The sequence below is a fragment of the Cyanistes caeruleus genome, chromosome 1 (assembly GCF_971803275.1).
Source record: "Cyanistes caeruleus chromosome 1, bCyaCae1.hap1.1, whole genome shotgun sequence".
NCBI classification, from domain to species: domain Eukaryota; kingdom Metazoa; phylum Chordata; class Aves; order Passeriformes; family Paridae; genus Cyanistes; species Cyanistes caeruleus.
This window is the reverse complement of record NC_141701.1, coordinates 76,224,053-76,296,141: the sequence shown is the minus strand read 5'-3', so window position 1 is coordinate 76,296,141 and position 72,089 is coordinate 76,224,053. Positions and strand designations below refer to the sequence as shown.

At 39.8% G+C, this 72,089-nt stretch overlaps 1 protein-coding gene across 5 annotated transcripts; it reads right to left on the bottom strand.

The window, feature by feature from the left end:
- Positions 1–21,022: 21,022 nt before the first annotated feature.
- On the bottom strand, positions 21,023–71,871 carry BASP1 (brain abundant membrane attached signal protein 1). 5 transcript variants are annotated; one of them, XM_086898348.1, is made up of 2 exons: positions 71,637–71,871; positions 21,023–22,643 (listed from the first exon to the last, which is right to left on the bottom strand). In XM_086898348.1, exon 2 carries the CDS (start codon positions 22,632–22,634, stop codon positions 21,903–21,905), a length of 732 nt encoding a protein of 243 aa, XP_086754474.1. In that variant the 5' UTR covers positions 22,635–22,643; positions 71,637–71,871; the 3' UTR covers positions 21,023–21,902. The 5 variants fall into 5 exon arrangements, with proteins under 5 accessions (XP_086754474.1, XP_086754456.1, XP_086754495.1 ...); XM_086898330.1 differs by lacking the exon at positions 71,637–71,871 and adding an exon at positions 70,475–70,529; XM_086898369.1 differs by lacking the exon at positions 71,637–71,871 and adding an exon at positions 65,636–70,079.
- Positions 71,872–72,089: the final 218 nt, after the last annotated feature.

Sequence of the window (72,089 nt, the reverse complement as noted above, 5' to 3'; positions counted from 1 at the left end):
AAGAGGAAAAGAATAAATCACTGGATGTCAGTGTTTCAGCTGGCAGCCTTTCCCTACAGAAATGACACTCTAGCTTCCACCACAGGACCTTTTCCCAGAACCTAAGCCAAACAAGTGAATGTCTTTGTCCTACACCATCCTCATTCTCTGGGCCCCCAGAGTCAGTTGTTTTGTGGTAAACAGCTGTTTGGAGAAGCAGAACTCCAGGCAGGTAGTTTATAAAAAGAACACTGACTTTAGCAAAATGCTTCAGATAATGCAAAAAAACTTTATTTAATTGATTTCGCGGTTTCCTTTTATCTCTATAATAGAGACCTATCTAACTACAATAAAGACCTATCTAATTATATCACTGCAGTCAGAAGAACACAATAAATCTAATATCAGGAAGCACTATAGCAAAAACCTCTCAAAGCTTTCTCAACCCCTTCCTGAAACATTATTCAATCAACTAAAGCATTATTGTGACTTACCCTTCAAAGTAAAGACACTTCCTCTTTTAGTCCCAGTGAGAAAATATGTGAGTTTCATTATGAAACAATTAGCAATTGAGTTAAAGATGGAAGCTGCTAGCTGAAAAAATGTACAAGGGTTGCAGTAGGCTTTACTGAATAAAGTAACAGCTTTTGAGTGATGGTGTGAGATATTTGGAGGTTCTGATGCTGATATTGCATTTATTGACTATACACTTCCCTACAGATAGTCCTAATTTAAATCTGAGCAGATTTATATGATCCCTAACTTTCCCCTTATCCTGAGCCATTTGCCTCTGACAAGGTGTTTGGCACTATCCAAATCCCTACTTCTCAGCCCTACATATTCCTATTGTTATATGTATAATTTCAGATATCTAAATATTCCTCTGTTGTATATTAATCATCCAGCAGAAATGGTCTAATTAATCCAGAATATCAAAGCTCTCACTTCAGAGAGACACATCATAATGTAGAACTTTTTCATATGATAGTTCCTGGAGATAAAATGATTTGTTTAGAAGAATGTGAGATTGTGGGGATAATCCTCTCTATTTACAAAGTAATAGTGTACATGTAAAACTAATGTAGCTTTGTACCCCCTTTTATACTTTTTCCTTGTTATTATAATCGTGTTGATACATGTTTCCATATGCTTGTCAAGATTAGAGGTTAGCTCTGATTATTTGAAGGCTTCACTTAATTGATTTTCTGATACAGAGCTAAATTCTCTTCTGGCTTAAACTAGAACAGCAGCACTGCATTTGATACAGGCATTTAGAGGGTCAGTAGAGTTTATTGGTCAAATTCAGCTTTCAGTTGCCGTAAATTGAGAGAGACTTAATTGATTTCTGCTAATGTATTGTAGAGTTGCACTTGTACATTTGGGGGCCAAATTTAGGCCAAGGACAGTAAGGACTGCAGCCACAAAATGATTGTGACAGAGAAGTAGACTTTAAATTCAGCAGTTTAAGGGCAGGTAATGAGCAGAACAAGTTGCCAGGCTGGGTAACTGACCTGTCAAAAAAGCAACCACAGTTACCCTATAGTTGGGTTACTAGTAGGTTGACCCCAGCTCTAAGTTTCTAGCACTACCTAGAGTATTAAGCTGTTGGAGAGCGTTTTGTGCTGTACCTGCAGCACAGGTATATCCCAGGTTTTAAGATTATGAAAAAACCCCTGTTGATAGACCAGTCACCTACGGCTGATAACTTTTTTTCAAATTAACTCCAAACAGTTTGCTGCCACAGTTCCATTTCTAAAAGAGAGCTTACCACTTTCCCATGGTGTCATTTACAAAACAGCATGAAAACAACAGCCTCCAGGTGCTGTGAATTTCAAGCTGTTCCTTGTGAGATAAGTGCCATCAAGATTCCTTCATTAAGTTTTGGCAATCCCATATTTAACCATACTGTTGAGTGTGCTGAAAGAAAAATCTTAAAGGGTTTTTCTCAGTTTTCATGTGAGTGTTGCTAGAGAGATTACAGAATGATTATTTTTCTATTTTCCTTTTAAGTACACTTGTTATTTGGTCTCTTTTCTTACACAAGAGCTTTATTGCATTTTAACCTCAGCTGAGAGCAGGGAAGGGCCTTCCAAAGCTGCGCACCAAGTGTGTGCAGAATTTCTAAGACTGAGATACTTTGAAGCTGGTTTCAGATTTTAAAGGGTACTGCAGTATGGTCAAACAAGGGAAGATAATCCCGTGCTTGAAAAACATGCTCATATACAGTTTTATACATATAGACCCGTGTTTAATATGAAATGACATGTTTTAAATTCACAATCATATTTTGGGATCCCACTCTGCATTAATTTCTGTTTTCTTCTTGAATTAAAAAGATAGAAGTATCAATGAGCCATGTCGAATCAAAATCTATGCTTTTCCATTCATATTTATAACAATAATCTTACCAAAATCTCAACACGATGCCCACTCAGTTTACTGGAGACTGATCATAATTGTTTGACTTTGGCTGGATTCCAGGTACCCACCAAAGCCACTCCATCACCTGCCTCTACAGCTTAACAGGGGAGAGTAAATATAGCAAAAGACTCAAGAGCTGGAATAAGGGGAAGGAGAGATCACTCACCAATTACTGTCATGGATGAACCAGACTTCGCTTGGGGAAATTAATTGAATTTGCTTCAAATCAAAATCAGGGCAGGATAACAAGAAGTATACTAAGCCCAAACCCCTCCCTTCTTTCCAGGCTCTGCCACCTCCACCCCAGCAGCACAAGGGAGACAGAATGGGAGTGAGGGTCAGTTCATCATAGGTTGCTTCTGCTGCTGCTCTGGGAGGGAAGTTCTTCCTCCATTGCAATGCGGGCTCCCTCCCATGGGAGACAATTCTTCATGAACTGGTTCAGCATAGGTCCCTCTCCATGGCTCTGCAGGTCCCTGCCAGGACCCTGCTCCAGCACGGGATTCCCAGAGGGTCACAGCCTCCTCTCAGGCATCCACCCGCTCGAGCATGAGTGCCCTCCATGGGCTGTGTGTGGATTTCTCTGCCTCTGTTGACCTCTAAGGGCTGCAGGGGTGCAGCTGCCTCACCACAGGCTGAACCACAGCCTGCAGGGGAATCTCAGCTCCAGTGCCTGGAACACCTCCTCCCCTCCTCCTGCACTGACCTTTGTGCCTGCAGAGTTGTCCCTCTACATATTCTCACTCCTCTCTGGCTACAATTTCTTCTTCAAACAACCTGTTTTTTCATTCTTAAATATGCTATCACCAAGGTGCTGCTGCTGTTGCTGATTGACAGCCCTGGCCAGGGGCAGGTCTATCCTGAAGCCAGCTGGCACTGACTGTCAGACATGGAGGAACTTTTTGGCAGCTTCTCACTGAAGCTACCCCTGTAGCCCCTGCTGCCAAAACCTGGCCATGCAAACCCAATACAGTGATGGAGAGTATCAGTGAGCACAGAGCACTCTGTGAAGCCTGGCTTTGGGTCAGTAAAAAGGAAGACCTTCTGGGAGCAGAGAATGGGACATAAGCCAAGACCTAAGGTGATCCCATTACTGGCCATGGCCTTGATGAGGGTGAACCAGCCTGTGGCACCTCAGAAGGACTGGGCTAGGACAGAGAGGTCCCATTGATGGCCTAGTGATCACCTAATAAATGCAGGTGGGTGACTTGAGACAAGTAAGGGATCATCCCATGAAAACAATTCAAAATAACCACCTGTGAAATAGCTCAGGAAAGAGCTTAAATGAGGTCCTGGGTTATTAGAATCATGGTAAAGCCCCAAGACAGGCTAAGCAGGGACAGTTAGGACTAACAGTGCCCTCAGATGTCATACAGAAGCCAAAATGTCTTGGCCATTATGCTTATGCTATGATTTTTGTGTTTGGTTAAGTGTTACTTAAGCTAGATTTTAGTCTTCCATTTTGGGTCCAAATATTATTTTTGTGCATAAATCCTAAGTCCTAAAAGCTACCATTTACAGATATTTGAGGGAAGTGTTTGATATACAGATGGATTAAGTAAGAACAGATGCAGTTTAGTCCGTAAACTAAAAACACTTCAAAAGTATAGCCCTTTCTTTATACAGTATACACTGTTACAACAACCTGTAACAGTGGCATCTCTTGCACCTTAAACTTAGCATGTGAAATGAAAATTACTTGATCACAAGAAGTCTGCTTCTAGATGTTTCTGAGCCAGTGAAACTGGTGAAACCCAGTAAAAGCTCTTTCAGCTAAAAAGCTGCCATTGAGAGCTTCCTCATTCCTTCTTTATACGCTGTGCCCAGTTGAAGCATCATTTCCAAAAAGTGTTACAATTAGGAGGTTTGGTAAAGTTTCCAAGTCACATTTCTGTGGGATGAGGAAGTCCAGCATAATGACTCTCTGGAGCAGACACAGCACATCCATTGAGCTATGAATGTTGCTTCCTCTCCTGCTTTTCTTTGACCACTATTCATTTACACAGTAAAGAAAGCACTAGTAACTAGTATTAGCAACTTCTGTGTTTTTAGGATTTTCCACTTCATGATTCCAGAGATGAAAATCCCCTTTCTCCTTTCACACTGGGCACGAAACCTTCTGGTGTCCATCTCCAAATGGTGATTTGAGGTTTTTCTGTAAAGCCCAGATACATCTGAGAAGTTCAGTGGCTTCAGTCACTGCACATTGAGATGGTGGTTGCCATACTCTCTTGTACATGAAGGACACAGAAGCAGCTGCCCTGCTTATGTCCAAACCATCATATATCACCCACAGACATATTCAAATTATTTTGTTTTCTGTGAAAATATCCACGTCACTTACCCTTGATCTGGTACAGAACTTCCACCGTGCGTGGCTTTATGTGTATGACCGAATGATCTTCATTATATATTTATTATTTATTGTATCAGTTATTTCTTATTACAAATATTTTGTTCTTGGGGGAGCTCCTTAGTTTTATTCAGCCTCTTTAAATAAATATAATTCAAATGTTTCTGAGCATCAAGCAGTGGTGATTCATCTGCAGCAGTGTAAGTCACTGTGGTTCCCCAGAAAGAGAACAGCAGAGGAGTTATGCATCCACTCCTAGGATTTCCCAGTCTCATACTGTACACAAAAATTCCTAAACAATATTAAAGCACAGGACTTTGATTTAGAGTAACACAGTCATGCTTCCCTTGCTATCAGAAGCATGAGAAAAGGACAAAGGACAGAGCAGAGAGAAAGTATGGACGCGTGAAGCCAGTCATGTCTCAAGCTGCCATCGTTAAATTCGCAAGTATGAACTAAGATCCAGCGTTCTTCCTAAATGAAGTCTGATTTAATCAACTTGATTAAAATTCCTGATTTGGAAATGGTTTGAGTTTAAAAAAAAGCAAGGCAGTAAACCCAGCCTGAAGGAAAGTCTCATCCTCAGAGTGGTCTGGCAGGTTGCTTCCTGGAGATAGAAGACATAAGCCAGAACTGCAATACAGGCTTGTGAAATGGAAAATGGAAAGGAGTAACTAGATATCTTCATAGAAAGTCTCAATCTTAAAATAGAATTGTTTTAAGCAAGCAGTATCCTGCAGAGAGCAGAGATGGTGTGTGTGCTTATTTCTGCTTCTAAGACTTCTCTGCTGCCCGCCACAGGAGATCTGTATGAACATGATTGCTAAGGGCTGTAATTTAAAACCCAGAACAATGCATTAATAAATCTGACAAAGAACACAATGAGCGTAAGTCAGACTTGGGAACTGCAGCAAATGCTGGAAAGCTGATGTGGCTACAAAAACTTTGTCTCATGACTGCCTGGATTGCTTTTACGTGAGTCACCCAACCTCAGAATGTGGTCCTGCAAGGGCTGAGCATTCTGATTTCCCTTATTAGGGGTTTACTGTTTCTCAGGTTTCACACTGCAGGACTGTCATTCCAGGAAATGACAGTGGATCTGATGGAAGCATCCCCCGAGGGTGGCTAGTGATTCCTTTTGAGTGTTGTGATAAAATTGCATAAATATTTTGGTTACTAGATGAGCAGAATGCTAATGCGGTGACTGCACTTACAGAGCCTTCTAATGTGGTATCATGAAAACCTATTTTATATTTGTGATCATGTTTTCACTACATATTACACATGTATGCATCAGAACAGTAAAACAGGTCCACAGAATGAAATCACTGCAAAATAGCTAAACTAAAACCAGAAAAACAATATACTAACTTAAGAGTCACAGTTTATTGAGGGAAATGAAAAGATCACACTTGCTAATAACTAACAAAAATTATCCCTTTGGAATATCAGCTCTACCACTGAATTCAAATCCTAACTTACCCAAGTACTGTGTTATCAAACTTCAGATTTCAGAGTATACCATGAGGTTTGAATTCTGAAGCCTGCCTAGATCCAGATCTGGGAATTCAATTCTAATTCATCATCTCAACTTATTACCAACTTCATACCTACTTTTCTCCCCACAGAGCCCAAAACTATATTTTCTTTATTGCCAGAAAATAAATGTTGTCTTTGAAAATTTCAATCTTATTTCAATAGCTTCTAGCTGCTGAAACCCACAAGACTGCATTTTAAGCTTCATTTTGTTTTCAATAGGTATTTAAGCAGTTCTCCTACTCCTATTTTTAAAATAATAACTATAATCGATTTTTCACTTGCAAATAGATCTACTGTAAGTGGAAATGTAAGTGAAGCTTTGGCATGGAGTGACTACAATCCAGAGTCCAAAATATTTATTAAATGCTCTTTTGCATTTTTTTCCCACTTCTGGAGGAGATACACTATGAATCAAATCTTTAATCTGAGTGATAGATACTCCAATTTATACCTTCTTTGCTTTGATCTTTCAGTCCTACCACAGAGCAAATTTGGCCTCATATTTAAAACTTGGAAAATCCCATGGTTATAACGTCTGCTTTTTCTCACTTCCCATTCTGAAATAGTTGACTTTTTTGTGGTTCCTTTGAGAAGTGTAGCCCAGAATCTCCCTTGAACTTTGTTTTCTCTGCATATTTAGACAACTAAAGACCACTGCTTCAAGATTTCTCTTATTATTACTTTGCACCAAATCACATGGTAGAAATGTTTATAAATTCAAAAAAAATGAGCATGCATTCAAAAAAATTGCAAGTGTGCATGACTTTTTTGTACCTGATAAAGTCTTATTAAGCTCATGCCTGAAGTAAAATCCACCTAAGTATTTTGCTGAACAGAGCGCTTTTGGATCAGATCCAACACATATTGCAGCCAGTCAAAAATTCCCATTGACTTCAGTGGGCTCCCAGCCGATTCCTGGGAGGTATTGTGTGTGTGAAGTTCAGCACTTCTGCCAAACTTCAGTTCTTGCTCTGACATGTATTCTTTAGCTTTTTTACACTGTCTCCTCTCAGCAGAAATATGTAAAAATGTTAAGGCCTCCTTGAAAGGTCAGAGGAGATATTCCACCACTGTTTTAAATGCACCCTGGTCAAAACTGAGGCATTTAAAAAACATTCCTTTCATCCTATGGGAAAAATAAAAGTAAATTATTTCAGGTCTAATATGTCATTTTAGGTCTGATAAATGTCATTGGAGCTTTATAATTTTGAGGTTACATTAGTATTTTTATACAAATATCTGGGATGTTCATTACAAATACCATATACATATATAAACATAGAATTCAAATTCACATTACTGTACAGAATCACAATCTTCTAATGGTTTCAATAGTTAACAAAAATATTTTTCTTTTTCAGAATTACAAGTTTCATAAGTTTATATTCTGTTAGAAATTTTAAAATAGAAACATTTTCAGTTCAGATTAAAACCAAATTTCTAACTGTTTTATTTTCCACAGAGAAAAATCTGTTTTTTTCTGTTGACACCTTCTGGAGTATTTCAGATGATACAGCCTTCTATACTTACTTCTCCCCACAGCCTTTTACTAGTAAACATGGAAATCCAAGGTTGAACATCCACCTTTATTAAAACTACGTCTTCATAAAGTATACAACCAGTACCAGAATACAAAACTCAGCTTGCACAAATGAACCTCCCAAGTGTACAGTGCATCAGACATTAATCTTAAATGGGGGCTCACCATTAATCATAGTGCAACTCAGACTTGGAGATCTGTACTGTGACTATTCTGTTAATTAGTGAGGATGAGTACACATGGCACCTTTTCTTGGCTTGGCTATTTGAAGCAACTTAGAAACACTAATAAATTTCTTCTAAAATAGCCTTGCAGTTAAATAAATTTACTCTGTGTACAATGTGACAAGCTAAGCTAAATTCAGCAGAGGAGAGCTCTAGTTTGTGGGAACTGTGTTAATTTTGAAGCAGCTTTATTAAATATAAAAATTGAGGCTAAAATATTATGAAGTCTTAAGACCTATGAATGTATGAAGTCTACTAAGCTGTAGTGGTCTAACTGTAAAACCAGTCAGTTGAATATGAAATTGAATAGCAAGAATCAAAGAGAGAGAAAGGGAGGGAAGGCAGGCAGGCAGGCAGGCAGGAAGGCAGGAAGGCAGGAAGGAAGGAAGGCAGGAAGGCAGGAAGGAAGGAAGAAGGCAGGAAGGCAGGAAGGAAGGAAGGCAGGAAGGCAGGCAGGAAGGAAGGCAGGAAGGCAGGCAGGAAGGCAGGAAGGCAAGAAGGAAGGCAGGAAGGCAGGAAGGAAGGAAGGAAGTCTGTTGTTACACAGTGATCTGCAGGTGAAAGTTTAAAGGACTGAACTTTCTCCAAGTGAATTTAAGTCTCTCTTTCTGTGCCTGAGTAGTCACTGTACTGGCTTTGGACTGGCCTTTCACCATAGCAAGGATTCAAAATCTATTTGTCCTGTAAAGAGAAAAATTCATATCATTGTCAGTCATCTCCTTAAAAATTTTCCTCCTCCACCTTCTCTGCCTGCCTGTTATTTATAGCAGTGACTCTTCCAAGCTGAAGAGAAAATCAGAGAAAATGGTAATTTGAAAAATCAGCTGTTGATACAACTTTGAACTTGTCCTCTCCCACACCAAAATCAGAGATGGTGTAATTAATTCTTGCAGTGTTTTGCACAAGCCAGTGCCTTGTTCTGCAAGGACCTTGTTCTTCACTTGTTACTAGTCAAAGCAAAGATTCCTTCACTTTCATTCTCAACAAGATTAGGAAATATATTCCCTTTTCTTTCTTTGCTTTTAACATGTGAAGCAGTGCTTGGTAGAATAAACACAGATAAAAACAAGCAAGTGCAGTGACTACTTTTGCTCAATAACAAAATAACAGATTAATTTGGAACTTTGTTCCTCAAAGACAAGGAGGTTATATTCTTTCTGTCAAGTTTTCAAAGTAGTTAAAAGCCAAATAAACAAATAAAAAAAAAAAAAACCAAAAAACCAAAGTAAAATAAGAAAGCCTTTAGAGCAAATAAATCAGACCACCACTGTGGACCCTGCAGCACAGGGAAGTTTGGATGCCAGTATGTAAGAGGAAAAGTGTAGGTATGTTTTTTTAGATCATAGTTAGTGGATTCTTTGAAAGAAACAATGGTCAGGAGAGCTACAGAGTAAAGCAAAAGTCCACAACAGAGACTCTATACTTAAAATATGTCAGTAGTGTCCACCTGCAGAAGATTATAGAACTATTGCAAAGGGAGAAGTGCCAAAAACTGCTGAGTCTATAAGTAAAGAGAGAAAATGAATAGGAGAAAGTGGAGGAAGCCTCCACCCTTCATGCTTTCCTGACCTCTTAAGTTTAGGTAGTGCTTTTCAATTCCCTCACTGACTGTTTCCCTGGTGTTTCTCTGGCAACTTACCCCTCTCACAGACTAGTTAAATTAACAGACAGTCATTTAAGCTTCTGTAATTCACATAATGAATCTTCATTGTCCCAGGATAATCCAAAACATTTTCTTTCTTAGTGGAGCATTAGCTTATGTTGTGCAGATATCTACATAAAGGCAGCTCACCAAAACACCCAGTTGGAACATCATTATACACAGAGGTTTAATAAATCTCTATACTTTTGGATAATTTAATAGAGTTGGTATTCTTACAAATACATGAAAACATAAGCCCTTAAGCTTTGCATTTCACTAGCATTATTGCTCCCCCTATTTTAACAGCAGCTATACCAACAGTACAGCAGAGCAGCCACATCACCTTTTTTCCCCTCAGATGACAGTGCCTAGCCAGAGCAGAATATTTGGCTGCAAGTCCCCTGGACTCTGAGAGGCAAGGGAGGTGAGAGGAAAAGTGGGCTACATGAGTAACTAGAACATGCCTGACTCCAGAACTGCAGTTAATAATGAAAAGCATAGGTAGCTTCTCCAGGACAAGGCTGTGTTCTTTTCAGTTTGATTTTCCAAAATCAAAGTGAAATAGGCTGTCATTCTGTAATGCACACTACTTCTTTACCTGCTGTATTACAGCTAGGCAGCTGAAGCCCAAATTAGGTGTGCTTGCTTTAGACTGATTTCAAGCTTTGTTTTAGTGAGACCATTTTTTTAACCTTCTGCATTATTTTTCCCTTCATTAGAAGCGGACAATACATTTGAGGACATCTAGAGAATGCTTCAGGCTATAAAATCTTAAAAGTAGAGCTTATCTCCTAAAAATAATATGTATTAGTAAAGCAGCTGCTAAGTGTTGAACAAAAAGAAATCAATAATAATAAAAATATTTCCTCTCCCTAACTGGCCTGTTTCAAGCCTCCAGCTCCTCTTGGGAGCTGTTCTGATTATATTTTTAGGCAGCTGCTTTAAAACTAAGCAAGGGGAGAAAGTTTTGAAAAATTGTTTTGTCTTTGTCCCAAGGTAGAAAAATATCTCATTAAACATAAAGTCATGATAGAGTGGGGATATCTGTGATTATCTGGGTTACCAGCCATAGCATGTAGCTATACCTCACTGTATAGGCAGCTGCTTTAAAACTAAGCAAGGGGAGAAAGTTTTGAAAAATTGTTTTGTCTTTGTCCCAAGGTAGAAAAATACCTCATTAAACATAAAGTCATGATAGAGTGGGGATATCTGTGATTATCTGGGTTATCAGACATAGCATGTAGCTATACCTCACTGTACAAAATGACTGGGCCCACTGCAATAGCTGTGTTTAATGGGTATACACACACTGCTGTTTTTCTTCCATAGGAAAAACAACATATGAAACATACCTTGTAATCCACGAGTGGAAGTGGCCAAAGTACATGTTCTATAATTCCATTCATTTAATGAATAGAAATTGCATTGCTTTTGAACAGTTAGTGCAGATAATGAGAATTATGAGCCACTGAAATCATTGTGATACCAAATTTTTTACACATAAGAGAAATTTGGAATACTTCCCTAAAAGAAAATCATGAGAACTAGAAATATTTAAATTTTCCAGAGGGGGAAAAAATAATTAAACCACAGTGTTATTTCATCTCTTTTAGATCTTTGTTAACCACATCAGGAAGAGAAAAAGGAGCTGTCTTCTCTTCATTAACCATGTTTAGCTTTGATACAATGGCTCGAGGAACGTGGTTCTCCTCTTAGTTATTCAGTAACTTCTCACGACAATTCCAATTGTACACTCTGTAAGAAACTCATGTTTCTTATTTGTAAAAGATAAAACCATTAAATAAAGATTAGGGACTTTGTGGGAGTATTATAAATAGGGCCAGGCCAGTATGAAAGCACTTCACGCCCGCCTGTATCTGCAAAGTGATAAAACAGTAGAGAAAACCCACACGGTAACAGCGTAAGCCATCCACTGTTTCAGATACCAGGTGAGAGGAATCTTTGGGAACCACCCATGAATAAATAGTCCAGACCTTGTGGAAGGGCATGGCTGATTGTTCAGCAATTCCAGATTTTATTATGGAAAAGATGCATCTTGCCTACATGCAGGTGCACCTGTTGAACAAATTTTTCCCTTTTTTTCTTTATTTCATTTTATTAGCTTTAATGATTATTTTAACAGCATAATTTTCCCAACAGGATAATTTTTCTGACTAAAATCATGGAAAGTTGAATATGTAGCCTGGTCCATAAGTTCACTGAAATTTGGAATAATTTTGACGAACTAAGACAGGAAGCATGGGGGACACATGAAATCTGTGGTGGTTTCCAAAAATCTTGATATAAAATCCAGAAGTTTCTGCAGATTTTGCTCTGAAGCTTTGCTGTTGATAGATGCCAGAAGTCAAGACAAATTTCAGAGGGAGAAGAACCCATGGAGTTTTCAACTGGAAAGAGTTTGAAAGAATCCTCAAAATTGTTAGTTCCTGGGTTTAAATGGGCCTAAATTACTCTGACACATACGGCTGAGTCACTTATGAGCAGCTTCTTGTGCCCAGATGTGGCTGTATGGGGATGCACGTGGACTGAAGAGAGTCTGACCTAGCTTCAGTTTCTAATCTTGCTGCTCTCTCCCCACAACAAAAATGAAAGGCTTAGAAAATAATTTTCTCTTCAGGATAAAAAGAGGGAATTTAAAATTTTGTGGTTTCCCCTGTGCCTATCCCAGCTCTGAATGAACTCAGTGCAAGAATATCTATGCACAAGCCAGCACAAAGGAAAAAGCACAGAACAGCAGTGATTGCTCAGCAGTCAGCACTGTATGTGAGGCAGGGATTTTCCAGGTCATTTTTATCCAGTTCATCACTACAATTTGCTGGTCCAATTCTGCCAAATCAGCAGAAGTACTTCTTAAAAGAAAGCCTCACCCAGTTCTGCACAGGCAGCAGTCTAAGAGTTCGCAGGGTTACTGGCACTTTTCATCAGAGATCCATTGTGAATTGAACTTTTAAATAAAGCACACAAAGATTAGAAAATTTTCACTATTGCTGGACATATTCATATCCCCAAGGGGATTTATAAAGACTGATGATTTTGCCCAGTTGAAATAGCAACATTGTCCTTAGCTATAGCAGGCTGAGACATGAAGTGAAGAATGTGCAAGGAGACTTGTAACCAAAACACATGCTGTTGTTCCTCATTTGAAGAGTGATTGATGTACACAGAAAAAAAAAGTAAACAGTTTTACCTATTGATGGCCTGGTAGAGAAAAGAATGGCTGGAATGAAACCCTGTAAGGGGGCGGGGGGGGCAGGGAAAGTGAAGTAAAACTGAGAAATATTTCATTGCAGGCACTCAGACAACACTTACAAAATCCATGTAAGAGTACCTTGTACTGCCCTTGGACCTGCTGAAGGCAATGTAGAATGAATTATTATTCCATGAAAGTAGATACAGTCTAACTTTTATTCAGATGAAGTAAAACAGTACTTACTTTGACAACTTTTGGTAATCACAGAACCATAGAAAACTTGAAAGACTTTGCCTTTCAAAGTCTTTTAGGGCTTTCCATTCCCCTGCCCTAAGGGAGAAGCAACCATATCCATGTAAATCCTGTCAAAGAGTTCTTCTTGCCATCCTTAAGCTCTCTCAAGGTGATTCCATGACCTCCCCAGATAATTTACTGTCCTCCAGGCCAAGTCTCTTCAGCAGGAGACTGGTGCAGCTACACCCCAGGAGGAAGGACGAGCAGCTGGAGGGCAGACAGAGTCAGGGAGTCCTGGTGTGCTAAAGGTGGGCAGCTCTTCTTACCCTCATGGTCAGTCCAGGCCTGACAGCACACAAGACTGCCAGAGAAGCTGCTCATAAAATGGCCTCACTGGGTTAATGACACCATTGTTTTTTAGGAAAAATACTAAACCACTACACATCGTCCTGTATCTTCATAGTGATAAAACAGGGGAGAAAATCTGCATGGTAGCACGGTAAAGCATGTGATAATTTCAGGTACCAGGTGAGCTGGTATTTTTCTGGTTTGTGCATGGTTCAAAGGGCAAGGTTGTACATGAAGCCTTTTCAGAAGCACAGGAGCTCTCTGGCAGGCATGTGTTATGTATCATGTTCCTTTTAAAATGGATGCTTTGGCCACTTTAGGAAAATCTGGCCTATTAACTAAAGCATGTACTGGGGAAAAGAGAGATCCTTGATGAAAGGTTTAGTCTGAAAGAGGAAGAAAATATCAATGTGGGAGAGCTAGACTGAAAGGAAAATTAAGCAGTGTGACTTTCTCTGTGCCTTCTCATGCAGGAAAACGCCTCTGCTTTCTTTTCGCATAGTGTGGCTAACCTGCAACCCATGCTGTCTGGACCAGATTGCCAGCTTGTGTATTGCCTCCACATTAATTAAAAGAGTTGATCTGAAAATCATTATCCTTGTCTTTCACATTGATTGCAAACTTCTGCTGACATCCCCTGGTGACTGACTCCTTCCCAAATGATTGTCTGACCTTGTAATATCTTTCCAATCAGCTTCTCTATCTACACATACCCTGTCACTGTATCACCACAGATAGATTGATTCTTGTTTTCAATGTTATCAAACTAATTCTGGGATTATAAAACTGGACAGCAAGGTATAAAAATCAATGGAAACAACCATTCACATAGGTTGCTCCCTTTAAAAATAGATATCTCTGGTGAAACATTATGACTAGAATTCTCTGCAATTGGATCTGATTAATAGTACCATTGGGTCTGACAGGTATCTCATAACACCATTGCTAAAACAGGAAATTGACTGAATATTAGCTCAGTGTAGAATTATTGCCACAGCTTCCATCCCATCCTCTCATCTTTATTGGAAGCACTGCATGTATTTAGGGTGCTAGAGAGGAACCTGAACTTCTCTGACATCACAATCCATTTCTTTTTACACTCCTATATGCTGCTGTAGAAAGGTTTTGCTTATGATGCTGAGAAATTTTATGGAGTACACCAAAACATTTCTTATTGCATTTGTCATCTAAAATCAGTGTCAGGAATATAAACATCATACAAAAGATCTCTTTAAATACATTTCAGATATGATCTCTAAATATAATTGCAGCAGAGGAAATGCCTTTCTGCCAAACTAGATGCTACTCCAATCATTACCAGTTTATACCAGCTCTCAGGCTTTCAAACTCTTCCATTCTCTGCTCATCTTGATCAAGGGACTGAATAGCCTTTTTTCCAAGTTTTCAAACTTTCAGCTGAGAGAAACTCCCTCTAGCTCAGCATGCTAGAATACATCAGCCACCTTTACTTTTGGGGCACTTGGAAGAGAGGGAAACAACACACACTAAAACCCTTTGAAATCTTATTTTTGGTATGGACATATCAAAGCCAGAGGTAATGAGCACAGATGGAACCCAGTACCACAGAGCTAGTCTGAATGTTAAAGGTTCATCTGATAGTTTGGGATATCACCTGCTTAGATCTCCGTTAATGTAGGCATCTTGGTCCTGGCAGATTAAACAATAAAAATTGATATAAAATTGGGTCAGGTATAGCTAGAAAAAGTGGCAATGTGGGGAAAAGTCTGATCCAACATGTGTGTGATACAGCTAAGCTAGAGCACCAAGATACAGTGAAAGGCAAAATTCAGGCTCAAAATAAGTGCAACATGACACACTAGTTTAAATTTAACACTTACCAGGAAGTATAAGTCACTTCTCCCCACTAGCATTAATTTTTATCTTCATGTAATTTTCACGTGCATATGTAGAAATATGTTAATCCTTAAGTTGTCCGCTATGACTACCAGAAACATCCTGAATCATTCATAAAAACTGACTACCTAAAGTCTTAAATAAATCCTTTAAATGTGACATTTCAGAACTTGCATTACTTTCCTAATTAGCATTCATACACTCCTTTAATTCAAATCCAAACCTGTCTGTTATTAGGTTATCACTAAGGTTAACAGTTTAATTCACTCATATCTGACCATTCAGCACTACATAATATAATGTGACATTCTATTGCTAATGCTTTTTTTTTAGTCTGTATGGCATAACTGAAATAGAATGACTTTCATACAGTTCAGTCGACCTAAATCAATAATTTTGTCAGCTGAAGATCTTCCCTCCCATGTTCCAGGTTTTCTTTACTTAGCCTGCAATGTGTGGCCAGACACCATTAGATTGTCCATTTACCATCCATCAACAGTTATATTACAAAAGTATGATTTTATGAATATGTCCTTGAAAAATTTGCTACCAGAAAAGTATCCAAAATTTATTCTATATAAAATGGTGGAAAATATTTCTAGGTAGTTTCAGAGCTTCTTTTACTGGGAAATGTTTATCAAGTTTTAATGAAATTGAAATTTTCTTTTGCAATGTAGTCATAATGAGATACTGTTGTTCACCTTTTGAAAAAAAATGCTAGCTTAGGAATGCTGTCTTTTATATAAAAATAAAAAAATGAAGTGCAGCTGACAAAATTCAGATGATTGGACAGAGCAGCAGAGCTTAAACCAAGAATGTATTCAGCATACTGACATGTGATATCTTTTGAAATCTCCATAGGGTCTTTTAGCTTACAGTGAGCCATTGCAGAATCCTGGACTGTTGCAGAATAAAGGCTTTGGTCTTTCAGGCATGCGCCAATTTCAAATAACATAATTATTTTTCAGCTTCTCCTTTCAATCAGATCAATTAATATTCTACTTGGTAAACATAGAAGTTTTTGCCACCTCAGTATGGAATCATGCAAGTAATGCCAGAACTCTATAAAAAAATTCAACCCAGAAAAATGTGATTTGTGGAGCATCAGTAGGGTCTGTCATTACTGCACACTATTCTCATTAAGACATAATAAACCTATCACTTGTAGAAAACCAATAAAGCAAGCATGGGGAAATGGGTGCCAAATAAGAGCCATTGGATTAGATAGAACAAAAGACCATCAGCTGTCCTGCCACACTGTGCGCCTCTAGTAGCCCTGCTTCACAAGGGTGTGTGTACCCTGTGATTAAACAACTGCGAGTCAAGGTTCAGGCTTAAAGTTCTAACTGTAAATTTTAAAGACCATTTTGTGGCTAGGAAACTTGCAGTCTTGCTGATATGAGATTTTCTCCATTCCCAAAGCAAAAAGACCAGCTTTAAGGGCAGACCTTCCTTCTGAACCGAATGGAACTGAATAAAGTTTAAAAAATGGATTCTATTACTCTTCTATCTCCTAACGTGAACAGCTCTGTTTCTGCCTTGGAATTGAGCCCAATACAATTTCTTTAATTCTCAAGAGAGACTGAATGTCAAACTTTACCAAGTGTTAATCTAAAATTACTGGCCAGCTGAACCAGCAGTGATGTTTAGCAAGCTATGCATTTTGCAGCAACCTGATGACATTACAAAAAGCAGACTGATACGACTTGTAGGAAGATTTCACTCTAACCTCAGCAGGAATATCCTGTAAAGCCTTTGAATTTTTGCTTAGTAAGTGAAACAAACTTGTAACTCCATCAAATCTGCATCTCACTTGACTTGAGTCTCAAAAAATCATCTTGATCAAGCCAAGATGTCAAGAAATTCAGTTACCCTCCTGATGCAACAGAAGTCTCAAAGGGATGTCAGACCTAAATTGTGGAAGGAAGACAAGCTAAAGGTAGAGACAATACATTTAAGCAGCCATGAGAGTAAAAGCTGGAATTAATATTTATTGCCTAGACCAGCAAATATTCTAAAAGAGAGACAAGAATCCTGACAAGTTGAAAAGACTTGGTAGCCCTGCAGTGGCCAACTAACATACAATAAAATTGTCTCCAGGAAACAAAAGGATTGTGTCATGTGTTCTGTGTCCCAACACCTGTGGCCATGTTTCAAAACATCCACTCCTTTCCTTTCTTCCCCAACAAACAACAACAACAACAAAAAAGGAAAAAAAACCCTTCTGCTTACCTAAATCTGTAGCCAGATCTTGACCCCATCATGATAAATGCAGCAAGCAAAGCTCTGCCAGTCCTGGAGAGACATTTTCATAGCAGTGATGCAAACCACAGGTACACTCCTGTTACTTTTGCTGGCTGTGTTTTTACCATGTCTGAAGTGCCATGGTTTCTAAGTCTGACCACTTAACAGCTGATATACATTTATGTTGCATGAAATATGATCGGCAGGTTAAATATAAAACAAGATGTAAAAATTTTATATCTATAAATAATGAAATGAAAAGCAGAAAGTCAACCAAATCTCAGTCTAGATAAAAGTCAAGAATTTAATGCAGAAAGAAAATATGTATTGCTGAATAAAACAGCAAACCACATGATTAGCATCTCAAAAATCTTGAAAAAGAACCTTAAATATGATGAATTACGTGCAATGAGGCATCAATGAAAGCATAGCAGAAGATGTACTAAAAAAATGTGTTGTAAGAAAGTGGTTTCTTGCAGCAGAGGAACAAAACTGAGGCATTTCTTTGAGGCACTCCCCTATTTGGTCAAATAAGGATAAATTCACAGAAATGTGATGTAGTGATAAGAAGCTTCTGAAGGAAGACTGAACACTTGATGCACCCACTGATTGAGTATACTGGCACAAAGCAAGAGTTCATGGTGATCTGGAAAAGGCAATGATCAGGTGAGACAGAGACCAGACATAGGGACACTGGGACAAAGGAAGTGCCAGCAGAAATTCAGAAGTCACTGACTGTTTAGATACTGGCAGCCACACAGATGTGCCTGGAAATGCTGTCACCTAGGACACTAACACATCCTGTAATGTTTTGTTGTAGTTTCTTCAAGGAATGTCTACCCTGTACAGACACAGAAGTTAAGAGTATGGAACCAACTACAGAGCAAGTGGTAGGCATTGCTTCTAGGAAGTAATTTCATTATTAATAATTTAACATAACTGTAGGATTTTTTGCATCCCCAAAATTCACTATAAAAATAGTAACAGGAACATTTCAACCAGAGGAAAAATGAAAAAAGAAAAAAGAGAAAAAGAAAGACAAAGAGAAAAAGAGAAAAAGAGAAAGAGAAAAAGAAAAGAAAATAAAAAGAAGAAATAGAAAAATTAAGAGAGAGAGAAGAGAAGAGAAGAGAAGAGAAGAGAAGAGAAGAGAAGAGAAGAGAAGAGAAGAGAAGAGAAGAGAAGAGAAGAGAAGAGAAGAGAAGAGAAGAGAAGAGAAGAGAAGAGAAGAGAAGAGAAGAGAAGAGAAGAGAAGAGAAGAGAAGAGAAGAGAAGAGAAGAGAAGAGAAGAGAAGAGAAGAGAAGAGAAGAGAAGAGAAGAGAGAAAAAAGTAAAGTTGCTGTACATTTAAAGGCATCTCAGCTTCTCTTTGCTGTGCAAGTGCAAGCAAAGTATGAGCAAAGTCAATGGCACTGACCTTCCTATTGCTGAAGGGAAAGCAACAGATTCTTGACAGTTTCCAGGGGAAAACAAGGAAGCCCGTGCAAACATGTCTCTGTGGGGGCTCTAAACAATAGCAAAGGTTCTTTCCCAGGATTGAATTTCTCTATTCCTTTGGCACATTTTCACAAAAGGGTTGGGTCCTTTGAGGTTATCTGCAATGTGCTTGTGCTCAGAGCATTAACATGCCTGTTAGCTCTGTACCCTCAGCATACTTTTACTGTCATTAAAGAATGATTATAATGCAGAAAAAGAGAGTATCTTGGAGATGGGAGACTGGACTGAAGAAAAGCAAGCCTCTAGGCTCTCACCTATTCTCATGGCTCTTCAAGCAAACAACATGCATCACATTTCCATTAAACATACATGTTTAACAACATGTTTAGTTCATAAGCTCTTTGAACAGAGATTATTTCTTTCCTTCTGTATGCAGGTATAGAATAGCAGCATTTTGGAGCAGTGGCCTTGGCCAGAATGCCTTTAACCATCAGTTATACACAAAGAAATTTAACAACTATGAAAAAAACAATTTTGCAGACCTCTCTAATAATAGAATGTTTTAATTAATGTTTTAATATTTAAAACATCATATGGCAACTTTCCTCTTTTATTTTTTGAAACTACTGGAGACTTTTGAGTGCACTGATCTTTGGCTTTGCTGACTCTCCATTTCCCAAACACAAGTGCATATTTCTTTGATCATATGCTATTGATTTCCACGCATGTGGGGCACAACATTTCTTTGCAGTAATGACACTGTTGGGATGAAACTGCCATCAGCAAGCAGATTGTGAGAACCTCAGCACGTGTGTTAAGACTTTGCTATCCACAGCTGCAGAGGCTGCTAGGTTTGGATACAGCTGTGCGAGCACAGGGGTATTTTTAATTATCTCAAAGAATTAAAGATTGCATTCAGCACCACATTAAGGATGCAAAACTTTCATGGTGGTGCAAGATTCATGGAGGTGAATGACCTGATTTAAACCCAACTGAACTATTCCTGCCTGTTGCAGTAAGCTTCTCCCAGGTGCACAGCTGCATAAGAGTATGGCCAGCATGGTATAGGAAGCTTGTTTGTATTTTTGAAAAAAAATAGGATTAGTATTATGCAAGTCTGTAGAGTGAATCATCCTCACTGCATGGAGCGAAAGTATTTGAAATAATTTATACCATTTTAAAACATAATTTTCCTTATTTACTAAATACAAGCCTGCTCATCCCTTTGGTATGTATACCAGCTGTGTTTCTATTTACCACTGCCCACTTCTTTCAGAACTTCTGCTCTGCCTAAAAGTTTACTAATAGGCAGGCCAAATACGCTGCTTTAACTGGTTTCATGAATCCTGGGCTCTGCACTTAAATCATTGTCCATATCCACCAATGACACCACTCAGCAAAAAGTGCAATTACTCAGCTGTTCTGCTGAATAAAAATGAAGCAAATAGGCAAAAGTAATGAAAAATGTTTGTGCTGGGCTAAACTCCACTCAGCTACATAAGATTATCCATATTTGAAATACACAGGACTGGCCTTTTGTGCCAACGGTGGTTTATCTCCTACCCAATAGTAATGGGGAATAGAACAAAGTGTATCAGCACTAGAAATACTTTAATAGGACTAGGATTAAATTTAATTGCCTCATTTTAAAAGATCAGTTTATCAAATCCACTGTCCTTGTCCCAATTAAAACTCAGTCAGCATGCCTGTGGCTCTTCAAAATAGCAAGAGAGCATTTTTATTTCACATGTTAAGGCGGGCAAAAGCCACTTCTACTTTGAATGGGATAAAACATATATGAGACGTGCTGTTCATTGGCCACTTTATCCAACCTCACCTAAGAACAGTTATGGCTGTTGGAGAGTGACTATTTATAGGAAAGTAAACAGCCCCACATGTAATACTTCTTAAGTGTCAGAACCTCCTTTGCCTAGTTCTCAAGGGGTGAAAGTGAAGATTTAATCAGTCTTTACACTTATATATTTTTTAAATTATTTAACTTTTATTACTGTTGCACCATTTATACAATTACATATAATTTCAATGCATCCATTGTACATTTTGTTTTTTCATTTGTTTTCCAATGAGTGTGTGTTGGTGTCTGTGACACAGAATGGAAGAGAAACTGGAACTGCAATGAACGCAGACTTTTTCATTTCCACTGACCAATAAACAGAACTACAGGTGCACCCAACCACGGACATGCATTAACTCGTCATGAGAAATCTAGGTAGGCTAAGTAGGATGAGAATGCTTTTTACTCCCAAAAAATATTTGGAGAGGAAGAATTGGAGGATTGGCATTGAGAAATATGTGGACAGCTAAGTGGGTTTTGTCTGAAAGTTGGCATTCATCCACTGCATAAAAAAAATATCAAAATAAGAAAGGCTGTAAATAAAAAAAAAACACAGAAAATACTGCTTTCATAAAGATCTGATTGCCTTGGCACAAACCTAGTGGGCAGAATCAAACGCGTCACTCCCAAACCCCATTACAGAACAAAAAGAAGATTTTAATACACTGGTGGAGTGCATTTACAGCAGTTCAGATACAAAAGATGTGCTGTACTTTCAGACATCCATTTATTTATTTATTTATTTTAATCCAGGACTTGTGTCAAGTTGGCAGAAAGTATATTAGATATTTCCCCACAAAAATACTATTTGGATTCTCCCCCCTCCCTCCCTCCCAACTTGATGGGACATCCTTTCAACTTTTTCTCTTTTTTTTTTTTTCTCCTTCTTTTCTGGGCAATACATATTTGCTATTTCAGATCTGAAACGAGTTAGTATAGCTGAAAAAATAAAAAAAAGACACAGGTTGTTTTAAGTGGTTGTTTCAACAGGCTGTCCAATTTAATCTTGCACTGCTATGGTTTGATCCGAATTAGTCGCTGGAACTTCAGAAGGTTTCGCTTCCTCTGGAGGGGCTGCAGGGTCCGAGGCCTTAGCAGTCGAACTAGGCGCTGCTGTTGCCGCGGGCTCCTTGGAAGAAGGTGCAGCCTCGTTGCTGCTAGGTTTTGAGTCTGAAGCTGGGGCCACTTCACTTTTAGTTTCTTGGGCTGCAGGCGTCGCGGGAGCCTCAGTCTTTTTGGCTTCCCCTTCCTCTTTGCTCTTGTCATCTGCTTTACTGGGAGCCGTGGCTTCTGAAGGCTGGGAAGCTTTTGCATCGGTGCTAGGCTCAGAGGGTTTGGGTGCTTCGCTACTGGCAGCAGGAGCAGAGGCAGCAGTCGGCTCCTCTTGCTTGGGTGCCTGTTCGGTATTCTTCTGTGGCTCTACTTTTGCATCAACAACAGCCTCTGACTTCTCAGGTTCTGTTTTCTGGGTTTCTTCCTGGGTCACTGTTTTCTCCTTCTCCCCTTCTTTTTCTTCTGTCTTATTGGCAGTGACCTGAGTATCCTTTTCTCCCTTCTCCTCCTTATTGTTCTCCTTCACTTCTGTGGTCTCTGTGGTTTTCTGGGCATCCTCAGCCTCCTTTGGAGTCTCCTCTTCCTCAGTTGCTGCTCCTTCAGCCTTCTTGTCTTTGTCTTTAGCTTTTTCATCATTGACACTGTATCCCTTCTTCTTCTTGCTCAGTTTGCCTCCCATGTTGGAGCTCTGCAACAGAAAAGAGAAAGGGTTGATTACCCAAAGCCCATGAGAGAATCAACAGAGTGCAAAGGGAAAATTGATTCTGGAAAATCACATGAGATTTGGGAAGGTGTTGTCAGCTGAACGTACCGATGCTGCAGAGCATCACTGCTGCTGAGCTTACGTTCTGCTCAGCCCTGCAGAATTTCAGTCAGAAAACACCCTTCTGCCACATTCCCTTATGAACCGTCCTCCAATCACCTCTAACCCTGCTTACAGCTCAGTGGGGAGGAAGGGAATGAAGTAGCAAGAAGCAGCAAGATCATGGAGGACTAATACAAACACAATCTTTTGTGGCCTGAGAAGAGTGGAAGTAGAAAAAAGACACATTTGTGTTCAGGCTGGGAATGAACTGGATTTGACTGTCCATCATGGCATCCACCCCTGGCTAACACAAAGTCCACCATCTTTTTAGCAGAGTCTCTGAACCAGCTTTTCATTAAGGTTTGGAGAAATCAAAGGAAGCCTAGAGTCAGTGAGAAGTCTAATGCAGAAGACTGCATCGACTCCCTACACTTTCCCAGCCTGTTACCCTCATGGACTGTTTCCCTTGGATATACAGCCTTTATAGAGGGCTGATGGCACCAGGGGTCAGGAGTATGTGCTTCCCTCACCCAGAGGGATGTGGGCACCCACATCCTGCTGCCCCAGGAGCAGGAACAGTTCCCACACACAGAGTCCCACCCAGCCTTGCAGCTTCCAGAGGGATCGCCCACCCAAAGTCTTGCATTCCCACACTCAGCAGGATGGGAGACATGGAGCCTGAAGCACAGCAAGACTGTGACCACTGCATAGGACAAAAGAAACAAATACAAGTACTTCTGACCACAAGCTTACACGTGGCACGTGACATGATGCAATAAAAAATGGAAGAGGGGCCTATTTGTAGCCTCTGCTTACAGTTTTCAAGCATGACGAGCAATCAGGTACACTGCTCAGTTATTTAAAAGAAGCTGACCACGTGTGTAACCATATCAGTATTTATATAGCCTGTATGTGGGAGTCTTAACTAAGAATATACAAAATCTTTCACAGTATTTCAAAGCAAAGTTTGTCTAGAAAAACAGAAGGAGACGCAGATATACTGGGACATTAATGAAAACTAAAACCTCTATGAATGGAGAAAAAATGACATTTCTAGTATTAAAGGAAATAATTCATGATTAATAAAAGGTTAAGAAAAATATTTCTGTATTTCCTACTCTTTGAAAATAAGAGAAGTGACTTTTTTCAAAGAACTGTCAAACAAATGTTTAATATAAGAACTTCTCCAAGGGAAATGAATCATTCTAATTTTCTGTTTTGCACAGGTAGATATAATTATAGGCTGTATATTTTTCACACACTTGCTAAAACTATGAATACAAATCAGTAAAAATTCATAGGATTGCTCATAGCAGGCTGAATATAAAGTAATATTACATACAACTAAGAACTAGCTGCCTCTCAGTAGATTATCTGCTACCACAGATACAAGCCCCAGGCAGAGCCCAGCAGCCAAATATCCACACATCAAGGGCAAAATTGAGATATTATGGTCAGCAGAGATCTTTCTGACTTCAGCTTTCAAAAAGACTAAGAATTTGCAAATACTGTTGAAACATTATCACACAGCCCTGCAAAATGGTAATGTGATGTTACTGAAACACTGCTTTGTTGTCTGAAATTTTATGGGAACAGCAATAAAAGGATTAACTTCTACAGAGTCACAACTGAGCAATCTAATCTCTGCCTTCATGACAGAGTTATCAGGTTTTTAGGTATTTAGGGCAGGCTGTGGACATTAGTTTGTTATCTGACAAATGTATAGGCTCCTTGATTACTCCATAAATATTGCCCTGATTTTTGTTTATGTGCAGTTACAACCAAATACTTCAAAAGGGTTTCTTGAAGTCAGTCAGACTGGAGATTTGAAGCCATGCTTCAAATGCTTTCAGACACCCATTTATTTATTTATAATTTATAATTTAATGTATATAATATATATACTATATAATAATAAAAATCATAAATAAATAAAAGTATATATATATATATAATTATAATTAAATAAATATATCCCAGTTTGTAATCCCTAATTAAGCCTTAATTTGTTTTCCAGTAAAGCCCATGTAGAGTGAGCCTAATTTCATTTGTTGTGTCTTCTGTATTTTTCAAGATTTTGCTATTTCATGCACAGTAGTAACACACCACAATTTATATTTCCTTCCTCAATAATCTTTTGACCTCAGATACAGTTGGATCCAGAATGTCTATGCCAAAGGACCTTTAAAAAGAAGAGAAGCGTGCATACAAGAAATGCGCTCCCAAACTAAGAAAAGAAACATGCACTGTCTTTGCTTGGAGGTACACTGTGAAATCTCTGTGTCTCAACTGGTATCACAGCCAGCTGGCTCAAGATCCTGGAGCAGAAGAAGGGGAAGAGGTTCAGAGACTACCATTACGATCTATTAGAAAATATTTACACTTACAAATGGACTGCCATCTTCCAGCATAGTTTCAACTACTTTAGAACAGAATAAATTCACTCTTTGGGACACTGAATCTTATATTACCCTGTTAAAAAGCTGCCTAGATCATCGTGATTACAGCTATGCCAGGCTATGATGAAAAAGCAGAGCAATCATTGGGGTCATCACCCAGGTAGCAATGCTGCAATGTCCCTTTTTCCCTAGATCTGATTTACAAACGTTCCTCCTGTCCCCAGACTTCTGATAACACATCTGGGCTTCCCTGTAACCTTTTTCAGAAACAGCCCCACATGCTCCACTTCTTCAAATAGATGCTGGTCTCGTCCCTGTCCCAGCCTGAAGCACAGCTCTGAACCATCCAGTGCAGAGTCCAAAGGTGTGACAGACACAAAGCAGGTCTTAAAAAGTGTTTTAAAATTACAACCAGCTATACCTGCAAGAAGACCACATGGACCACTACACCTAAGCATCTCTGTCATTGTACTGGATACTGTTGCAGGGATAATCCTGCCTGGTGCTAAATGAAAGTGAATGTCAGTGAAATTTCTCCCAAGTGAAGCAAAGTGCAAAAAGTCATTGAGATACAAATTCATACAGTGTTAAATCTACTCTGTGTTACTAGCTACATGTTAACACTTGAAAGGGCACAGACATCTTTCCCACTCCCCACCAAAGGACTAAATTATGAAAAAAAAAAAAAAATAAAGGGGATGCACCCTCTGTCCCAGAGAGTCTGGGGTCCTGGCTTCACCGCTCAGCCTCTTCCACTCCCCCTGCCTCTCCCTAACCCCATAATCATTGCATTCACCTTCTGAATGACAGACCCAGGACCAAAGTTTGCTTACAACTATTGACCACCATTTACAGGCTGAACCCCAGCATGTCTTCAGTTATTTTCATTCCCACTAACAGGTACAGGCTTTGAGCTAGCTTGAGCAGCTGCCAGCTGAACACAATGCTCTTTTTAGCAAGCATGAAATACGTCCCAAATGAAGATCCTTGAAAATTTTGGTGCTGAGCACCATTCCTATAACATGGCACAGCATTTGATGGCTGTGCCTTCTTTCTGCTGGAAAAAAAAAGCATATAGAGAGAGTCCAGAAGCCAATTTTATATTAAAAGTTGTAATGTATCAGTAATTTTCAGGGAACATTGGTGAACAACTCTGCAGAGCAGTACTTCAGAAGAGTGAGGTAAAATATAACACTTGGAAGCTACAATAGACTTTGTCTGCTTCCCAGGCTGCTCAGTATTCTTTGTACTGCTCTTCTTATGGAAAAAGAAACCAATCCAAAGATCACTCTCTCTGACTGTAAAAGAGCTACTCCTTGCAACAGGAGCAAGGATTTCTTCAGTTTCTAGAAGCTGTTATAGATTTTGCACATCCTGGAGCTTCTCTTCTCCTGCAGGGAGAAGGAACAGAGCCAGAAAGCCTGCATAGTTATCTTTCTTATTGTATAGTAGAAATAATCTCTGGAGTGGAATATTTAGATTAAAAAATATCAGGTGTACAGGTTACTTGGAGAATGTTAAGCACTTTGAAACTTGCATATTTGTGATAATTAGGACTCAAAGAGTCGATGTCCATGAGACCATAATGCACGAGGAAGACGAACTCATGGAACATTTCAAATTTTTCCATCTGAAGACTCATTGGCATGAACCCCTGGAACATGGGCAGCACACATTTGTACAGTTTGTAAAAAGAATTGTTATTTGGAAGTTTTATACTTCAGATTGTACTTCTATATTGAAAAGGTCCCTAGAATTAAACTCTTACTATCTCTTTTGTCAATAAAGGTTTTTCTGCCCAATTAGTTTTATGTGCTTATAAACTTCTAAACATTTCTTTTGGCATAGGCATTCACACACCACTTAAGAGTCTGACAATTACAAGAATGGGCTTGCTATCACCCTCCCTCACAGTACTGCAGCAGGAAGGGACAAACACACAGATTGCACCTGATGTTACCTCAGTCTGATTGCCAAAGCAAAACTTCCAAAGCTCCTGTTTGACTGCATGCAAACGTGGGGAGTTCAGTCCATCCCCAGAAAAACCAGTTCAGGAAGACAATAGGTACCTCCTGACATTCCACTGCCTCCGGCGCAGGGCAGGCACGTGCAGTGGGTCAGGCCAAAGTAGCCCTGTTCCCTTGCACAAGCCTGTTCCCAGGCATGAGTTATCTCACACTGCCTGCAGACAAGTGCTGTAAAATGCACATCCCTCGCAAGGCAGAGTTTCAACACTCCAAATCAAATTAAATACTGATCCCAGAAACTCCCCCACGCCCCAGGTGCTGAAAAGAAATAGAAAGATCATGAAGAATCTATTACATCTCTGTACCTCACTGATTCACCCTACACTTTTGTTAAAAAAAAAGGCAAAAAGTTTTAATTAAGGGACACATATGGGAACTGAAGGAAACAAGGGGTATGCAAATACTGCTTTTGAAAGATTTTCTGAATTTTTTATGAAAGAAAAACACCCAAAACTTACTATTTCTCAAAATATGCAATAGAATTTCATGCTCCCCATTACACGTACACACACACTCAGAGACATTCCTATCCTTGCCGGGTCAATAAACTTTACAGGTTAATGTTACAAAATGTCTGTTAGCATACACTTAGAATTAGACTTTCCAGCCTTGCCTTTTAGCAACAAAGCAATGTTTTTCTGTTCTTTCTCCATTATCTTCACTCATCTTCCTTTTCATCTGATTTTACTTGGAATTAATGGAACAGAAATGCTAGGTCTCATTCAGGTTCAAGCCTTTTCAAAACTCAGAATCACCGACTTCTTTTCTTTTCTTTTCTTTTCTTTTCTTTTCTTTTCTTTTCTTTTCTTTTCTTTTCTTTTCTTTTCTTTTCTTTTCTTTTCTTTTCTTTTCTTTTCTTTTCTTTTCTTTTCTTTTCTTTTCTTTTCTTTTCTTTTCTTTTCTTTTCTTTTTCTTTTTCTTTTTCTTTTCTTTTCCCCTTAATCCCTTCTTTCCCCTTAGCAGTTCCCATCCCCACCCTGTCCTCTCGTTCTATATTACTTATGCTTCAGAGCAGTGATGGGAACCAGCTCTTCTACAGTCTGGCAGGCTGCTGTGAGGGAGGCAAAAGGAAACAAACCCTTGACCACTTCTCCCTTCTGAAGAGATGCTGGGCTGGCACAAAGCTGTGCCAAGGGAGACTGAGCACATTGTGGAAATCTGTACCTGTAGGGCTGTGAGCGTCACCTGCACGCCTGCAAGGACCCCGGAGCAGCAAGGCGCTCGGACGTGAAATGCACACAAAAAATATGACCTGGTTGTTCCTTAGCACCATACAATTTTTTTGTGTTTCATGCTGTGAGACACAATAACAAACTAGGAACATCTCAGCTTAGCACTTGTACTGTTTTCTTCACAGACCACAGATAATTTTTAATCCCTCCCTCAACACGTGGATAGTACTGAAACTACTGCATCTCCTTTCCTTCTTCCAAAGACTTGTGAATCTCAAAATTTAGAAAAGGGTATGAAGTAAAAGAAATCAAGTGCTTAAAACATAGAAATTATGTTCACTTGATTTCCTAACCTTAATCTTAAAGGAAGCCAATTCCAATTTTGGGACCTACCTGTTTCCTTTTAAAACACAGACAATAAAGGAATTCTAAGAAGTAATACTACCAAGTTTAAGTGGCTTTGACAGACAGATTCCAGTTCTAATTTTCTCTAGTGAGCATTGGATTACATTTAATGTAAGTTTCTTTAAAAAACAACCAAAAGCCCTTCAATTTTTATATTACTTTAAATTTCTCAGGTACTTGTACACCACACAAAAAAGCAAAGCATGATTTTTAAGATGAGCCATTTGTTATTAATATATCTAAACTATTATTGTTGATTTTAGACTTCAATTATGAGAGTTATAATAATTTAAGCACACTGAAGGCTGACATAAAATTATCTCTATTTATTAAACTCACACATGAAAAACTGCTTCATTTGAGAAGCATAACTGCTACTAATACACTAATTTATCAAAACAGTTAACAATTGCATGACAATTTTTTTGAGAGCAAAATAAAAAAATTTACCTGAGATATTGCTAAGATTTATGTGATTGTTGTCAGAGGTGTGTATTAATTAATCCATTAGGAACTAAATTTTCAAAGAACAAATGAAGGGTGATAGCAGCAGTTTCATAACAGGTAAAGGTTTTGCCACTACTTTCAATTCATAGAGCATCCTCCTGAAATCACAAGTACTTCACACATGTAATCCACCATTGTACCCTGTGCATAAAGAAGGCAGAATTCCTGAATAAAAGTAAAATTTGTCCATTATTTGATCAAAGAGTGATGAAGATTTTAAGGGGTACTTTGAAAGCCACTGTTGGACACTCTGGATTTGCATGCTCCTGACTTGGAGAGCCCCTACAGATGAAGAACCTGGATGCACAGCAGTGACTGGAGATCCACTGCTCAGCCTGACTGTGGTCAGACCGCAGCACTCCCTTTGCTGTAGGGAGCAAGTACACGACAGCATAGCCTTATGCAGTCTGTGTGCTGTCACTCCATGGGAGAGCCACTTGAGTGAAGTACTGACCTGTGTGCTGCAGCCACTCTGTAGGAGCAGGTTCCCAAACACAATACACCTCATTTCCACAGTGCACAAGTAGCCTCTCCAGATACAGAGCCATCTTGCAGAAAACAGAAGCCGAAAACTTGGGCCATTCTTGCCTTCCTGAGTCAATGAGCAGCATGGAAGTAATGCTGTGCTGTGTGCAAATTCCCTTCTCCCCCCAGGCAAGGCTGTGCTTTGTAGGCAGAGATAATGTCTTTTATTAGACCACCTAATAGGGATAGAGATAACAGCACCCCTATTCTCCTTAGACAATCGTCTACAACTGACACATTTTTGTGTTTTCTTCCTTGCTTTCCTATTGCTGGTTTCAAAGCAGAATTGCAGTGTTTTGCCACGTGTGGGCTTTTTTCACTGATCCAACACAACACTACTTTGCCCAGCAGTGCAGATACAACTTCCAGCACGTACAGTTTCATCCCTGGCAGCAAATCCGAGGCTATTTTGCATTGTGTATAACAAAAACAAGTCATATTAAAAACCGAGCAAAACACAAGCAGCATAAAATATATTATTTTTACAGTGCAGTGGATGTATTTCTTAGCTTTGCACTCAGTTCATCATTGCATTTTGCTCTGATTGCTTAAATTAAAAATGCTGCCATCAATTTCTATTTATTTGCCTCATCTGCTCCATTCTGTCTACCAGTCTTACAGATTCAAGAACCCATTCAAAGCATTTCTCCTGTATTCAGATTAACTGCATATGTTCTTTTTGCTGAATAATAAAAGCAGCTTTGCTGACATGCTCATGCAGGCACACACATGCAGCCAAAAGTCAGGCTGCCCCAGAGTGAGAATTTAATCACACTATTGTTAGGCACATGGTTGAAAGAGGAAACTCTGCTGTAAACACCTGCTTTGCAGAGACTGAAATTAACCTTAAAAGAACACCTCTTGTAGAAACAGCTTGCAGGATTCAAATGAACTGAAAGAGTAAGCCAAGACACATAAGCATATGTCATCTATCTCCTGCTTCTTTCTAAATTGCCACATCATTTTGGGATTTGTGCATGTCTCCTCAACAGCCAGTGAAAGAAATATTTTGTACTAGCCAGTTTTCTAACCTGTATCCTAGAATCAAGTTCCTAAGTGGGAAATGATGCAAACTTCAGAGGTGGTTATTACCCACATCTTTGAAGCTGTTTAGGTCCCAGGACATGCAACACTGAGGGAGAGGTGAGATTCCACACATACTATTCCAATTAAGGCCAGCCACTTTTTGCCTCCCTCAAATACCTAAGACACCACCACCATGTATAATTACAAAAACACACAAGGTGCTAAAAACCTAGATAATGGGATGGTTTCCTTTTAGATGATATTTTGCTTGCATTCTGTCCCTCCAGCGCAATCCCTACCGTGGATCTCAACACCACAAATATGCTTGGCTTGCAGACCCAGGAACAGTTCCTCCTTTGGGTGCCTCCAAAAACTACATTAAAAATGTAACAGTCAAATGCTAGCAAACATTATCTTCCTCCACACTACGGTCCTACTGAAGAGCAATGGTGGGAAGACCTCATTCCTGGAGGGACTTCACACTGGAAAAGTGAAACGAGCAGCTTAACACCTATGGCTTATATTTTTGTAGCGTCTTCCTGAACAAAGAACAAACAGTTCAGGAAACACGAAGAGAGTTGAAACTCATGCTTTCTATACCAAAAAAAGAAACTATCATATGCTCCTAATTTACATGTTTTCTTCAGTAGCAAAAGTTCTCGGTTGCTGTTTGTATAAATAGTAAACTTACCTGTTATTTCTTAAAATAGTCATGGAGAGCTACATTCACATTCTGAATAAGGCATTTGGGTATTTAACTAGGGAAGCTCTCACTGGAGAAAGTTAATTATGGGGATCTATATTTACATTTTATTTGTCTAACATTCCACACTCAAAAACACCTCTATTACTTTAATGCCCATTTAAATGGTCAAACTGGTTTTAATCAGACTTGAAAGAGTCCTTAGAATATAAATTACATGCATTGATAACATGCATTAGCTTTGAAAGCTAGGAACTACCAGTTATGCTCTGAAAATGGATTCTCCATGTCATTGCTAAATTCTTCCACATTTGTGTTCTTCATGTAAATTCATCTTTCTGTAAAAAACGATTCTTAAACCCTTGCTGTAAGAAAGCATCATATACCTAGGAACAGAACTTTCAACAGACAGCTCAGACCTATGGCAATCCTTAGCCTATGTAATTTCCTTCTTCTGTTTGCATGACACCCTCACCACAAGGAATGAAACCCCATTTACAATTATAAACCAAATCCAGCTCTCAGTTTTGTTTTTCATTTTTAAATATGAGGAGGCACAGGGACTGCTACACACCATTTCTGACTGCAGCACATGACTCCACAATTGCACCACTAAAAGGAGGAGAACAGGGAACCAAGACCAGCTGCCACTGAATTAACGCAGCACCTGCTGCTGCTGTGCATATCATGGTGTTCATGAGAGCACTGCAAACTTTTCCTTCCAAAATGCACAGTATTTAGTTTACCCAGCAAAACAAAAAAATTAGCAATTTAAATAAAGTATTGACTCCTTTATTCCATAACATAACATAACTATTTAGGTATTTTAAGATTTAGTATCTAGCTAACATAGTCTGTCTGCTTTTATCTGTCTTAGCTCTGTACTAAGCTGCAGAAATAGTTTTTCTTTCTTTTTCCTCAAAAGGAAATGATTGCACATCCACTTGATGCTCCTGGATGTACTACATTTTTAGGTTTAGACATTAGAAGAGGTTGGCTGATTTTAAAAGAACACTGACAGCTCTTTTCTCCCAAAGAAAAAAGTCACTGATGATGTGCCCACCCTCTCAATAACCTCAGCCCTGAACAGAGCAACACCATTCCTCACAAATTAAGGCATATGCAAGAATCACAGGATAAAACAAATTTTATCCTCCAGTTAATACACAATTGCTAATGACAGTTAAATTAGTAATTGAAATATTATTCCAAAAATACCTGTACGTCTAACATGGCATTAGAAAGCTGAGCATGCTTACGTCTTTAGGATAGTGTTACACATCATGCCTCTGATGGAATTTAACCTCCTGCAAGCAACCTGCAAGCAAAGCCTACTCACCACCTCAGCAGTATTTACAGGGTATTTTACACCAACTCCCTGAAGAGCTGCTGCATTTCTCCTTGGAATAAAAACTTCTGACTTTTAGTCCTGTGTATAAAGTTTCATTTTAAACAAAATATGTTGCACTGAAGTCAACATATTCGAGTCAAGTCATGCCTTGTGTAACATCAAAACTACCTATAATTAAACCTGTGAGACTTTGGGCTGAATTGCAAGTATTTCTCATGTTGCTAAGGAAAATTCTTCCTTGTGATCACAGTATCAGTGTCAGCAGCTTATCAGCTCTCAGCTTCTCACAGCTGTGTTGTAATAACGTCTTCTAGTAAAGACGTACTCTAAAGAAATCAGGAAAATGGAAGATTGAATTCTCAACACCTTGGGAAACTTTCTATATTTGTGCTCCTAAGAAGTCATTTGTGCCATATACATTTTCTACCAGACTGCAGCTTGGTCTATTATATTAAGTTGTTCACTTTGGTCTCTCTCACTTCCTGGTTCTCACACTAGCACAATATGTGGGGCTTTTTAAAGCCAGAATACATTAAGACAAAAGGAAATCTCGTATTCCAGACTTTCTTTTTTGATCTTTCTTAGAATGCATGTTTAATACTGTATTTTTGACTTTTTTCTTTCCCCTGCTCCTTTTTAAAACAAAACATTACTTTCAAGCTGGCTTACCAGTTTCACTTTAGTCACTGAGGGAAGTTTATCAAAATAGCATGGAATGGGTACTCAAAAATCATTGAAAGAAAAGAGCATTAAGCAGCTAATTTTTGTGTCCTATCTCACTACCACTCCTTTGCACTCTCTAATGGCTGTTTAAAACACCAGGACATCTTAGGCAATCTTTAATTAAGACTTGCAATAGTCTCCAAAACTTGAGAAATGAGAGCTTTATTTCCTGAAGCAGATGAGGAACCTTAGGTGTGCATCAATGAGTGCTGTCAGTGGAGCCTGACACACTCCTTCAATTAGCACATGATGGTAATAAGGTAAAGTGTATTCTGTGTGTGCCAGAGGGTTGGGAGGAAAGAACCACAGTTCACTTTTTGATTTCAGTGGCACAAGATGACAGTGGGAACTGCAGAATAAGATCAACATCTGTTAGAGAATTTCATCTCCTGATCCAACAGGGTAATGGTCAGCCTTAAAAAATGCACTTTAAAAACATAAAGTGTTTCTAATGATCCCAAAGTAAGAGCCATGGCAGGCAGTAAGCTGTACCATGTCACATTTTTAAGCCATTAGACATCAGCTTGGATTCAAGACTCCCAGGCCTAGACTGATTGCCTAAATTTCTTTCTGAAATCTTCACTGGCTGCACTTTCTCTTTTCTGTTTGCTTGTTATATTGAGATGTCTGAACAGCTCTGCTAGAGGGAAGGTTACGTAAGTCTGGAGGCTAACAAGTCCATTTGGCAAGATATGAAGTGAGCAGCTAGTGCAATCCATGAATTGCACTAAGAGATTTATGTCCAAACCAGGAAAGGCAGAAATCCAATTTTATAATTACTCAGCCAGAACCATTCCAAGCTAGCAATTACCCAAAAAGAAGAGCAAACTTTGCAGCAGCAATGAAAACTAGAAATCAGAAAAGATGATCAGATGCATATCTCCTCTCAATAAAATAGCTTGGCTTACATTTCCATTTAAGTATCAGTATGAAATCCGTCCATAGTGGCTATCAAATTTAAACTCATTAAATGAAAGCAAAAATAACTTTGAAGGGTTGGCTGTGGTGTTGGATACAGACCCTTTTATACCCCCTCACCTGAGCACTAACTTGCATTTTATGTCAATGGATTTAGTTAATACCTAGTATGGCCACAATTCAATTTTAGCAGTTCAGAAGCCATACCAATTGTCTTTGGTGATATAGCTGTTAAACAGACCTAGATAAAGGCTGTTTGTAGGCCAGTTTGCAGTTTTGGTCACCTCATAGCATACAACAGAAAAAAGCTTACTTTCCAACGCCCACATGCTACTTATAGAGAATTCTTACAGTCATTCCTTCAGTTTAAGAAGATTTCAGCCTGTGGCTATGTGAAAAATTATTTACCCTAACCAAAGAAGGTAAGCATTCATCAATATAAAGTATAACTGAGCTATTTCAGGATTTAAATCAGAGAAGTCTATCAAAACAATGGAGACGTCAAAAATATGGAAAATTTGTTTTCATTTTTCAAGACAGAGCCATAAATAAAAAGAAAAGTACCACTGGAAAGGTTCTGCTAGTCAACACTAATATATTTTAGTAGTAGCCCATGTTTCAAACCAGCACTGCAGTTCCATTTCTCTGTCCCCCATACCAGCAGATACATGGAACCCATCTGTGCCCCAGGAAGCCCTCGTTGTAGGAGTAAGAGGATATAAATTCATTTTAATTCCATTGACAGAACACAGCTGCTACAACTCTCTACAGTAACCGGCTTTTCCAGAGGCTTTTTATAATCAATTCTCCTGGCTGGTGAGGTAGCAGTGGTCAGACTGGCCAACACTTTAATTTGGGGATTTTTCCCTTTCTGCTCTAGCAGGTCAGCTGTGGGACAGGGCTCCTGCATTCCCCTGTGAGATCTCATCAAGAAATGGGAGCTGAGTTAGTGCCTCTGCCCTGCTGCCTCAGCTCTGGCTCCCAGAGTTTGGCAATTCATTTGCCTGGGCATTGAGGAGAGGGAGCTGCACTTCATAAACTTAAAGATGTTGGCTGTCAGGAGCCAAGAAGCATTTAGCTCTGCAGAAATCATGTTCACAGTTCTGCTCACTGCAGTTGTCTGGGTAATTCCCCCCATATGCACAAGCTGAGCACTAAATTCACACATCCCAAATAAGGGGGCTGGGTTGAAATATGATTCAAGTGCATAAAAGTCTCTTATCCATATTTGGAAATATTACTTTCAAAGGTCTCATGCTATCTCAAAAAATGCTAAATGAGCCAGTTTCAAGAAATACATCACAAGAAACACCTAACTATTTTAAGAATATTTACAACCCCAAATATATTCATTTAAATCTCTTACCAACCACAATCTCTTTCTGTATTTCTTTAATTTTTAAGCACAGGTAACTGGTAAGCAATACCACACATAAGGCTATGCTATGATTTACATATAAACCAAAATAAAATCCTTTTTTTCCAGAAATAGCCAAATTCCCTGTCCACTTTCAGCTTAGCAATTCTTCACTTTAAGTGGAAAAATCTTCTATTCAAGTATTTATTAGCTTTTGCAATGTGGTGATTAAAAAAAATGCTTTCTTTTCAATTTCTCCTCTGTGTCTAAATATGAGTCTAAAAAGTTTATATTCTTTTATGTTGTTTGTGAACAACCGCAAACTTTGCTCACGTCACAAACTTCTCACAGAATCTGACATGAACCACTTCATTCCAAAACAGAAATCAGATACAGAAGGAATTACTCTCCTTAATCAGGACAACATTGATAAATAATGCAAAATGACCACCACCCCATCACATTTTCCATAAAATCACAACATGCTCGTTTACAGTAGGAGGCATCTGATTCTCGAGGTGAAATAGCCATCGTAGAGCAGTGGGACAATATTGTTTGGTTTAAGCCTCTGGGACCTGTCATAGCACAAAATTGTACCATATAAAAATGACAGATGAGTTCTTCCTCTTCAAAGCAGACACATACCACTGCACTAAAACTGTAACAACAGCACAAAGTCATAAGACTACCTCTCTCCCTCTTTTCAGGGCTCCACAGCAGCTTGGGGTCAGAGAACAAGAACCCAAAACCTACTCAATCTTTCCCAGTTCCTCTTGCATCGAAGGCCATCTAATTTACAGCCCAACTTTCCCATTTGGAAAATGGGATAATATCCCTTTTCATCCTCAGAAAAGCTCTGCTTGATGCCAACAGATGCTGTAAGGTCTTGGAGATATTCTTGTTTTAAAAAGCAAGCCCATCCCATATCTCTCTTTCACCACAATTCTCTGTTACAGAAGGCTGGTTTTTTTGCATATTGGCACAGTACTGAATTGCTCTCTCTGAAGCTTCCCACTGTACACCACATATGAGAACAGCACAATAAACAAGTCACTCATGGTCATTTTACAGTAACTATGTCAATTCTGCAATAGGCAGTTGTAAAGCATCTCTGACCAATTTTAGGTATTGCTGAAAAACCCTTCTGGAACCAAGCTCCTTCATATTTATGCCTCTAGGCTGAGAACATCTGTACATGGGCATTTTGATTTATAGTTCCAAATTGGCACATTTCACTGTTTCGGTAGACATACTGAGAAGGACTTATTCTCAAGCTAAGAAAGCTCAGGTGTATCCAGCTGGATGAAGATGAAGCTACTGCTTGGCAGACATCTTAGTGCTTTATTGAAGACAGATTTAAGAAAGCAAAGCCTATTTTTCTTAAACAGAAAATTTTGAATGCTTGAAAAACAACCATAAGCTCTTTTTAATCTGCTTTCATTAGGTTTCTGGGCATTGGACACATTCCTGGTCACTGCTATATTTATTTTATGTTTATCAATTAGATGCATGTTTCTGTTAAAATGGCATCCTTTTTATGAGTGATTATTCAAATTTGAAGAGATACAAGAGGAAGTTCTAAATTGGTTCACTAACTTTCCAAGATAATTTTAAAGATTACACAAGTTAGAAAATTCTGGGTTATATTTGTCACATTCTGCAGAAGCTTCCTTTCCTACCCACAGATCTGAGCTCTAGAGATTACATTATTACAGTCATAGAAAGTAATGAAAATCGGAAGTGTGATTAAGCACCAAAGAGACACAGCTACATGACACTGCTGGAGATGATACTCAACAGAGCAGGACATGAAAGGATCACCTGAAAGAAATGGCTGAATTTAGGGATTTGAAGGGTGACAAATTTAGGTACATTCCCCTCTATCATGGCACTCAAACTAGTTCCTATTCTGGAATTTCAGAAATCTTGGTAAGTAAATCAAGATCAGCAGTACGAATTTGACCAGGTCAGTATGAAGGGAATGAAGAACAGCCCCACAGCTCTCAGTTCTTAGTACCTGCACCGAGGGATAGACAGCTACAAAGGACTGCAGGCCAGGCTCAGAGCCACAGACTGAATTTGTGAACCACTAACTTTGTACTTTTCTCATTATGGGTAGTTTATGGTGGCATTGAGGGACATGGTTTAGTGCTGAACTTTGCAGGGCTGGGTTAAGGGTTGGACTCAATGATCTTAGAGGTCTTTTCCAGCCTAAGTGTTTCTATGAGACTATGTTTCTACAGGTTATGTCAGAACATTTACGTTACGTAAACATAAGTCTTTTGAAAACATACTTTCCATGTAAAAAGTTCAAAAGTTACAAAGGAAGAAAGAAAAAAATAAGAGGCTTTTTAATCCTTTAAAACTAAAAGAAAACTACTTTCATTATCATATTTTTCAGAGACCAGTCAGGAAAATACTCATATGTGCCAAAAAACATTAGATATTCTAGCCTGAGAAAGAAGAGATCTTAAAGTAAATACATAATATGGGATCATAACCAAATGACACTCTGCTTCAAATTTTCTCAGTTTCTATGAACTCTTGTGTTTGTAAGTTGCCAGCTCATAATTTTATCATACACTAAAAGAATTTGGAATTTTTAAAGCATAAGCTCTAGTACTCATTACAAAAATAATCTAGATTTAATTTCTAATATTTGATTAAGTAAAAAAAGTCTTGAAGAGTCCTAAACCATAACACAATTTTTGTCTCGTGATTTCTTACATCATTCATTTTAAATGTTTATGCCTGGGAATACTGCATGCTTGCAAGGAAGCTATGTGAAACATTAATTTTAAAAATGGATGTCAATTTATTTCAATCATACCTGTTAAGCTGGTATTCAGATAAGTAAAAGAAACACAAGAGTACTTTAAATTTATCTTTCAATTGTGTGAACGTTCTTAGCATGCTTTGTTCTGGCAAGTTAACCATATGTACTCAGAAGCCAAGATATACAGCTCCACTTGAAACAAACTGGTAACAGACTACATAACAAGGCCATAGAGAAGACAGAAGAATTGGAGATGCAATGTAAATGTAGTAGTAGTAGAGAACTGAGTCTCTGGTGACTAGTATGCCAGGAGTATGGAGATAGGAATCTGTCAAAGTCAGCACAGGTAGAGAAAGAAGACATCTCCAGCATTTTTCCATTTCAAACCTACACATAAAATCCAAAATTGCCCTAAAAATATTAAATTAACTTTATAAAGTTGACAACAATTTTGTCATCTACAAGATAGATATAGTGAATCACTGTAAGAAAATCTATGCCAGTAAATCCCCAGTTACTGAGCATCCTGACATAAATTCCCTTGTTCATCTGCACATAACTGGTATTTTTATCTTTGGAGCACTTTAGTGGTTTTCCAGCTCAAACACTACAACAATCATTGGGTTTTATTTATTTTATTTATAGAACTCCATTAATCCACAAATGAAAACATGGGAATTTTATCTGGCTGCCTATTATGTCATTTCAACTGTTTTTCCTGGATATTTTTTAACATCTTTTTTGTATCTCCTTCTTATTTTTAGTAACTGGCAAATAACTATTTGCTATCAGACAAGATTAAAAGAGCAGTTCTAAAACTTGTTCGGAGGAATGTGGTAATTCAGATATAAATCAGCATGCAATTTCAGTATTGCTGAAGAAATGGGGGCTTCCTCACATCTTTTTAGGTTCCAGATTTTATTTGCATGAGTTACATTTTCGAAATTCAGTTGAGTGGTCTTGAGAGTTTTTCCTTATGATCTTTTCCTCAAAGATATATAGTAAACAGTGCAAAAGCAGGAACTCAAATGCCATCATCAGTAATAATAATTTTACAGTTAGACTCAACTACAAAATGATGCTTAGAAATGCTAAACAGAAGTTTTCTGCAATGAATGTCTGTAATTCGGTACTCAAACAAGTATTTAAAAACTAGGCTTTATATTTAGGAAGGTGGAATTTAACTTTCATCACATCTCCAGCATTTTTTTTTTACTAGCACAACTGTCTTTCAGTAAAGAAACAATAAGAGACAGAAAGATTCCAGCACTCTTTGCTTTCTCTATGAATGAAGTTAGAAGCTGGAGCAAAGAGGCTCTGAAACAGAGGCTCTGAAGCCAGTTGGCTTTGTTGAACTTAATCTTTTTTCAAAAATCAAGTGTTTCATATGCAGTCCAACTGTATGACCTCTACAGTAATTCAAATGCAGTGCTCAGTTGCCAGAAATATGCTCATGCTAGCAAGCAGCAGCTGGAAAACATTAGTTTCAATGGTAAACCAGGGTGAATATCAGTATCTGCAAGTTGATAGCCAGAGAAAAGAAATATTGCAGCTATATATGACCACCTGCCTATACAGATTGAAAGCAATTAAGTCTCTTCTCAACTGAGCGTCACTCTTCTCAGAATACTTTGATGACTTTCAAACAGTAATTAGAAAGTTAGTGGAAGCAAATTTTTCACATTTGCAAGATACACCACCATTTCTCCACTGTAAATTGCTGAGATTTTCAGCCTCCCCTTGACTAGCACCTCAGCACGATGCTGAGTAGAAGAATGCACCACAGAGCCTAAGAAAGTTCAGCACATGGAATTAGGCACGTGGAACAAAAGACTCAATGCTCAGCTGCAAAAACATTCAACAATTAATTAAATATTTACTACAGAAGGATGAAATTAAAAGCCTGAGTTTCCATTAGCTGTCTGTAACTCTACCTTGGACTTATGTCTAAGAAAATATAAAGGCCTGTCGTTCCTCATGTGACATGATCAACCACTTTACAGCTCTGTTAATAAGTAGACAGGAAAAGAGACCAACAAGAGAACAATTTTGTGCACGTATCCATTTTTTGTATTAAAATGAGAGACATTAGACTGAAATTAAGTTTGCCGAGAAACAAAGTCTAGAGCTTGTAGAAAGGCAATGAGACCCAAGAAAAGAGTGTTTTTCCCCCTTCCCTTGGTGCTGGAAAGGTAGAGGAAAAAAAGAAAAGAGAGTAAATGTTAAACGTTACTACTCTTCATTCCCATTCGGATGTGGGGACTCCATTGAGCTTGTCAGCCTGCACTTATTTTGAATCAGTAGTTACCCACAAGAAACAGGAATGCATCTCTGAAATGTTTATTTTCCCTTTAACACCTCGTATGGAGCTCTTGCAGCTCTGAAAGGATCCATGCTCCATTGCTGATCTTGCTAAGGTTTGAGAGACCACCAGCACTCCAAGACTCTGCATATTTATAAACACTATAGGATGAATAAACAATCACGACCTGAAATATGATGTCTACAGGAAGACACTTCCATAGAATTATTGTATGAACACCTCCAAGCCATACTTTTGTTCTTGGAGCATGATATTGCTGGGAGGTTTCTGTAGCACTAAGGAGAAACATTTCTTTCAGATATTAGCATAAATTTGGTAGTATAGGTTCATGGAGGTTAATATTCCTGTTCACCTAAATCCTCCTAAATTTTCAACTCTATTTTAAATGTTAAAATAAAATAAAATACACACTATCCTACCATATTATTTCTCCCTGAGAAGACACAGGACTTTGCATCTCATCTGGATTTGGTATCATGAGGTCACTCTGCATGGGAGACCTGGAAGCCTGAACAACCTGTACTTGGTTAATGCATTACATGGAAATGGGTTATAACATTTGTTAAATAGTTCTTACATTCCAGGCTAGGTTTTAACTCTTTTCTACAGCAGTGTTTTAGATCTCAAAATTATTAAGGCATAAGGGCACTAATCTGGACATTAAAAGGAAAGCTCTTATGTAGAATCTACAAGTTAAAGGCACAGAGGAAAGTTAAACCATAAGACTACTAGTCAGAACACAAGGTACTGAAGCATAAGTTATGATTGTAATTCAGAAAACTAAGTTACTCTATGATATTGTTCATAGTGAGCATAGTCTAATAGGAAATGTTTAACAAACAATGCCAGGAAAAGGTTACTAAACTGGTCCTGGTGATTTTCTGATAATTCAAATATTGTGTAAGTATTTGACAAATGGCAGCCATCTCTGCAGCCCCCAGGATTAACAGTCATTTTAGGATGGCACTGATTATTTTTAAGGTCAATCTGTATAAATGTTAAAGAGTGAAACTGCTTTTAAATCCAACAGACTTTGCAAAAGGAGAAAGGACAAAAGGGTGATCCTTTCCCCTCAGAACACTTCTGAAGAAAGGATGTCTTTTATCTGCTTTTAAGTAGATATTGGAAAATGGCAGGTTACCTCCCTCTCACTGTCTTTCCTCTGGTTTTTACCGTGCTCCTCACTGCAGAAATATCCAGCAAATTGTTCTAGCATGCAAGGTAGCGTGGACCGTGACACAGAGAAGGCAAGATGTCTTCTTTTCTAAGCAAAAACACAAATCAGCTTGTGTACAGGGTCAGTATGGTTCATATCATTCTCTATTACCATGACAGAGCACATCAAGCTTCAAGCTGTCCTATGCATGTTCAGCACAGGATGTGTCTCATTTTCTTTTTCCTGATGCCATATAACATCATCCTCCTGCTTCCTCTGCATTGGCTTGTAGCAAAAGATCCTATGAAAAGCTGGAATTGCAAGAAGTAAATGCACACTTTTACTCCAGGATGGAGGGGAGGAGAGGGACAAAAGAGAGAATAAAAACCTGGGCAAAAGGATATATAAGAAATCTATCCTTCACATGTTCAAAAAAACCAAGAAAATGCTAACACAAGAAGAGCCTTCACCTGTTTTTGCATGGGATCTTTGCAAACAAAAAATTCTCCCCACCCATAAGTGGAAGTTGCATACACTAGTATGTACCTGTTGTACACAGATAGGATGTTGTACACCCTGGACTAGATAAGAAAGGTACAGAATTAGCAAAACACCAAAACAAAACAGCAAACCAACAAAGAACAAAAGCTCTCTCAGACCAGTAGTAGCAATTCTGGCAATGGAGCTCAGCATCTCTTTGGGCACAAGGCTTGCCCAAGTGCCTGGTGTCATCAGGGAAGTGGCACAGTTTGAATGCACAAGCCAAGCCAAGCTAAGCCGAGCAGGCATCAAGTGAAATCTAAGAAAAGTGCACAGAGAAAGGTGCTCTGTGTAACCCATTCTTGGTAAATGGCTGCTCAGTGCACTTGGGTTGAGATGTAGGACTGACCCAGGAACCTGAGCAATCTACATTCATCAGAAGAGGGGCATGAAATTGTTAAGTAGTTTGACAAAATCTGCACTTCCAGTTTAATCTAGAGCAGATAGAAAATAGTAGAGTCACTTAGCAATGTAATTTTTTTCTGCTTTTATTTTAAGAGATAGATGAAATTAGAGACAATAATCTACATCTCTAAAACTACTTTTATAATTGTTCATATTGCTATAGTTGCATAAACTTCATTTGTATGTTGGAAGTGATTTCTGTGCATGTTTTCTGTGACAAGAAGGAATAATAACAGTCTTCTGTTCTTCTCTGTCTGTTATGCTGTATGTCACATTTTGGTCCGTACAGTACCTTTCGTAATTTACCCTCCCCTTTTACTCCCCTTCACTTTTCTAAAACACAGCTGTCAAGATCTTCAGTATCAAAGAAATTCCCAAATTCTTTCACTCTCAAGGATCTTACTGTCTATTACACTGCTTACAACGTCAGAGTGGTATTCTGTGGAACAAGGCTGCTTTAAGAATATAGCTGCCACTATCTATTGACACAGGAGACTTTAAAACGAGAATGTAGTAAGAGACAGAGTTCAAGAATTGTGCACCCAGTCCAGCTGGAGAACATACAAACATCTTACAACTGTCTCATTAAATGAGTTCAGGGAAAGGGCATTGCTAAAAATGAAGAACAAATGTCTTGATTTACAGATCTACAGAGCATTTGCTACAGTACATTAAACAGCAACAGAAGTTGTTTTTAATTCAGGCTCTTTCTCTGAGAAGCACATAATGACACCAAATCACTGCAGCTAAGGACGATCCCAGAAACAACATGTACAGAGTAAGTCATTTGTGCTACGTTTTACTTAAAGCCCATAGCAGTAGAAGGTGATGATGGCAGAATGGTTATGTACAAAATATTGCTGCAGTTACTAAAATCAGGACTTTTAATCCTTACCCTTCCCTTTCTGACCACTGCCTGTCCAGAAGCCAGGAGATGCTCTCAATGACCACCAAGCTGCTCAACGTCCTGAGCAATGGTATGTCACCACATTTAAAGGACTCAAATACATGCATATACACAGTAGGACGGAAGATCAGAGATTGCACAATCATATCTTCACAGTAGGGACATTCAAATCAGAATACTGATTTACCATTTACCAGCTGGTCAATACCATTCGTACTGGTTGTTGAATAAAGGCAGTTTGTCGTCTGCAGTGTGCACATACCTCTGTGAAAGAGTTCTGTGTCGGGGCAATTGCTTCTGAACTGCTACTCTTCCCAAAGTTGCCCAAGCAACTTCCCACACATTTTATTTCTCTCTCACTGCAAAAGGCCATGCAGCACAGGGCACATAGCCCAGATCCCACTTGGATGGATGTGAAGCATTGTCAAATGCATCTGCCATGGTGAAACCAGGTCAATATGTTCATGGCTAATTTAAAAATGAGCTGCTTGGATTTGTGACTTTGGGAGAGGGGCAGCAGCTCATTTCTTTTAGGCACAGAATTAGTTAACTTTCTGCAGCTAAGCAGACTATCAGAAAAAGACTCACAGGATTATAAGGATCATGTATCCATGGTGATTTTAATAAGAAATCTTACTTGCAGTAGAATAGATAGAAGCAAGAAACAGAATCAGGCTTCTCATATGATTTATTTTAGTTCGCCTCCTAGGAAGTAGAATGTTACTGGTCTGATTTGAAGCCAAAAATTGTAAGCCTGGATCAAGTTCCTGAAGTTCAAACTCAACTATATTCTACTCTCAAAAACCAGGATACTGTGGCTGTCTTTATCTTGAACATACCAGTTCTCTTTGGTAAATTGCTTATAATGTACTAAGCCAAGTTTTGACAGAGTCATGCTGTGAACATTAATTTCATCAACATAAGTATCTTGCTTTGACTGCCCTGTTTCTTTTCCTGTAGCTTTCTGACAGAGCAGTATTCATGGTACTTCTGTTCCTTCCCAAGGCCTCCAACATTTAAGAGCACTCAGGTAAAGTAGCCTAATATAGATATACCTAATTTTGTTAATTCTTCAGCCAGGAAAGAGGAGGAGTCCTGGATACGTCAGGATGCTGTGTAGGGGGAAAAAAGCACTAAACAGTTACAACTTTCATTTGTATTTATATTTAAATTGTAGTATTATAACTCCTTGCAGCTGATTGCAACATTTTCTTAAAAAGTTCATTGTTACTGTTTATTTTGACAAGCTTGTCTATCAAGCATTTTTAAAGTGCTTGCTACCACCAAATTCCTCAAGATCCAGCAGTACCAGAACATTTGGACTTGCAATACCTATGGGATTCTGTGACTGAAGTGTCCAACTGCAGGTGTGTCCTGAGCAGTGAAGCTATTTATGACGCTATTCTATGTCTATTTGGTTTCCCCCATGGCCTACAGCTATATTTTACTCAGTGTCCTTGCTCAGTCAGAAAAGTAGAATTTGATAGAAAGACTTGTAAGAATACAGAGAAAAGAGACCTGTTTGCATTGAGACTGACTCTGTAGGAGGGAGATATCATGGTTAGAATTTTAGGCTTGAATGAGCTAAGACTGGAATAGAAATTATGTTAAGACTTCTGAGAAAAGGACTCTGACAAATGGCAAACCAGCAATGAAATGTTTGCATTCCTTTTGCAAGGTCCAATAGCTCTGTTCCCATAGCTACTGTATGTTGAGATGGATGATGTAGCTACAGCAACAGAGCCAACATCCATGTTCAGTGTAAATTCCTAAGTCATTACTTAATCCTTCTTTTACCTCCCTGCAAACTTCTAAAAGAGGAAAAAAATAGGATTATCTTGTTCTTTGAATGAATTAAAACTTTGCTAAAAATACTAGAATTAAAAGATCCACTGCAGACAACTGGTACTAGAACATGCCTCCCTGACACAAGTTGCCTCATCCAATGATTCCCCTCTCCACACTGACTGAAAACCATTGCTTTTTTGCTAAAAGAAAGCTGTCTCTGCCCACCTCAATCGGTGATGTTTGGCAGTCTGCAGGTCTTCCAGGTCCCATCATATTCAAGTGCAGCACACAACCACTTATGAGCCAATTCTTCCATTTGGTATATTTGGTTGTTTCTTATCCCCCACCAACCACGACAGTTTTGAAGATAAAATTCTACTCAGAAATCATGCACTTTTTCATAGCAACTATTTGTTTCTACTTAACAGTGCTAGTTCCCAACATAAAAAATGGGAAATATTTCATCAAGCACAGAAAGTGTTGTTTAAAGCATAGTCTTTTAATCTTCAGCATGTTATTTCCCATGTGATTGCCAACTGGATAACATTTGGTGAGCCAAGGGCATATTTTTTTATATGTATGTACAACTAAAAAGAAAATAGTTTTAAGTTTAACCCAGTATGGTTTCTGCTTTATTGCTTCAATTCAAGCCCCACCAAAAAAAAGGAGCCTCATCTAGGAGGATTTATATTGGGTCCTTAAGAGGAATAGACAGCACAAGCCTTGATTTCCTAAGGATCCCGTACAAATATATGCCCTACCATTGCAAAATGCCAATGTGAATATACCAGCAAAAGCCAGCACCCTGAGCTCTACCTAATTTTGTTTCAATGTCCTATTTAAAACCAGGGTTTTTACTAAGCTACATAATCTTAGTCAAGTGGTCAGTCTTTGCTAGAACTCTAAAAGGATTAAGCAACGCTTAAGCCCTGATTTAGCATAAATTAATCTGTAACTGTTGATTAGAAGAGCACTAAAGCAGTTTTATGTTAAAGTCAACCTTAGAATATTCTCAATTGGAAAAAAAAAAAATATCCTCACTGTTTAGAAATAATCTCACAAAAGTCCATAAGGCAGCAGATTCTCAGTGTAAATATTTAAACTTTTAATAACAAGATGTTTAGGCAAGCTCATAAATCCATGTGTGGCATAACTACCCAACATCTACACTGACGTTGCTAATTTTGGTTTGTGTGGACAGAAGAAAGGCTCAAGTAAATACTGCAGAGCATTTTTTTCCATACCTTGTCTTTCTGTCAGGTCAGAATTGCTAAAGCCTTTCAGAGACATTCAGTTAATGCCAGAATAATTTTTTTTTTTTTCTGTCTGAAAAGGTACAGCACAACAGCATGTAAGCAAAGTGTTATTCAACAGATTTCCATAAAAAAAAAAAAGTGAAAAAAAATACAAACACAGGCCAATTTCAGCATTTTCAGGGGAGAAGATGACCATGCAGGTTCTGAGAAATTACCATTTTGTAGATGAGGTTGGTGTGCCTCTTCCCTGGTCCCCAGCATTACAACATATCTTTCCCACACCCCAGGGCACAACTTCTGAAAGAGGAAAGTTTCACAACAGGCGCCAGCATACCACACACCGGCCTGGGACAGCAGAAGTGATGCAGGAAGTGAAACTACCGTAAGTTCACAAGTTTTCTAATATACAGCTGAATATAGACACCATCTAGCTGGAAGGAAAGAAAAAAAACTAGAGTTGATTGGGTTCATGCCATGCTCAGAGCAAAGAATTTAATGGGGTTTTAAATCACTTCACAGGTAGCCAAACTGGTTGATATTCAGCATGTATTATGTTTTGTAAAGAGAACTTACAGGTAATATCTCTCCTATTTTTGTTTTCTTGACAAACTGTATGAGCTTTGGGCAATCTAACAAAATGAGAACCTTGTAGGTCACCAGGTCATCACTAACCTTGATGTTGTAATACCTTTGAAGTACTGCAGCAAAACTCATTTAAACATCTAAGGCCAGCTATCAGGTTGCACGGGCAGAGTTCTCAATATCTACAAATTTAGGATGATTGTAGGCTCTGAACTAATTAACAGCAGAACTGAATATAGGCTGCTCCAAACAAAATCTGCATACACACAGGCATTCAGGCACGACTGGAATTTCAATCAGAACCAGGGAAGGCTTCCTAAGGCACAGAAGTCTTTGCCACCACTCTGAAAGTAATAGTTCTGAGGCCAAAAGGAAAGAGGAGATCATCAACATTTTTTTTCAATATTTGAGATTCTACCTGCATACTATGGTAATGGAAAACCTGTCTGGTACAAGCCTAAGCAAGGAGAAAAGAGGATTCAGAGGGTATTCTGCTGCTTCCAGACCTAAACACATACATGTTTTCACCTCAATTTTAACATCAGATTCTCTAAGAATCTGGATGACCAGGACGTCTTCACATTGTGTCTATTCTATGAAACCAACAACTACACATTATAAGGAACTGGGTCTACCTCATCTGAATTTGGCTTGCTTTATTGACTAAAAAATAATTTGACAAAAAGAATCTCCATAGGACAGAAGGCAAGCTGCAGTTGCAGGGAATGCTAAGGTTTGACCTGCACACTGGCCACTGCAAGGGGATAGACAGGAACTCCAAATGAATATAACCTTTTCAATATAGTGACAAACCCTGAAAAAGTGAAGTGCAAAACTGCAAAATAATTTGCTGTGGGATTGCCTTGGACATGCTAAAAGAAAGGAGTATCACTTCTTTCTGAAGGAGAGATGGAAATAACAGCAATAAAATTGGATTTTAATGCCAGAATATCAGTATAACGATTAACAATAAGGAATAAATTGTAAACTGTCAGTATCCTCAAAACTCAACACTACCAAGATAATTAGTTTTGTGCAATATAAAATAAATCTAGAAAAAGAAAACCTCCAAATTCAAGAGAACTTAAAGTGGCACTCTCATAGAGGCACCAGTCCTATTATTAAAAGCAGCTGTGGTACTTATTCCACTGTACACAATAAAAATGCCAGACCCAGGATAACATTTCTTTTGCTCTTCATTCAGTTTATTCCTTAAATTTTACACACTGATCCCTGGCATGGTTTGAAGGTGTCCCCGCCTATCTGAACTACACATTCTGGTGTGTTCAGCAATAAGCAGGGCTTTCTCACAGGACTGCAGTGGGCTTTTATTGCAGCAACAGAGACTCAGCACAATGATCTGAATGAAAAAGAAAGTAACACCTCACAGACACAGTCAACCCTATGACTTCAATCCTGCATTTATTTTAAGAAATGCAGTAACTTACTGTAGTCCACCTGTGGTAGGAAAAAGGTGTTTTTCACACAAGACCCTCAGAGCCAAGGCATTATTTGATAAATACTTTCACAGCTTCTCAAGCAAGCAACTGTCATCCTCTGATCGGTGTGTCAAAAATAAAGCTTACATAGATGGAAATGAAAATTCAAGTATAAACAGCAGGTGATCTGCACCCATCCAGCAAAACTAGCAAGAGAATTAATCAGTATTCTGGTAAGGAATCTGCAAGTGAGCGAGGTAGTATGGAGATCATTCCAGAGGCCATTCTAGTGACATAGTTCTAAAAGAGTTTGCCATTTTTAGTGATTCAGCCTTCTTGTGTCTTCAATAAAGAAAAGTAAAATTTTTAAGGTAAAACAGTGATGTGGACAATATTTAATCGGTATTATTTTAAAAGAATCAGCCATGTTGTCATGGAAAAAAAACCAACTTTATTCAGATATCTCCATTTTATATTTTTTTTTTTGTATGTGTGCACCAACAGATTAGAGAGTATTTAAGTTTCAAATGGATGCAAATAGAAGCTGTTTACAGTGAGCAGTTTGAAGTGACTGCTGGAGAACTCATCATTACTCAGTGTTGACACTAGTAGCCATGAGGTGTTCCAGGAATGGAAAAGAATTAAGAGCTGCTGATATGGGTGAAGTCATTCATGTGTAAGAACATATTCCAAAAGGCAAGATGCAAAAATAATAGCTGAAATTGTTCATTAGAGAGTGAAAAGCATCCTAAGAAATGACATGGGAAAAGATCATAACAGATCTAGAAGCTATCAAGAGATGACTGGTCTGATACACTTTCTATGCTTACTCAGTATTTGCAAGGTAAAAACTAGAGAGCTTTATGCAGCATAACACGGCTGAGCAAATTCAGGTCTCTGCACAGGTCTGTGAAACTGTGTTATGTAAGTTCTTTCCATTCTACATACCTCAATTACTCATTACTTCCAACATACCAAGCACACAGGAATTTTTCTCTGTATCCAAATGAATGTAGTTGCCAGCTAAAAGTAATTATTTTCTCCAGCAAAGGAAGTAATCCAGAGATAGAGACTTCTGCTTTGAGGTACTCATTTGCACTTCCCACTTGTTGGGGGAGGTTGTGGGGGTGTAAACTATCACAGAGATTTTCTTAACCCATGAGAGGATTTCAACTCAGTGCAGCTGAAGACGTGGCTGATGGTCAAGGAACAAAAGGAGCTCCTTGCTGAGGAATATGCTGCACTTGTGCACTCAGCGTGTGCCTCCTGGGCTCCACCCATTCCTATAGCCCACAGTGGAAAAGCTCATCCCAGAAAATTTAAGACATGTAAGAGAGGATTTAAAATAAACCTAAAGTAAGGAAGGACCAGTATTTTTTTGAGATGCTGCAAATACACAAAAGAATCACTGCCAGCTGGCAGGCTGGTGACCATACAGACTGCCAGAGTAAACTATCCTGTGCCCTGGCGCAAGATTTTGGCAAGCCTTGCCATGTCTATTGGAAGTATATTTCCCGTGAGCCTTGGCAGCACCAGTCAGTCTCTCACCTAATCTGCATCCAGGCAGGAGTGAACACAGGGAGAGGGGATGAAGAAGAACAGATGAGCACAAAGGGAAACCCATGGTCAATCAGGGGTCTGGGACTAACTTGCATCGTGTGGGAGGAAAGGAAGTAGAACTTAGATGGGAACTGACTGAAAGAAGAAAAGCCCTAAGATCCAAAGACATGCAGGATTTGGGAGAAGGTTGAGGAAAAGGCACAAGAGGGGTACTTAATGGCAGAGATGCCTGTGCCAATAGCACACTAGGGAGGGTTCAGCACAATAAAGCAATGTATTTGAAAGAAACAGTTGCTGTGATAAGGAATAGGACAATTGTAACAAATTGTAAGGGCAATGTCGACAGAGCAGGAACACAGAAGCCCCAGACAGGGGAAAATCACACTTTCAAGGGACAAGAAAAGATGAAGTTCTAGCCTGAGAGCTAGAGTGACTACAATCTTACCTACCTTCTTTTGGTTTGAAAATTGGGAGGTGGAGGGCCTCAAGGGGAAATAAGATAAAAGAGGAAGCAAACTGTTCAAGGTAGAAAGGCAATCCTTGATTCATACAAACAAATTTTGGTCTGTGTTCCAAACTCCACAGAGAATAAGAATATGTGCTTGTGCCTGCTTGCTGCCTTGCAAAGATTCATGAGGTCCTGGAAACAGCTAGGTTGGGTCTAGTACTGAACAGGAGTTAAAACCATGGAGTTTTGTACAATCAAAGTTCTCTCTACCAAGCCTTTCTCATCTGTGTTCTTTCCCATTGTCTGAGCTAATGAAGAATTATTGTCCATTATGCTGGTCCAGTCACAAAGCAGCTGCCCAAGAGGAACAGAGGTGAAACAATCTCCAGTATTGCAAAAAACCACACATATTGGCAGACAGCAATGGATTAAATATAAGCACAGGGTTCATCTGTTTTTCCATTCACTGTAGTATTTAATTCTATTAAGGTTATTTTAAATAAAGACCTCTCACTTACTACTGTAGGGAGATATTTTTTGAAGTAATTCCAGGATATTTTCACTATGCTGCTTTTTTTCTTCTTTTTCCCCTCTAATGGGAAATTCACACACACAAACACGCACGCACACACATGCCTCAATTTTAAGAAAGCATGAAAATTCTTTTATGTCCTCAAGGACTTGGCAAACAGGAAGATTTTTCAAGCAGAGGAATGGCCAGGCAGCAGCTTTTAGGTTTATGGACACAAAGGCCAGTGACATAAGGCACATACACTCTGTATCACAACTGCCTGCTACTGAATTTTCACAGTGGGTCAGTGACTTGGTTATATAAATAGTGGAAATAAGAGATCAAACAGTTCCCAACACAGACAATCTATTAATAAAATGAAGTCTTGTTGTGTATGAAAAATCAGGACCTGGGAAAAGATAATCTAGGAAGGTTCTGGGCTTAAAAGACAGCACAAATCCAAATTTAAAGTTACTGGCTCCAGTAAAGTTGGCTTAAATCAATTTTCATCATCTACAATTTTTTGAAATAAGCTCAGCTTCACTGAACACCTGGTACTTAGGATTCTGGCTAAACAAAAAGGAAAGGCAGTAACTTAGAGAACTTGCTTCTAACTCACACTTCTCATCTTTACTTTGCTCCAAAGAGATACTCAGATCATTTTCATTTCTGTCATGTCTGTGTTATGATAAACATGTCCAAAAATGGTCAGCTAATTATCTTCAGTGGGTAATTAGGAGTACCGACGAACGTGACTTTCTCCACCAATGGGAGATGTCAAGGCTTCTCATTTAGGCATTTAAGTTTGCTTCTTAGGATACTTGGCAAAAACTGAAACACTACATTTTGAATTTTTGTAAAACCTACAGAACAGAGGAAAATCTTTTTCGTAACAATGATGTGTTTCAGAGCACTAGGCCTTTGCTGCAAGGGCCTTCACTGATGATGAATCAAGGCTTCAAAATACCATCTAACCAGGCATGTCACTGTAACTGAATTCAAATACCTGCAACCACAGCTAAGTTACAACCCCCTACTGAGAGCCAGGTCACACTGAAGGGATAAAAAGACGCAACAAAAAAATAGGAGTTAAAGCATCTTCTATAACATTTAGTTGAATATCTTAACCAGATGGTTTGTAATGATTTATTGCTTGGCCTAGGCAAGTCAACAAAAGTGTCATGGTTTCATTTGCAGTCTAGGAAATGAAATTTCAGGTGTCATTATGTAGCTATCTGCAGATGTAATAATATGACACACTTTCCCTAGAAGCATGGTAAGGGAACTGTAAATTGCCACCACAGTTTGTCAGAGGGAATCCTTAAATAGCACCTGCAAGATACCCTGTGCAGTCTTGAAGTGCTCCACAAACCTTGAGGTAGCATCCAGTTGAAAAACAAAACATACTCTCATCTTTGCTTTATTCTTGATGTGCATGATATCCTTCTTTAGGTTCCTTTATGTGTTGTTATGTGCAAAAAATTGGGCTACTTGTCTGAAATAGAAATTCTCTGTAGAGTGAAAAGATGTTTTCATTTTTATTTTTCTTTTAAGATGATGTGAGGAAATTATCACTGAAGCAGTACAAGTTACATGTACAGTTGAAATGGAAAATAGAAACATTGTTCCAAGAGAAAGAGGAAACGGCCTCAGAATACTTAATGAATTTTCCATCCATTGCTTCATCTGACCAGTTGCATTACTCACATGCAACATGCACTGCACCTTCTCACCTCCAAAAACTGCACATATTTTAGGCAAAAAAGAAGATCACCCATGTCAAGTTAAGAAATTGCAAGCCCCTGAAAACTTGTGATTAACAAGTCTCATCAATCACACTCATAGCAGTGCTAAATTTGGAGAAGATCTTGCTTTTAGCTTAAACAGATATTAGTGAGGGATTTGTCTTTGACATTCAGCATTATTTTTTTTATTTCTCTGCTGGAGTACTTCATAGGAGAAATATCTGTACAAAAATTGTACTTGTTAGCTAGGACAACGCACACAAGCCAGTTGTTGAGGCCAACAATACCCCTGAAGCAATGCTTCAGTGCTAGACTGTGGAAATAGCAGAGCAACACAAATGAACCCAGAATTTCAAGGGAGAGCTCTTTATATCTCTCTAATTGGGTGGACACATCAATCCTTGTTAGAGCACCTCAGTGATTCATTTGTTGTTTACTGAGGCATGTGCTGGAAGAGTCCACTGGCATGCCTTTAAGGGTCACAGAGAAGACTCTTCCATTGAAATTAAAAATCTAGTTGTCTTTAGCAGCTTTTTAATAAACAGGATTTCCATTTGACCCACATTAAAAGCTTGCTTTGTTGAGATTTAGAAAGAAATGTTTGTCCTCGCAAAAGAGCAGAGGGAGCTGTTAATATTCAGATTGGATTTTTGCAGTGATTAAGTATTATTAGCACTTGAGTCTCAGATCAAAATTCGTACAGCTTCTTCCTTGTCTCAAGAAGTTCTTCTCAAAAACTCACCTTTCTTCCTCTCAGAGGCAACAGCTTTTATACCTGCTGGAGTCTTTTTAACAGACAGCATTTCAATTAGACATGCTAATGCAGGTAAGGAGCTGGAGTGCTCCAAAGCCTCATCAGGCACAGGCTCGCACAAGACCACCTGCAGCGCCAAGGCACACTGCCTGCCTTTAACACCAGCTACGCCAGGTGGTGGTGGTCATGTGGCTACCCAAAGCACAGCATGGGCTAGCTTTTTGTGTTTTTGTGGTGCTGCTTGCATGGTTCCTGCAGATTGCTAAGCCCTGTGCTGCCATGCAGCTCTAGCATGTACTTTGAGCAGACTCAAAACCACTGGTGCATCACAGAGTCATCCCAGCAGCACCAACAGTGTAGATGTGCAAAGAAATGCATGAGCAGAAGGAGAAGGAAGCAGGTTTTGATGCAGCAGCACAGTTATGCAGCTTTCCCAGGAGAACCACTGGGTAAGCTCTCAGGCACCGCTCCTCACACCCCTCATGCTGGAAAGCTTCCCCACCAGGAAGCCACGTGGCATCGCTCAGGGGTGGTCAGGTCAGAAAGCTTTGTGAGAACACAACTTCAAATCAGAAACTGCTTTTTTTCTTCAGTCTGTTCTCCTTGACTGCTCTTAGTATTTACATCAGGGATGATATGCTAGCCATACACTTGTGGTTTAAGTTGCATCACAGTTTATAGAAGCTTCATTCTTTTACTCAATATGAGCTTGCTTTACAGAAGCAAAACCTCTAGAAAACAGGGGTTAGTGTCCTACTCCCTTTAACAGAGGGAACACTGGTGTGCTTTAACCTGCACTCATGCTGACTATCTGTGCTGAAAGAAAGATACACTACAATCTCTGTAGTGCCATTCATATGTAGAAATGTGCAAATGTAAGGCAGCAGAATCTCCGTCATTACTGTCCCCTCTCATGTTGCCAATTGGTAATTACTCAGTTTTTTAAGACTGAAGAGGGTCCATTAGACTTTACAAGCATTTCTGAAAAGCTGTGTGTGCAAGTTTTACAATGAAAGATAAAACTGATATGCTTACCGACAATTTTTTATATGTTACTTTTATTCAATTTAATTCAACTGAAAAGAATGGAACAAGTACACTTTCTCCAGGCAAAGCAGTACTGAAACTGGTACTGAAACATGCAGTTGGAAGGCAGAACTACAGGGCATAGAGAAGAATAACATACTGTTAATGGAAGCAGTGGGGCAAAATCCATGCGAAATTCTACAGGAGGTGGTTAAAATTCTCAGAAGGTTAAAATTAGCTCCCATAGAGCTTCCTCATGAATGTGGCTATAGTACTGCTGTGAACACACCCAGCTCCTGCACTTCTAAAGCAACCAAATGCATGATGGCTCCCATTTTTCTGCCTGCAATATAAACAAGCAGAAAGCTGTAGATCTAATGGATGAGGCTTGTCCAACTATTCTCCACTTCCAGATAAAATCAGGAAATGCATTTACTTGCAGTTGGTTTCTCAAAAATCCCATCAATAGGCCTTTCTTTTTACTGCATTGCCTCAGGACATGGTAGAAAAGACTTCTCCAGGAGTTTCAGTAGGCAGGAAGTGTCCAGTGAGTTACTGCATGAAAAGACAATATGATTGCGGGGCTCACCTCATAAAACACAGCTTTACACAAGAATAGCACACTTACCTTACCGTCCTGACAAACTGTCTCATTTTTGGCTAACAGTGCTAACTTTCCCTCCCCTGAGCAAGTGGTACTGTATTCCTGCAGCCAAATGGCTGACACAGTAGACATAAAAACAAAACCCCTGTACAAAACGAAGTGCAGATTTACAGCTGTTTCATAAATACACTAAGTGAGAAATCATAAATTATGCTGAACAGCTTTCCACAGGATAAGACATTTCAGAGAATATACTAAGTTCCTGTTTACGATAAAAAGGATTTCTTAAACCAGCAGTGGTGTAGCAATTTGTTATGTGCAACATGTTTTGATTGCTGCTTTACTGAACCAACTCTATCAAGTAGCACAGCCTATAGTCTGAACAACCTGTTTTGTAGTGGGAATCAAGAATTATAGATGAAACATCAAGCTAAAATACCCTTTAACTTTTGAAGCAAACTCCATGTGACTCTAAACAACCGAAACAAAAAACCCACAACTCCTTTGAAGAGATCATAAATATGTATTAGTAATTAAAATATAGGCCTCTTGATTAAAACTGATGGAAATCCCCCCAAACTCCCTCCAACCAGCTTTAAGCAAACACTAAGAAACTTGAAAGTATGAGCGCAAGTTTCCAGTTCAACATAACAGTTTTATAATAACAACCTACTCACTATTTTTAATCATTCAAATCTAAAGGCAACATAAAATAATAATTTAATGAGCCTTCTGCTCACTAAATTATTGCTTCAGTTGCAATGCCAGGATCACAATATTCCTTGAACGGCCTGCCTCCTGGCCAAGACACCAAAGTGTCAGAGGCATCCATTTACTCACCATACCAGTTTTATACACCAAACCTCACTCAGATGTAAATAAAAAGAGTGCATGATCAAACATAAGGATTATTGCTTGCTTTACCAGGAAACTACTTTAAAAGACCAAAAGACTCAAGATTTGAGTCAGTCTTCATTTACACAAAATAATGGATGCAAGAGACACAGAAAGTCATTAAAAGTCACAGTCTAACTCAGTTCTGATTTCTTACACTGGAACTCCCTTGCAAGACATACAGTGGTCTCTGGCCATATTTAGCCCTTTGTGACTGAAGTAATTCCCTTACTAAATTTTAAAACAAATGCATTTTATTGGAAGACTTCACAATTGGGTTTAAAGCACAATTATTTTTTAAATTTCATAATTTGATGTTTCCGTGTTCTAGTCATAAGATGAATCATCTTACAAATGTGGGTTTAAATGAAAAGCATGCTTAGCTGAATAACATTAAAATCCTTACAATCTTGGAATGAAGGTGTATTTAAGTGATACAGCTAAGCCAAATGAAATAGTTTGCTGTCAAGTGAGACAGCCACTGCCAGCTTCTCTTCCCTTGCAGCTGGTCTGGCTCTTAGCTGAGCCTTGTGTGAGGTGATTCAGTTCACCAAGCTGTGAGGAAAGGAGTCCAGCCAGAAGAAAAACAGAACAAACAGGGGAGAGCAGGAAGCCAGCCCACCCCATGGAGCTGCTGGTTCAGGTCAGCTGTCATACTTGCACCCTTGGGGTGGAAGTATCTAACACCATAGATGGGATTTGTTCTCAGACACTGTAATGTAATTGTAATGTAAATTTTAAATTTTCACCCTATGATTTTGTCTTTAATGTAAAGTAATGGGACCAGCCCTGTGGGTAAGATTCATTCTAGGCATTTAATTGGCAGCTGGGGACTTGAACATCTTCCCAGTAACTCCTACAAATAAAACACTGTGAAGCAGCATAAGGAGTACATATTTAATTATGAATTCAAACAAAGACATTTTCTTTATACTAGAACTGCATGGTAAAAACCTGTTACAGTCCCCCAAAAGGTTGGTATTCATGGCATTTTTATATAAGCTTTCACAGCTGAACAGGTGAAAATTTAGCTGCCTTTTGCTTAGAGAGGGTCACTTTTTCTGTGAAACAGCATGTTTCAATTCTCCCCTGATGATTTTAGACTTGAACCTGAGCCTTCAACACCTCAGTGAGGGCTCAGACCAGACATTCTCTTGCTAGTTGGTACTTTGAATAGCACAGAGTAGACAGCTCTATCAGTAGAGGCTGAGCCTGACCCAACCAAAACACGATAATAGTCTGCTGAATGTGTTTCATAGGAGACAAGACTAATATCCAGCTGAAGTCAGCAAGAGCAAGGGTTTGCATCCTGACTGTCCATGTTATAGATGTCTTTCTTTAATGAACGCTAATTAGTCCATAGGCTTTGTGTCATTAGGTCTTAAACCTAGAAATTCTTAATTGTACTCTTTATTAAGTGGCTAGTTACCTTACAGTAGAAAATGGAAATGTTTTTGCTATCACAAAATGGTTTGAGTCAGAAGAGACCTTAAAGATGATCTAGTTCCAAATCCCCTGCCGTGGGCAAGGACAACTTCAACTAGACCAAGGCTGGGGCACCCACACCTTCTCTGGGCAACCTGTTCCAGCATCTCACCTCCCTCACAGCAAGGAATTTCTTCCTAATATCTAATCTAAATCTACCCTTCTAAAGCCATTCCCCCTTGTCCTATCCCTACATGTCCTTGTAAAAGCCCCTCTCCTTCATTCTTATAGGCCACTTCAGGTACAGAAAGGCTGCTCTAAGGTCTCCCTGTAGCCTTCTCTTCTCCAGCCTGAACATCCCCAATTTTCTCAGCTTGTCTTCATAGCAGAGGATGTTGCAGATAATAGTCTCAAAAATATCCTCTACTCCTGAAATACAAACTTGAGTATTGATTTTAAAATTCGTATTTATTTTTCTTGGCCTGTCTGTTTAGTGGAAAAGATTTCTGTAAAAGTGACTAATTGTGTCAACCATATCTGACTGATACCTGTGTCTCTATGACAAATCAGACCAGCTCTGAGTTTAAGCATCAGCATGCACATAATACCTGAAGACAAAAACTGTTTTCTAGGATTTATCAACTTGTAAATGAAGTTCCAATATGTCATTTTCAGTCCTTCACCTTGCTTACCTGTTGCCTGCCCTGCAGAGCTCCATAAGGCAGCTGATGAAATGGGCTTGGTTGGATTACTTGTGAACAGTTTTAACAAAACCAGATTCACCACCAAAACACAGCTGAGAGCAGCTCTGATGCAGGATGCTGACTCAAACCCAGGACAAGCAGTGAAATCCAATCACTCTAACCCACAGCCCTCATTCAGTAGCTCCCACGCAGAGATGTCCTGCAGAGAAGAGGGCACTGCCTGTGTATAGACTACTACACGCTCCCTACCTACCACAGCACATGCTACTGCATAGTAGTACACACTTGTGGAACCCGGTTTGTCTAGGGCACGCTCCTTTTCCTCACTGCCATAATTACTAGGTGTGCTCTTTCTCATGCACAGGCCCATGAGCTGGAAAAAAAACCCATTCCATTTTGCAGTGCTTTGTGTCAGTTTATATGAGCTTATTAATAAAACCTAGTGCCAGGGATTTTGTTTCCAACCAAAATAATTCTAATCTAAGGCATACTGTTTTCTGACCTATCTTCTCAACATGAAAACTCTACTGCTGCACACACTTACCTTGCATAGATTAAAAAGAAAATGCTTCTTCCTCTTCAGGCAGTAGAAAACTTGCCTTCAACATTGATACTATTCAAATTAACTACCACTGGTTTCTCAAAGAAAACAAGGACAAAGACAGGCAGAAAGGCAGACAGATGACAGAACACCGGGATTTAATGTTCTGGTAAATTCTTTTGTGTTATAATTGCAAATACAAGCAAGTGTTTTATACATATATATATATGAACATCAATCCCAATCAGTGCTGCCCACTCAGCCATCCAAATTACAGTGAAATTCTAGTGGCTCACAGCTCTGACTTTATTAGTGCAACTCAATTACTTTCGAATCAGATACTCACTGATCAACATGAATAAAGCCAGAATCAAGCCCACCACTCTAGATCCGCTCCTAAACATGCCTCCATCTTGGAACTTCAAAAATGTTAACACACTGCTGTGCATGACTTGACATCCATACATTAAATAAATAATCTAACAATTCGCAGCTAAACGAAGGTGAGCATTCCCCTATCTCTAATAATACCAAGACATGGCAACTAGCCAAGAATCTGGTACATTAAACAGAAAAACGCAGGCAAAATCTGCAAGTGCTTCTTGAGAGCACGCTATTTCCAGTAAGCACACATGGAAACTAAATACCTCTTAGGTTGCCCTCAGGTAGGAAAATGATTGATTTATTGATTGATTGCATACACACAGTCCAAAGTAGCACAGATAGTTCCTGGTATTGAACCAGAAACTTCAATGGCAGCTGCCCATGTGCACACAAAAGATAAATTGCACAAAGATATTTGTTGAGCTAAATATTACGTTTATTCAAAAGCATTTATGAATATACCAAGAATTTATTTAGAAATTTTATCACTTTTCAAGCTATTTTTATTAAACCATTAAATTTCAGTCATCACGTGTTGAAAACATGTGAATAGCCTTCTCCACTCATCTGCGGAACAACCCAGAAAACATTTCTGCAGCCTATAGATTAAGTAACAAAAGACATCCTAGTGTCATATCAATCAGAAGTATGCAACTGTCCTCAGATTGCAGTCACAAAATTTCACACTGGGCTTGAAGAGTAAAATTTTCAAATATTCACACATGACTACTTATCACTGTCTTGAAATAAAACTTAGGAACCGAAAAGCATCAATCATTTCTGTAAGCTTTACTCCCCTTCTTGCACATCAGCCCCCATGTGAAGAATAGCCTCAAACTTACAGCCCATTTAAAGAATTCTGTAAAAGTGCTATGAGAAATCTCTGTTTAACAACCTATGCTGTTCAGCATCAATAAACTAAATAGCATTTTGCCAGCTCTAGAAAAGCCTTATTTGTGTATTTATTTCTAATATATACCATGCCCATAAAGCATCTTAGCAGAGGGTTCATCTTTGGATCTCAATATTAACAGAGCTCAGACACACTGACCATAAATCAGTACACTTAGAAGGGTTTTGTTTCGACTGAACTAATTTCTCTGCACTCCAGGACTAGCTCACTCCAAAGGTTCCCCATGTTCATGATCACACAAACCACAAGACTGAAAGATACCTCAAGAGAAGTCAAGATATTTCCTCTCCTTGCCCCAAGGCAGAATGAGTCATATTTAAATAATCTCTCAATGGTTATTTCTTACCTAGTCTAAAAGCAGTCATTTGCTTCTTTACACTGCACAAAACCAATGTGTTCATTTCTCCCTTTCATAGGTCCTGTTTGATAACTCTTACCATTTATATGTGCATCCACTTGAACAGTAGCTCTCTTTTATGTGGCATATGACCCATGCACGTTAATATCTTTAAATGTTCAAAGCACGATATAAAAAAGGAAATTGTTCAATGTCCATTTTAGGATAGTTAAAAGGCAATTTATTCTATTCCGGTTCTAAACATTTAACACAACTAAAGAATGGACCTCTATTATCCTTGTTTTCCCTTCTCATCAACAAAATCTTTTTAATGGTAATTTTGACCACATATACCCAACAACGACCACATACTGTCTTCATTAGAAATAATTCCACAGACAAGGAATTTTTACTATGATTTATTAATTAAAAATTATTTAAATAATTTTAACTCAGTTTACTGGTCATCTGTCATCTGTTACAGAGCAAAGAGAAACTATTTTCCTCATGTAGTCCAAAGTTACCTACATGAACAGTGGAAATTCCGTTTCTTGTGTACATCTCAGTTACTTGCTAGTCCTTAGTGACAGAACAAAGAAAGATGACTCCTTGTTTCCATGAAAGACTTTAATGTGATTGTAAGCTGTGAGTATTGCTAATATTAAAAAATATTCCACCTTGTTAGTTAAGATGAACTCTCTGCATTTTTTATTTTATATGAAGGTATTCCTGGCTGTGACTCTGTAGCTTTGAAATACAGTCTCTTAGGAACCATGAGCAGATTTAACCACAAATAGCTAAATGCACCTAGATACATGAAGTTATATTTAACTATCTCCCTAGCTAATTAGATCAGGGGACCAGGATCATATGGCTAGATTAATTAAGATAAAACAGGGCATTTGTAATAATTAAGTCACGCCTTTGGTCTTCTTTCCAGAGCAGGGAGTCAATGAACATCACCAGTGCAGAAGCCAATGACTGACACTTCCTACCACGGATGTAGTCTCACCAAAGCTGCTGTTTTTGCAGGACAGCCCAGAAGGCTCCCTTGGACAGTCTGGTTTTATTTCTTTTCTTTAAGAAGGTCAGAGGAGCTCCTTCCCAGGTGGAATCCCTAAGGCTGCTTAGAGTTGACATTTCTAAAGACAGCAGGGTGAGACAGGCCAGAGGTTCAAGCCAGGAACTAGAAACTTAGAAAAAAAAACTTAAAATGCTGAGGACCAGGTAGCAGAACCACAGTCAAATTCCAAGGGTTTTGAAAAGGAAGTTCAGGATGAGGGAAGGCTCTGTTTTTTCATACAATGCACAAAAATTCTGCATACTTGCAACAAGCATTAGTATCAAATGGGCTTGTGGGCAGACATCAGGCTGTGAATAAAACTTATCTATTATTTTGGCTCTATCAACACTAAATTTTTTCTGTGTGTGGAGTCAATTAACTGAGATGACTAGCTGTAATTCTAATGAAAACAATGTCCTTTGAAGGGTTTTTTGAGAGCACAATGTACAGCAGATGATCTAAATCAATATGCTTCAATTCCCTGGCCCCCTACTTGGGGACCCTCCACAGAGACCAAAGGCTATTTTGTGTCTTCACCCTGTTGCTACAAACTTGTCCTTCAGAATAAAAGACACATACATCTGTCATCATGACCTCACTCGGCCTGAACACTGTCCTCACCTTGATGGCATCATATGCAATGTCCACAGCAATCACGTTGTCATCTCCATCATTTATAGATGCCATGCTTTATTTAGACACAATTAAAATCTAGAGCAATTAGAAGTGGATCCAAAGAATGGTTCTCCATAAAAGAAGCCCAGGACAGTATGACTGTGGCAGCTATCGGCGTTTATGCAATATGCAACCCAGCACAGCCACAGCTTGACAGACAAGCTTTGTCTTTGGTAATAGCAAATGTTTCCCCCAAAACTGTGTTCTGAAAGGTTTTTCAACTCACTAATGCAGTCTAATTATGAGCTTGCAGCAATTTCATTTTCTACAGGAATCAAACAAATCTAGTTCTTTTTGAAAATAAGACTGACAATTCAAGCTGCCACAGAAGGGTTGGGTTTGCTGGTGGATTTTTTTTTTTTTTTTTCATTTAGTCAAGAGCCACTTTTGTTTAAACTAAAACTATGTGTAAAAAGGAAAAATTTGTTCCCCTTTCAGCCAGCAGAGGAAATCACATTAATATTTCTTCAACTGGTAAGAAGTTTAAAACTGTTGAATGCTTTCAGCTGGCAGAGCTCCAAGTTTTCCATATTGTTACAGTATTTGCATGAAACTTTGTTTGAGACCAAGTTCTCATGTTGATATGATCTCACTTTCATGAACATCTAGATTTGGGAGCCATATGCATGCAAACCATTGGGGCCTAGTAGCATGAGTTGCAGAAGTTAAAATTAAAGTTTTACAAGATGTGGTTCTGGAATCATACCTCCACTCATTACATATGAATGACAGCACACAATTAAGCTGATGACATGGATCTTCCTATGTTCTGTTTGGCTCCTAATGCACACACAGCATATTACTCTGTGATTATCAAAGTGTTCCCTGAAATAGGCTGAGTTAGTTCATGGCTGAAAATACGGACTTCTAGAAAGGATAAGCAAGGGAAATGGCTACATACCCACCATAGTATTAACAGTATTAATTTAAATGCAGATAAGTGAGCTACAGTAACATTACAAGGAAGGGCACAGAGCCAAAGCTAGATAAAAAATTACTGAAGACAACACATTTTTTTTTTTTAATGGAATACATTTACAAATATGGGCATTAAAAATATGGTATATCCCAACAGGTTAGAGTAAAGTTTCTATCAAGAAGCATTTAAAATAGCTTCTTCAGTCAGGAGAAATTAACTTATATTTTAAGTAGAAAGTAAATAAAAGCTTCTGAGATAAATATTTCTATTCTCAGCCTGTAAATTTACTGTCATTGTTCCACAGAAAACTCCTGGACAGAAATTTTTTCCTGAACCACAAATCTGTCAGTGCAGAATTTCTCTATCATCCCTGTGTTTCAGATGGTGAGGCACTCAGATGTTTCTCACAGGGTCAATGGCTGTGGGAGAGCATGCAACACCAGCTCATTTCCCTCAACACCATACTCCACATTTCAGCTCCAACTCAGAACACACATGGCAAGTATTTAAAGATACAATATTTATCCTGCTTCAAGCATTTGTCATCCATTAACTGATATGTTTGCTCTTCTCCATAATGTCTTGGTAACAGTGATGTTCCAAGAGATGTTAGCAAAAACACCTGTAGGTGATTTGCAGTCCAGTTTGAACCCTTAGCAACAGAAGGTACCTCAGCACTGAAGGCCACTTCCAAGACACTGTGGCCTAGGGGATTGTCAGTACAGCGTGCTGTTCAGTCGGGAAATGAGACACCAGAAGGAGTGCCACATTCCTATTGCTAGTAGCACCAATAATTTCTTCATGAATCTGTCAGTCACTGACTCATCCACAGAAGAGGATGACAGCTGAACTTTCAGTGACCTAATAATCATTCTAGTGCTTATTAAAAAAAATAATGTAATATTCGTTTTCTTCAGCTCTGTTGAGGCTTCTACTCACTATTACAAGAACAGGAAAAGAGTGCACTCCGGTGAACCATTATATTTCAGTGCACATGGCAGCTCTTACTTAGCTTGGCTCTAAAAGTATTATTCATTAAGGTAATGAATCCGTTCAAGGCAACTGAATGGAAAGGATGGGACCCTATGCAGGAAGCTGAATGTTCCTCTAGATATCACTAGGGAAACTAGAACTGAATAAATCATTGAAATGCGCAATACGAGTGGAACATCAGATGGCTACAAGCAGCTTAAAAAGTTTCTGCTGGTACCTCTTCACTGAAGGATTTTTTTTTTTTTTCCAGATGAAGATCTCCAAGGGTAGGAAATGAGAAAAGGGAACAGCATACAGAAGCAGAGAATAGATAAATTCCTCTTACTAAAATTCTGTCCTGTGAGTAATACCAGATCCTTCAGAAAAAAAGATATCTTCAAGGACAGCTTGTCACTCTCCTTGAACTCTCGCATCCTACGTGCAGCATTCTAGAGCTATCAGAAAGCTCTTAGCTATGATTGCTGGACTTACACAGAGCATGTGTGGACTGCAAACAAGGAAAGGGTTTCCACATTTACACATTTGCTTCATTCTGCTAATTTAAGCATTTGAATTACAGACTCAGGGGCTATTCTGAGCACTCAGGTACCCTACAGAAGCCTCACATGCTCCTAGTGAAAGCTCTGAGTGAAAAAAGTTACAAACCAACAGTGCTCTCCTACATCTAAAGCAAAGTGTGGAATGGAAGAGCTTGGAAAATCAGGCCTGATTTTTAACTTTTCCCTCTGGATAACTTTGGTCTCCCTTGCTTTGTAAGGCCTGTAGATCTGAAAAGAAAACCAACAGGCAAAACACATCTTTCACCCTCTCTTCAGTGACACCAGCTATTCCCAGTGTGGACTGTACATTCACTGGTGCAGGATTTACATGCAGGGCTGAGTGATACTGCTGGAGGAAAATGATCCCCACTCTCTCAGCACATCTAGTTAGGAAACATTGGTTAGAGCAGCTAGTACATCTTCCCCATTTGCTTCAGTTTTTCTGATGACAGCAAGAAACCCATAAGAACTGTTTACACCACCTCAGATCTCACTGAATTTGCCTCCTCCCACCAGATATGCACAATTAGCAGCAAAAGTCAATGATGCACTTACCAGCACTGGCCAAAACACAGCAACTTTGCGTTACTGGAAACTGTGTGCTGAAGGAAAACGCAGAAAAGAATCTGAACACCTCATCCAGTGGTGACAAGTTTCACCCTGTCCTCTTTAGGCTCTTTAATTTTATACGTCCTCTATCCTGTTTTTGTTTTTGTTTTTGTTTTCGTTCTCCGCTAACGACACGCTTCACTGCCTTGAGGAAGGATGATTACAGGAAGCTGATGTAGCAATTCTCTGGCTCCCGTCTATCTCAGACAAGCACATACCAAAGCATTTCTCATGGTGTAACTCTTCCCTGTTGACTATGTTTGTTATTGGGTTTTCACTGTTTTCTACATCCTGATTCGTGCACGTTTGGCATGTGTTTTTCTAAGATAGTAAGATGAGAGAAACTTGCATCAGTTCTATCATTGTTGAGCCATTCTTTGTTTTGTCTAACTTTGCTTCATTTCTTCTCCATAGTTCAGCAATCATCTTGAATTTGTCTAGCAGATGCACATCTACAGGATCCTGCTATGTGACCCTCTACGTCATCCTAAAATAGTTAATCACATCAAGAGGTAATTTTGAATATGAGCCCCTCCATCACCAACCAACCACACAAGAAAAACAGTAATATTAGAAAATAAGTTCAAAAACTATAACCAGGCTCTCTCTCCTCCTTCTGCAGGGGTTATGTTCTGCATCCCATTGAGTATTTAAAGACTATTAAAACAGGAGATAGCCAGCAGCCCCCTGACTTCACTACTCATACAGAACTAGTTTCTATTTGTCAAGCAAAGTCATGATGGCATAGATTTCTGTCATTAAAATTAATCCTTGGGAAACTTTGTCATAATAGCTGCTAGGCTTTTGCCCAAAGGAAAATGTTACCCTTCAACAGTGCATTCATATCCTCTTCATGCCAAGGCACCAATAGTATTACAATCACCATCATGACATCATCCATCAAGATTGGTAGCTAAGGCTCAGTCTTATTATACATTCAGTGTTGTGTCCTTTGTAAGGACAGTAAGTCTCTAATCAAAAGGAAGATCCTGCCGTCATTCCCATGGTTTACATGAAGTACCAGCTCATGCTGCTCTGAACAACTGCTAAGGCAGTGTACACAAAATACATTTTTTTGAAAAGATGTTCAAATTCCTAAAGGTTAAAAACAAATCCCTGGATCAGCAGATCATAATCATATGTGGCACCACTTACCGGGCTAGAATCTAAACTATGCAACATGTGACTAAAAAGCATGTGTCTTTCCCAATGCTATCACACTGGTTGGGTTCTTGGCAGTATATACCAAACAAGTCAGGCAACTATACAGACTACTTCATTCCTACTCTGCAGAAGACCATACCAAATACATCAAAAGAGATCAGTCTTTGACTTATATCCTAAGACAGAAGGTTTTTATTAATAAAACTGTTTCCTCAGAGTTAAATTCCATTAACCATACTTAAGATGGAATTACTACACATCTTGCTTCCAGGCAAAACCTGACCATTCCACATGTGTTACAAATCAGTATCTCTTTACATTTATTGGTGTGCATAAGAAAGTCAAAGGATTTATTTTCAGATTCTGGCAAGTCAGGAATTTTCATGTTTGAGGAATCACATTGCTATCAGTCTATTTCTATTTTAAACGTATTAATTTTCATACTGAATAACCAAGAGATACATTTTTATATTAATCTCATTTCTCCATCTTGAAGTAAGAAGCTTATGTGGCATCATTTTTAGGGAAGAGAACTGTGACATACAAGATATTGGAGGGAAGACTTTAAAGTCCTTTCCATTCTGCACAAGGTTTCCCCCCTTCTTCCCCCTGCATATTTTTTTAATCTTGAAAGCATTTCCTACTAATGCATGAAACCGCCATTATGCTGCATATGGTTTCTATTATCAAGTCTATAATGCTTTCAGGAATTTCTTTGATTTCTCTGGTGGTTACCTCATTCTTTTCATTCCTGATTGACACAGAAGCAGCAACTCAAGTTATTCCTAAGTATCTTTATTTCATTATAAATCAATCTTCATACTTCTGTAGCACACCTATAAGGGTAGTAAATGGCCTGCCTTTACTACCCTTGTATGAATGAAGGTAAGGCCTTGAATATTGGTTGATTATTATACTCTTCATTATATATGTGAAGATTATCTAGTTTTCTTACTTGAAGAACTAGATTTTACCCATTTAATTTACATTGCACCCATGGACACTACACTTTTGCACCCATGGACACTACACTTACACCTACACACCTAAATCAAGACCTGGGATTTGTGAACAAATGTGTATAAAAAAATTGCAGAGTACTCTTCATACAGATGGGACAAAAATCAATAAAATAAAAAGAAATAGGAAAAAAAAGCTCTAAAATTTTTGTTTTCAAGATTAGTGCAAGATGATCAGCTTTCGATGGCAGATTTCCAAATAATTACTAGCTCAATGGTAGCTGAGTGTCTGACAATGTAACCACACAGAACTCTCCCAAGATTTCATGGGAAGGCCTGTTTCTACCCTGCAACAAGCTGGTTTTTTTCCCTACCATGCTCAGTGTGTGCCACTAGGCCATGGGTAGGTGCTGGCACAAGGGAAGGATTTACCATTGTTCAGATGGAAGCCATCATGTACACAGGAGGTTCTGCTGAAGGACTTCATGGTTCACTGCATGGGGCAAAGCTACCAGTGGAACACAGCACAAACAGAAGAAGCTTCACTTGGAAAATACAATTTATTCCACAGGCTTGATTTTGAAAGATCAAAACACAAATACTTAAGGACTGGAGACAGCTCTAGACATGGTTCCAGAAATTATGAAGGTTGCATACTCTGTAGTCTTAGGGTAAGGGTATGCGCCAAAGGTATTCCACTTTCTGAAATAAATCAACCTTGTATCACCATGTTGCTTCAGAGGGTGTTGCATTTCAAATGCAAAGATGTATGGAAGAGGGTGGGGGAGAGAGAAAAAAATTTCACCTGATCATTTCTTCAGGCAACAACTTGAACAGTGATTTTACTGTTTTTACCCTTTAAATGTTGATTTTAACTGGATATGATATACTCAAAGGTTCAAATCAACAGAAAAAAGCCATGCATGATTGCATTCTGGCAGCTACATACAATTTCCCTGTATTACACAATCAGCTACTTCATACATGAAGCATACAAGAATAGACAGAGCCACCACGAATTTCCCAACGTTTTGTGTTTATTCTGTCCACAGATCAGTTGGTGCTCCCTGGCTAAACTGAAACAACCAGACAAAAAGAAAATACCCGCTGCATACAATTCACTAGGAAGGGAGATCACAAAGCAAAGCTTCTCCCCAACATGAAGTTCTGTGAGACAATGAGTAGACAGCGAGTACAAAAACCTTTGGCCACGTCCTTGCTTCTTCTTTTTCTTCCCTCACTCCTAAAGATTGCCCAGAATTCTCAGAAACACCCAGAATACAAAAGGATTCTGTGGGACAAGGTATCTCCCCTGGAGAGAGCAGTAGCAGCAGATGCTGTATCTTCCTTCAGTATGGCACTCCCACTCCAGACTCTCCCTGCTTAATGGGGAACATCTACACAGGGAAAAAAAACCCTCCGTGTTTGCAGCCTGGACACCAGATTAGGAGGTGCCTGGCAAGCATCTGGCAAGCAGAGAGGGGACATTTAGACATATTTTATGGCTCTGATGGCCTCTTCAGAAGAGATCTTAATTGGAAACAATGGAAATATTTAGTAATTGCTATGCAAGGGGCCTTGAGATGTATGTTTTCTAGTGAATGTTCATCACCCTCGAGGGGAAGCAATAAAATCCACTGCCATCGCCTGTTTAGCAGCCCACTGGCAATATTCTTTTGTCAGCTTTAACTCCAGCCTGACTAACACACCAGTAGTCTTCTGTGAAGAAGGAACAGGCACCAATGCCAGCATCGAGACGCAACAATTCGAACAAAAGAGATCTCAAGATGTCGCACTAACACGCACGCACACAATCTTCCTCTTGATAGATTGCTTCCCCTCGGCAGAGGGAGATGCTCCAGGAGCCCGGGCGCGCAGAGCACGCGTGTCTCCAGAGGGAGCCCGCCAGGGAGCTTCCTGCTGCGGCACGTCCCGCCACCCGCTTCGCCCTCTTTGCTCAAAGGGACCCTCGAACGACCCCGCGCTGCCGCAGAGGGACCCCCTGTCCCCGTCCCTGCCCCCCAAGGCCGCTGAGGAGCGGGGCCGGGTGTTGGAGCTCTGGGGGCACCCCCGGGCGCTCGCCGGCCGCCGACCGAAACCCGCTGCGGGCGGGGAGGGGGCGGGCAGCACGGCCGGCCTTTTCCCCTTCCTAAATGCCAAATTTTGTGTGTCGGGGAGGGGAGGACACGTGGGGGCGTGGGGGCACGGCTCCGCTCACAGTACCAGACGCCAAAGCTAAGCCAGGCGCAGCGCGGGGCAGGAAGGGTGCCGGGGCGCCGCTGGGTCACCGCGATGAACCGGGCTGGGTCCGGCGGAGGGCGGGTGAGGGGAAGCGCCCGGGGGTCGCGGCGCAGCGGAGCCTTTGTTCCGCCGCCGGCCCCTCCGCGCCGCCGCCTCCGCGCATGCGTCGGCCACAGACAAAGGCGCGGGCAGGGCGGCGGGGGCTTCCCGCATCCCCCTCCGCCCTCATCTCCCTCCGTCCGCACCCCCTCCGCCCTCATCTCCCTCCGTCCGCACCCCCTCCGCCCTCATCTCCCTCCGTCCGCACCCCCTCCGCCCTCATCTCCCTCCGTCCGCATCCCCCTCCGCTCTGCATCCCCCCCGTCGCTCCGCATCCCCCTCCGCATCCCCCTCCGCCCCGCATCCCCCGCGCGGCGCCCACCCGGCGTGGCAGGAGGGTGGGGTGTCCCGGGGGTGTGCGTGTGTCCGCCTTCCTTTCCCCGGCGTGAGCCGCCACGCCCAGCTGAGGCGCGGGGAAAGCGCCCTGCGGGAGCCGCGTTTGAAAGACACGCGTGTGCGTGGGGGAGAGGCGACACGGCGAGTCGGGAGGGGAAAGAAAAAAAAAGGTCGAGGGGAGTTGTAGCTTTCTTTGGTGGGGGGAAAACGGAAAGCCGGATGGGGACCTGTGGGAAGCGGGGGGCGGCAGTCGGTGAATATTCATAGAACAGGCGCATCGGGGCGTAGCGCGGCGGGCGGCAGCGGCGGTCCCTGTCGTGTCTGACGGCGGGTCCGTGGCCCCTGCTCGGGCAGCCGAGCCCCCGAGCCCCGGCGTGTGCTGCCCCGCCGGGAGCAGCGCTTCCAGCCCGCCGGCGCGTCCACGCGCACGCGTGACCGCGGAGGCAGCGCCGCTTCCTCGCCGCCTCGCCGGGAACAATCGCGCTGTCGCCGGCCACAATGGGCAAGCGCCGCTTCCCCGCTCCTCGGCCGCCCCGACGGCCCCCGCACCCCGCGGAGCCCCCCGCGATCCCCCTGCAGCACCGCTGTCCCCCGCCCAGCCGCCCTGCCATCTTCCTGGCGCCGTGCGTGCTCTTCTCCCAGCGCTTCCTTTCATGGGGAGCTTGGGGCATCTTCCTTTCTTTATTTTTTCTTTTTTTTTTTCTTTTTTTCCCTCTTTTTTCCCCCCCTTAAATTACTATTATTAACTAAGCAGACTCCCTTTGGAAACAGGCTAAAAGCACCGAAAAGAATTTGGGCATAAACCACTATTATTCCCACCACACCCACCGCTACCCCCACCCTTCCCCAAGAGAGCCTTCCCGGGCATTTAAATCTCACGGAATCGCCTTCGGTCCGTCGTGTGCCTCGATCCCGCTCCCAGGTGGTCCCCTCTCGAGGAATCGAGTTCCTCGCAGCGATATTCCTAAAATGTGCCCGGCCAGGCGCCTCCCGGGCTGCTCCGCTTTCTCTGCTCTTACCGATTCACACGCACATCTCCTCTCCCCACCATCGAGACACAACGGAAGGGGGGAAAATGGTAAAAATGGCAAAGCTCTCGCGGGCTGCTGTGTGTGTACATGGCGTAAGTGAGACACACGGCATCTTACCTTTATGTGTTTTTCCTCTGTCCCTGTCGGTGTGTTTGTGAGCTGGGGTGTCACAAAGAGAGTCCCAGGTAGCCCAGAGCCCCCTCGCCTCGCTCGGAGCGCTGCGGCTCTCGCCCGCTCGCTCGCCGGGACTGGAGTGCCTAGTGCCTGCTGGAGCACTGCCGCCGCTACCGCGGCTGCTGCCTCTGCATTTCTCACTCTCTCCCCCTCCCTCTTTCCCTCCCTCCCCCCTTCCCTGTGACAGTCTGTGGGCAGTTCAAAAGCCACGCGCTTTATTTATTTATTTTCCGGGCCGGCGGGCGGGGGATGCGCTGCGCGGCGCTCGCGCTTAGGGGGCGCACGGACCCCAGGTTTAAATATCAGCCCTGCAGGATGCGGCGGGGGGGCTGGATGGCGGGTCCGCGAACGCACCTTGCAGCATTACCCCCCCCCCCACACCCCTCAAAAAAAGGG

Coding starts and splice junctions, on each gene's coding strand:
- BASP1 (XM_086898338.1), bottom strand. CDS start 55,552: ATGGGATTTTTGAGAAACCAACTGCAA. Junction 22,644..55,525: donor TTTTGAGAAACCAACTGCAA/GTAAATGCATTT, acceptor TTTCTGTTGCAG/AGCTCCAACATGGGAGGCAA.